Here is a 72,089-nt window from a genome sequence, read left to right on the forward strand (position 1 = left end):
TTAAAGTTCCACCATTAGAGGGCCTATACAAAAGCATGCTCATTATTAAAGTTTTTGAGCGCGCTAAAAAAAGGAACCCAAGTTACGAATGAAAAATAAACCACAACTGTATGGAATCGAGTAATTTTTGTTACAAACATGATATTTCTAAGAACATTTGAGTGTGTTGTTCTTCATAGGTCTACATGTTGATTCTCCATAGGCAGGGTGTTGCAGTGAACAAGTGCTTATTCTGAAAATGTTGCCATGTCTACGGCGGTGCTTTATAAAAAGTTAAGGATTAAAGCATTCAGAGATATAAAAGTAGCATAGATTCTCAATGATTTGTTTTGTTTTTTTTAATTTATATTCACCATTTGTTACGAAATTTCATTGATTTGTCTGTAATATCGATTATATTGAATATGTATTGTTACTTTGATTATATTTTTTAGAAAAAATTGTTGAACGGAAATAATTAAATCTAAATCTAAACGATTTTTATTTATTCATCCATCAGCTAACGTTGAATTCGGGACTCGGTCTCACCAAGAAGAACGATTAATTTGATCAACTTCAACTAAAGCAGGCCAGCAATTTCAACTACTAAAATGTATGTTTGGTTGAAAATATTTTCTAGATATGATGTATTTTCATACACACATCTTTTTCTTGAATACTCAGTGTGCTTATTTTTTTTTACAAAGGAAATATTTCCTGGAGAAAAAATATGACACTGTTGGGTTTCCATTTAGTTTAGGTTGATTGAATCAATCATTACTTTTTGCAAGATGGGCCCCTGGTCTTTGTTATTGTTGTTTACAAGTATCCGAATACAAACTAAAGATATGTAAGGATTTTACGAAACTCACTTTTCTTTGGCTGCTTATATACATGTATATCCATCTGCTTGTATAATGATGATTATGTACAGGGGGGTGCCATATACTATCCGTGCTCCCCACTAGGCTGCCACACAAGAACAGGTACAACAAATTATGTAATAGATGGGTTATATTCCACCTGCCCCCCCCCCCCTTCACCTCCATTAGCTACGCCTCTTGACGAGATACAACATTTCAGTTTACTTTTCCCCGACATGCAGAGTACGAGTATACGTAAATTGAACCATTAACCTAATTGCTTCTTTGCCGTAAAGGAAGATCTCGTTCCATCTGACTTGCGCTGACATTTTTCGTCTTGCCAGTGTTCATGCTAAATGGGTGATTTGAGACGAAACCTTTGCAAGTAACGTGCCTCTGTCTCGGAGAATAGATCGTGTTATCACGTGGTTAGTTACATAAAGGGTTCGTGACCGTGAAATGAATGAGGAGCAGGTTCACATTGTTATGTGAATTAAAGATTAAAAGGTGAATTCACACTCAGGATAAAGATGGGACCGGCCGGGGGTGGGGCCTGTTTTTCGGCGAGGGGAGGGGGGGAGGGGGGGGGGGGGGAGGGCGGCTCAGCCACTGGATGTGTCCATGCGGTCTGTATATAGGCCTGCGTTTATTAGGTGGTCTGTCTGACAGATCACCTCTTAATTTCGTCAGAATTTTCTTTATTTCTTTCTTTATTTATTTTTACGGATTTTTCTTGTCGCCAAGTTATCTCAAAATGGACTTGCTCAATTTCATTGAATTTCATGTCATCTATAGGATCTGTCATGGACACGTGCAGTGAAGCTTTTCAAGGTCATCAGGTCATGATGACGTCATCTAGGCGCCATTTTGTAAAATCACATTATCAATCATATCTCCATTATCAATTATCAAAAATCAATCATATTAACATCACACTAAGTTCAGGTCAAGGGTCATCAAATCATGTCATCAAAGGTCACCTGAAGGTCACGACGCGCGCGTACGCGTGCGTCAAAATTTAAAAATGCTCAAAATCACTTTTTGACCAAACGAGAGTATGTTTCAGGTCATTTTAAGCATTTCAAAATTTTGCGCGCGCGCACGGATGCGCGCGCGCTTCCTCGTGTAACGCCTTAACGCAACGCAGAAACACCGTTTTTTTTACATCTTTGCATTGATAATAAAATTCTGAACAATTTGATACCTTGATCAACCTTCTACGACCACTAATAACGAAATTAACACCCGTTAAAGTTTGCAGCACGTGTGCGCGCGAGCTCTCACTATAGGCCATATATGGGCGAAAACATGCCTATTGTAAATTCACTGTAGCTCTTTAAATAGTCCATTGACCCCCAATTTTTTTTTCATATATCGATAGAGTATGAGTTGTACATTTGATTTCATGTCACCATTGTCCCTAAATTATATCATGACGTCATCAAAATGGCGCCTAAACTAAAAATTTCATTTTTTCAAAAATGACGTCATCAAATTTATGCAAATTTGGTTGTAACTTCTCGAATATAGATCGTTTTTCGCCCAGATTTCGATATATTGTAGTTTAGAATGTACTCTTTCTCCTTAGTTAACATGAATATTCGTTTTGAGAAACGTTTCATTGCGTAAAACAGCGATGAAAAGAGGCATGTCATTTTTCCTCATTTTGCGTGTAATCTCTATGGGACATGACTTTTTCTCAAAACCAGATTCGACATTCCTCTATTTCGTGAGCCATATCTCCATTTTTTCTTGTCAGTTTTCCTTAAACTTTTAGTATGTTGTAGCTGAGATTCTAAGCTTTCGCAAGTGTGCCCTTTATTTTTTGATCAGATGCCGGGATCATGCCCGTATTTCACTTGCAAAATTGGACTTGTAATTCTCAAAATTGCTTACGTGTATTCTCTATGGGGAATATCGTGGCTTTGACTGCTTTCTAAAGGGCGCGGGTTCGAGTCCTGGGGTGAACAAGATGATTTTTTTTTCAGTTTTTTTTTTTCTTTTTGCAACATCTTACATGATCCTTTATGATATTTAAAAGGTATAAAAGTTAAAATTTAGCAAGATAAAACAGATTATAATTACTTTTTTCATATCACATGTATTTTGCGTGTAATCTCTATGGGACATGACCTTTTCTCAAAACTAGATTCGACATTCCTCTATTTCGTGAGCTATATCTCCATTGTTTCTTGTCAGTTTTCTCTGAGCTTTTAGTATGTTGTAGCTGAGATTCTAAGCTTTCGGAATGTGCCCTTTATTTTTTGATCAGATGCCGGGATCATGCCCGTATTTCGCTTGCAAAATTTGAATTGTAATTCTCAAACTTGCTTACGTGTAATCTCTATGGGGAATATGCTAGCTCAATGGATAACGCATTTGACGTGTTCGTCCGTATTGCTGACGTGTAGGTCCGTGTGGCTGACGTGGTGGTCCGTGTAGCTGACGTGTAGGTCCGTGTTGCTGACGTATTGGTCCGTGTTGACGACGTGCTCTGCCGGCATGATCCGTGTAGATCCGTGTGAAGCTGCCGTGTTGATGCCGTGTTCACAGTCATCTGGGGCAAAACTATCCCGGACCTCCCCGGATCATGCCGGCATTGCCGTGTTGATCCGTGAGGTATAATCATCTATCTTGTATGTATCTGTTTGAAGATGTATGTCTGACGATTGTCATCACCACATCAATAATCACATTTAGTAATGGTCAAAACTTATTATTAGGATGTCTACGATCAAGATTATCAATGATATCTAAATGATTTATTTCATACATCAGCCGACACTGAATGACAAATCATGACAGACCACCTAATTCGTCCGCATGACGAATTAAATTCTAGTTTATTTGTTTTATTTCCGTCATAAAAATACATAACAAGATATCAGGGTGACCAGACGTCCCGTATTTCCCGGGACTGTCCCGTATTTTGCTCCTGTGTCCCGGCGTCCCGACAAACCCTTCCCGGGACGCCTATTTGTCCCGTATTTCAGAATATTGAACAAAATGTAGTTAATACATTTAAAAGTGACGAACTTTCATTAAATAACCAACAGCTGAAGAAGCAGGGACAACAATTAAATCGATATTTACTGTAAACTTTTGCAAGTTCTGCGGTGATTTCTTGCTAACCCAATGCATTGCAAACGAACTGGTCTCCTGCCTGTGTGTGGCAGGCTACTAGCTAGACATGTAGGATCGAAGCAAATTCTCAATGGTGAAAACAATCTCACATGATAAACAGTTTTTTTCCACCAAAATAATCACAAAATCGGCAGGAAATTCTTATAATTATGCTATGGATTCTCAGATTAATGATTTGGAGATGTAATCGGAGGAACAAGTTATTGAGTTTTTATAGATCTAGTTGTTTCAGCATCTGTTTTGAGTCTTGGTGTGCACGCGATGCCGCGATGTAGTTATAAGTTTAACAATAATGTTTCACTTTTAAATCTTATTTAATTTATTTTATTCTAAAAAAACATTTTATTTTTTAAATTTTAAAAGTACATTTAAAAAACATCAAATGAAATTATGATTTTTATTAGATGATTTGATTTTTTTGTTTATTTGAAGTTTGAACTTTTCCCTTTTTCTTTCTTTTATATATACCCTATATATCCTTTCTGCTTGCCCTTTTTTGTTCCATCTATCTTTAATTCCAATACCATACTTTATCCGTATTATTTATTTTGTAAATTATCTGTGTCATTGTTTGAATATCTTTTGTGTCTTTATTAATTATGAATACATCGCACTTCGGCCTTAGCCGCGATATATGTCTATTAGTTTCCTATCATTCTTTCCTAGACATTTTCTTTTCTCTTTCAGCTCATTTTTCTTTCTTTCCTTCTTTCTCTTACTTTCCTTCTTTATCAAATATCCTTTTTTATTTCCTTCATTCTTTCTTTCTTTATAATTACCTTGGCTTCCTTCTCTCTTCGTCTCCTGTTTCTTTTCGTTCTTGCTCTCCTTCCATTATTTTCTCTTTTTTTCGTTCTCTCCTCCCTTCATTCTTCCCTTCCACTCTTTCTTCCTTTCTTTATTTTTTCCCTTCTTATTCTTTTCCCTTCTTCTTTCTTTCTTTTGTTTCTATCTTTCCCTTCCTTCCTTCCAGTTTTCTTTTTTCTATTTCTTTCAAAGAATGAAGGAAACATGTTTATTTCCTTCATTATTTCTTTCCTCCTTCTTTTTCTTACCCTTTTCCCCCTTTAATTCTCTCCTTTCTTTTTCTTTCTCTCTTTCTTTTTTTCTTTCTATATTAATTTCAAAGAATGACGGAAACCTTTTTTTTAATCTCTTTTATTTCTTTCATCCTTCTTTTATTCTAATTTTCTGTTATTCTTTTTGTTTTCCTTTATTTTCTTTCCTTCTCGATCATCTCTTCTTTCTCTCCTTCATTCTTTCGTTCACCTTCCCTTCCAATTCTTTATTTCTTTCTCTCTTTATTTCTTTCTTTCTATATTCATTTCAAAGAATGACGGAAACCTTTTTTATCTGTTATTTCTTTCATCCTTCTTTTATTCTAACTTTCTGTTATTTTTTCTGTTTTCCTTTATTTTCTTTCCTTCTCAATCATCTCTTCTTTCTCTCCTTAATTCTTTCGTTCACCTTCCCTTCCAATTCTTTATTTTTATTTTTTATTTTTCTTTCTTTCTATATTCATTTTAAAGAATGACGGAATTTTTTTTTTTATCTCTTTCATTTCTTTCATCCTTTTATTCTAACTTTCTGTTATTTTTTTCTGTTTTCCTTTATTTTCTTTCCTTCTCAATCATCTCTTCTTAATCTCCTTCATTCTTTCGTTCAACTTCCCTTCCAATTCTTTATTTTTTCACAAGTCTAACACTTTGTGTGGGCTTATTTTGTTGATCTTCGTTTGTCAATTGTCCCGTATTTCATTTTGTGAAATCTGGTCACCCTGCAATATATATACAAGAGATACAAGAAGTAACATATACATACATAATGATTCTAAACATTGATTAAACAGAAAAGAAAAAAATGATAAATTGAAACATGTTAAGAAAGTTAAAAGATCAAACTTAAGACAAGAGACGGTTGGATAACCCATATTCAGCTGCACCAGTTATATGTGCGGCTGGTCTTCCATGGGGACCAAGTAAAAAGAGAGTTATAGTGAGCGGAAAATGAGAACAGAAAAGAAAAGACAAAAGAGGGAAATGAAGGAAGAGAGAAAAGAAAAGGTAGAAAAAAAGAAAGAAAGGAGAGAAAAGGAAAAAAATCACTATCAGTTTGCTTACTCCTACACTACTACCCCATCCCCCGGGACCCCATCCCCGGGCCCCATGCCTGCGTAAGTTGTAAACAATCTTGTTACACTTTTGTTTATTAAACCCATTAATGCATCTGCTCATTAGCGAAAATCCGTGAAGTCATGCTATTCAAGTGGGATATGACACAATAGATCGCCCCCCGTCCCGAACAACATGTTTACCGCTCAGATTTACGCCAGTGCATTTACAATTCTTCTACATGTATGTCTCCGGGTATTTCCACACGTGAATCTTGACTCACCATTGTAATAATGATTGCATTCGTCTTTAGAATCATCGGACCTTTCACACGCTCACTCGAAAACTGTGATTTGAATTCGAATTCCTGAGCGAAGGCGGTATGTGTCCTTGGTGACTTGTCAATCAAAGCACTGCATCGGAAAAATAAATTTCGATGAATGCATGACAATTGTATTATGCGGAAGTGTTTGGAAGGTCACATAAGCTCCGCAAAAGGTGCTTTGAGGTCTAAGCCATTCAAATTACGATTTTTTTTACCGTGTGAAAGGGCGGTATTAGTTTCACACAAACACCCACACTCACGCACACACACACACACATTCCCTCTCTCTTTGCCCCACTTTTTTAGTTCCTCCTTTCCTTTCCACTGCCTATACTAAGTGTCAACTATGATGATATGTTGTTTGAAATAATATCCCTTTCTTATTATCAAATTCTTTTTACGGTAGCTTTTTCGTAACGGTACAAATGTGAATTATACATACAGATTGGAGTACCGTTCCTTTTAGAGAATGGGGCTCTGTTTTAGAACATAAACTCTCACTGCTCCCATTTAATCAAAACCAGTCTGGTTTTTATCCCTCTACCGTCAAGTGTCTTCGCGTGCTACAGCCTCCACCAGGGGACACTTAAAACCAATTCTGATGCATAGGCGAATCCAGGGGATCGAGCCCCCCCCCCCCCACCCCCATGAACGGAGCGAAAAGAAAAAGCAAAAGAAAGGGGAAGAAGGAAAAAATGAGGAAAAAGAGAGGAGCTAAAAAGAAGAGGAAAATAAAAGGAAGACGAGTGAAGAAAATAAGGTCAAGGGAAGACTTAATTGGGAAAAATATCATACACGATAGGTTGATATATCAGCTTAAAATACCAGTTTTAAGTCAATATACAAAATATAATTATTTCAGCTGGGACATCGAGCTTTCAGTACTTTGTTTAATTTACGAATCGATTTTATGTGCTCTGCTGTTATGCTGTGAATATCAACATTTTCAGCTTGCGCTATGCGCTCGCATTATTTGATTTGCCAAGTAACTATTGCCTCTGTGTATTTCACTAAGTCCTCAACACATCCCTTTGCAGGTGTCTATTTGTCAAAACGTAGGCCTAAGAGCTTGCGCTCATTTACCTCTATATTAAGTCTATAACAAACTGCTTAAAATTCTTCTTTTAATGACAGTCTATCAACATTTTCGGCTCGCGATTTCCGCTCGCATTAATTGTTAAAAATATATCTACGCATGCATCCTATGCATAATTACAAAAGTAATAAAATGGCCAGATTTCAGGTCTCAATATCAATAAATTTCATTATTATTCATTATTTTCATGATTGGTGAATCATGATTTCGATGAAAAAATGTTCCGGTCCTAGGTAGAAATAATGAAAAAAATATCAGCTCGCGCTTCGCGCCTGCATCAATTATTAATTGCGTTTACATCCCCTTTACAATTTTCCTACACAGTGCTTGAAATAGTGCTTAAATTGACACTTCACATTGATTTTCATAATAAAAGAAATATTCAGATTGCCCAGAGCCTGTCTTACTCTAAAACACGTGCGTGACTAGAGAAAAATCAGACTAGTAAAATGCAGTAAATTTCTACAAAATCAGATGTAAATTAAGGAAGTTATGACATTGAAGTTTCGCTTATTTTTCAATAATAGTTATATGCACAATTTATATGCAATTGAGAGAGTCGGTGATGTCCGTCACTCACTTATTTCTTTGTACTTGTTTTAAATATACAATGTTCATTTTTTTAAAGATTTGGAAAAAAGGGCCAACCTGACTTAAGCATACAAGGTTAAACAATGGTAATTCCACATGTTCAGGGCGAATAAAATAGGACAATAAGGAGAAAATTATAATATTTCATATTTCGTATAACAAAATACAACAGAAATAGTGAGTGATGTCATCGGTCCCCTCATTTGCATATCGACAAATAAACAAAGCTTAGATATGTCATATCTGTCTTATTTTACATCTGATCTTGATGAAATTGTCAGTGTTGTGCTTTTTTTCTTTTTATTCAAATCAACATTTTGTTGGGTTGGACATGTCCCTTAAAACGTGCTTAGATTATGCAGTTTTAGATTAAAATATCGCATTATTAATGTACATGTAGGAAGATTCTAATCAAAGTACCGATCATTGTTCATGAATTACAAAATACGAATAGAGTGTCCAGGGGCCCGTTGCAGAAAGAGTTGCGTTTAAACGCAAGCCAAAAAATCAATCGCAAGTCCCAAATGCGCACTGTTTGATTGGTTGAAATTCAAGTTGCGCATGATTTTTAGAGTTGCGATTGATTGCAACTCTTTCTGCAACGGGCCCAAGTTCTTTGGTCTGCAATTTCATTTTTATCCGCTCGCTTCAATATCTATACCGTTCATGATTAAAAAAAGTGCTTACAATGTCATTTTTAAAGGTCAGAATGTGAAAAATTTTTAGCTCGCGCTTTGTGCTCGCATTATTTAATCGTTGAAATTTGTATCGTCTTAAAGACTAACTGCGAACAGTTCTGGACAGGTCCCGTCTCGATCAGGCCAGAACACGTTATGAATTTCTGCTCGTGCTGCGCACTCGTAGTAATTAATTACATACATCTTCAAACATCGCCCAGACTGTTCATTTTTCAGGACAAAAATGCATGAAATTTCAAAAAAGAAATTAGCTCGTGCTTCACGCTCACACGATTTGAATATGGTTTATGAGATTATTACACATCTAGTACGCTAAGAAGTGACTGTTAGGACTACCCCTTCAAAGAAACCATCAAAAATCAACTTTGAGCGGCAGATCTCGGAAAATATGGTGAAAAGAAATCGTCCCCCCCCCCTTTGGCGGAGGCTGGATCCGCCCCTGCTGATGGGTGTTTGGTGAGCAAGAATGGTGGAAGAGAGGAGGATCTAGTTTCATGTATACAGCAGAAAGGAAAAAAAAACTCGACCAGTGGATAGACGTAAGACGGGAAGATTGCCACTTGGTCTACACCTACTTGGTCTACATCTTGTCTACACTCACTTGGTCTACATCCACTTGGTCTACACCGTTTTGGTCTACACCCACTTACAATATACCTACTTGGTCTATACCCACTTGGTCTAAACCAACATTTGTCTACACCCACTTGGTCTACATCGATTTGGTCTACACCCAATTTGGTTTACACCTACTTTGTCTACACCTTGTCCACACCCACTTGGTCTACACCCGTTTGATCTACACATTATCTGCACCCACTTGGTCTACACTCATGAATTCCCCCAAAGTTTCACGATCAGGTAAAAAAAAAGAAAAGGGGAGGGAAAAGGGTGAAATATGATATTGTTTTCTTACTATTCTTATGACTTCTTAATGTAGCAACCTACCACAGAATCAGATTTTTAAATAAAAAACAGCTTAAAAGTTATCGATCACTTCTCTCGCTCGCAGCGTTTTAGATTTTTTTCTGGCCTAAAACGCCATGTGTGTGTGTGTGGGTGTGTGTATGTGTGTGTGTGTGTGAATTTGAGTTTTGTCAGACGTGAATCAATCAGATATGATTATTTACGTCTGGGACCGATCCGAAAGACGTGACCAGGGCTCGAACCTCGAACCTCTGCAACAATTTGTAACTTCCCCACAGCTTGGATTACAGGCACACGCCACAACGCCCAGTCTGGTCCCCTCGTATTTTTTTCCTCATTACGCCACTCATGTTAGTGATAAACAATCTACAGTAAATCCACTACTTGTTGCTAGGTATCGCAAGCATCAACATTGCTTAACTAAAAAGAATGGTTGTTTCAAATAGATTCAATAATGATTATAATAATAAATAGTTCTTGTATGGCGCATATCACAATTATGAATAATGTCTCTATGCGCTTCTAAAGAACTTGGATATTATTACCCCCAGCTGTAGCTTGGCAGCCATAATTACTAAGATTACAGCGCACACGCATTACAAGGAACAAATTCCTGCCAGGTACCCATTCACCTCACCTGGGTTGGGTGCAGCTAGAAGGATAAGTATACTGCAGCTTTGTGTATATGTACTATGGATTATACTTTCGCTTCAATATTCACTTAAGATTGCTCCAATCTAGGGCCTCCTTATTTCCAAGGATTCCTAGAAGACTTCACACGTAAATAATTTGGATTAATAGGGACAAAAATACCCTAAGATAATCTGCAATGCATGACATCTCTTCATCGGGGCATAACCAGAATCAAAGTATGCATTGATTATATTCAATCAAGCTTGATCAGAACTTTTTTGTCTATTATATCTGTATATGTTTTTTTTTCCGGAACAAAACATATAAACAGGTATAGTTATCCATGTTAGGTGTTTCTTTATATACTAAGCATGCAGGTGCTGCATGATAATACTATCGATCATTGTGATCCGTATTAAAGGTAAATGCTAGTTTTGGTAACGGTATCAAAATGAGTTCGTACAGAATCCAATGAAATGACCACCAAAGTGTCTGTTTGTATAAATAAAACGCATGTGCCAAAGGATTCTGGAAGAAATTGTGTAATTGCTGAGAAATCAGCAAAATAAGCACAGGATTCGGGTAGAGCGTCGGGCCCGACGCTCTAAGCAATGATTATATACTGTCCCACGTGCGCTTATCTGTGCTGGGGATCTTCGGTGTGAACATTTTTCAGCGTAGATTTCAAGATTTCACAAAGTTCAGTTTATGTAACTGTACCAGATCTAGATCCTATGGAAGCTTAAAAGTGCCACCAAGATGTTGAGATAGTTATCTTGGGAAGTCGACATCATGATAGCAAAAGATCAGATGACGAGATCCTGGATCTCATCATGTCCACATCTTTTAGAAGAGATGATCAGATGACAAGATTCCGGATCTCGTCATGTCGACATCTTTTAGAAGAGATGATCAGATGACATGATCATGGATCGAAGATCTTGTCATCTGATCATCTCTTCTACAAGATGTCGACATTACGAGATCCGGGATCTTGTCATCTAATCATCTCTTCTACAAGATGTCGATATGACGAGAACCGGGATCTTGTCATCTGATCATCTCTTCTAAAAGACGTCGACATGTTGAGATCCGGGATCTCGTCATCTGATCTTTTGCTATCATAATGTCGACTTCCCAAGATAATTATCTCAACATCGCGGTGGCACTTTTAAGCTTCCATATTTTACAGACTTTCTCATGAAATCAGTGTTTACTTCAACTACTGGAATTTCTCTTTAAGGCGACCGCACACCTAACGATTGGTCTGCGACTCATTTTTGGAATAAAAAGTGGTAGAATTTGATGCTATAATATTGAGACTTGGGTTATCTTACTTCTAAATCATCGTACGACTACCTATGTTCTAATCTGTGACTATGCTATCATCCTTCTGAGAAGTAAAGCAAATTTAATCTCTAGTCGTAATGATGTCGTAGCAGTCGTACGATTGGCTACGATTTGAAACTAATATGGCCTGTACTCCAAAATAAAGGCTTGCAATCTTTCAAAATGCTCATATTAGTATTCTTTCAACCTAATTTAACCTCAAATAAAATATGTTCCGTTCACATTTTCAGAAAATGAGCAAAAATTGATTTGTTCCAAAATCGGATCGCGAACAGTCGTAAGGTGCGCGGTGGCCTTTAGAAATGAGAGGTAAAGGTCAGCCTTCTGTATTAAAACAAAACCAATCAATAAAACTGTTTTTTATGTCCGTACTTTTTCGAATAGATTCCAGAAAAAAAAGACATAGAGAAGGGACCTTTTTGCCTTTAAAAGTTACAAAAACAAACTTTGTTTCAATGACATATCAGTGTTTCAAATTTCACTAACCAACGGCGTGAAATGAAAGATGAGTTATCAAGAGCCGAGAATTTCTGCTTGTCGGGTTTCCCGCGAACCGGAGGACGCATTTCATTTTGGAGGCTTGTGCGGTCAAGACCTTCTACCGCGGGTGGGACACCCGAGATGAGTGGCGAGGCGCAGGTGCTTGCAAACATGGAAAATGATAGTGAACTTTAGTTTCATCGATGATGAGACCTGCACATACACGGATCCCTTGGCGGCGGAAGCCAAAAATTTTAGGAGGGGACAACCAAAATTTTGTTGACAAGCAAAAAAAAAAAAAAAAGGTTCTCAACCCAAAAATTTTAGGGGGGACGTAGGAAAATAAATTGACAAGCAAAAAAAAAAAAAAAAAAAAAAAAAAAAAAAAAAAAAAAAAAAAAAGGTCATCAACAACAAATTTAGGGGGGGGGGACCGTCCCCCCCTCCTCAAATTTAGGGGGGGACACGTCCCCCCCGCTTCCGCCGCCTATGCACGGATCCCCCACCCCGTTGAATATCTTGATTTGAAATAGCCTCGCTTATTCGTGTAAATTAGCTGTTGAACGCCGTTGTATATGAGTGTTTAAAAGACACGGAGAATCAGGTACACGATGTTCATCATAATAAATAATCTAACAAAGTGAGATTTTTTAAATAATATTTTATTTTCTTCCTCTTTCAAAACAATAAGTTAACAATCACAATTCATATAAATAAAGATTCTTTGCATGTATACAATCAATAAACAATCAAAGAAATAAATATATCAATATCAATGAGATTACAAATGTTTTTAAAATGATTACAAATGAAATCAAACTGCCAAATTTCTCTTCTATAACAATGTGAAACATTTTTTGTGAAAGAACAAAAAATTCTTTAATATTTATATCATGTTAATATCAGAATTATGTCACAACAAATAAACTACTTTTTATGAAACTCTACTAACCTTTAAGAGGAAGATTACATAATAATCTTTCACTCACCCACGCACCCCACACTCCCTACCACACAATCATACCACCCCAAAAAACAGAATTACATACACACACACACCTCACCCACACACATACAAATCACATCAAGCAATACCATGGACCGATGAAGAAAAGGGGCCTTTTCACACACGAATCTCGAATCATCATTGTAATGATGATTGCAGGCGTTCGTGATTCTTATCATGTTCTAGTTTGGTTTCAAACGCACAAAATAAAATCGTAATTAGCCTTATTTTTCACGTGAATCATCATTCAAATTACGATTTATTTTACAGTGTGAAAGGGCTGAAGAACAGTTAATCCGAGCATTTCTTTGATCCAATGATAGGCACCGTCACCTGGTAATGAGCATCTATAGGGCCTTTTCACACGTGAATCTTGAATCATTGTATGACGATTGCTATTGTTATCGTGACTGTGGTTATGTAGCGTTCATGATTCTTATCATGTTCTATTAGGTTTCACTGGTTATCACTGGAATCATTAAAATTACGATTTTTTTACCGTTTGAAAGGGTGGTCAATAATGATGGTGTTGTGACAATAGCAATTACCATGAATACCAAGACAGGGGCCGCGAGGGCCGCTGAAGAGCGGGGGAGGGGGTTTCATCCCCCCCACTTTTTTCCGCAAGCGTGTACAAAAACGTAAAAATGACCATAGGATTATGATTTGTTTGCATGGTCAGCACCCCCCGGCCACTTTGGAAACCGTTCCGTGGCCCCTGCATGACGTATCTGATCACGATCAGTTTACCCTGTCTTCGTTTTGTTGACTGATACCCTGTTTCAGCATGTGCCTTTTAATTAACATGCTTCATATTTGGAGCAGCAAACTTGAGAAGCCGATGATCTCCCTGATATAAAATGTGATATTATTCGATCCGGACACTTCCGGACGCAGGTTAGGACCTCATTAACATCGAGATATACACGATATACAAATTATGTGCCACATGTATCTATAATATCATGGGAGATACGTGGGAAATGGAATTTTAAATGGTTAACAATCAATGACAAATTTGCCTTTCTATTAAAATAAGCAGACATTTTCCCAAATAAAACAAATAGAACTGATTTGATTTTATTTTATTAATTTCACAACATAAGTATGATAAATATAACATAACAAGGTCGAAAATACTGCAAAACATAATGAAATATATATGACCTAATCTTAGACTTAAGGAACACAATTCAACAAATAAAAAAAAACCTAATATGACATTTGTGTTTTAAAGTAAAACGGAGGGTCTTGCCGAAAAAAAGCAAAGCTTGTACAAAAGGCAAGACCCTAAATAAACTTAGTTTCATTACACACAAAAAAACACTGGGTCGTAATGATATATAGAACTTTTGTTTACAAATAAATACAAACAATTTTGGTGCACTTTACGAAAAAAAAGTAACAGGTGGATGATGCAAGAAATATTTTGTTTTATAGCATTAGGGAGGGAGTGGGGAGGTTAGGGGAAGAAGGGGGGGGGGGACAGAGAAGTGCAATGTGCATGACGTAGAAAGAAAGCGGGCAGCATGAGCAGGTACTTTGGCTAATTGCAATTTTTTTTTAAAAAAAGTAATAACAAATTGTACATGTATATGTATATAATATGAGCGCATATAATACACATATACATAAACGCCGAGAATAAAAAGAAAAAAATAATTATTCGACATGACCTGCTTGCAACGAGTATTGCAAAATTAACATTTTTTTCAGTTTGCGTTTAAAAATATGTATATTAGGGGATTCTTTAAAATCTTGAGGCAGAAAGTTCCAGTAGGCAGGCCCAGAGAAGACAAATGAATTCTTTGCGAATAAAGTTCTTGTTAAAGGAAGATTACCAATGGTAAACTATAAGATTACCAAAGGTAAACAAAAACTGCACATCGATTTTCCATGAATTAAATAAGTGATTTTTTATCAACTGCGCAGACAACATGTAAAGTTCCAATCGCGAACTGCCTCAGGCCTTTCTCACGGTAACCATCATAGGACCAAAGTAGACATAAGTATGAAGAGAATGTTATTCAGATGACAATAACAATCATTCTGTTTGTAAATTCATTATCTAAGCGATGAATGTCCATCTCTTCGAAGGTCCATGATAGAAACGAATCACTGAGTTCCCGCAATGAGCAAATTCCTCATTTTATTTTGACGACTGAAATATTTGCTTAGTAGCTGCGCTCCCTCGTAAACACAAAAAGACTTTTTTTTGTTAATGTCTTATTGCAGGGCCTACACGTAAAGGCCTACCGTATTCATTTAAAAATGAAAAGATTTACATACAAATCGTTTTTAGTTTTTTTCTTCTTCTCCAGTACCCTATTTCATAATCCACTGTCACCATTATTTCAATATGCTTGGTTTACGTAGAGAGTGGAAAATATATCTTGTTCGATGCGATCCTATACGTTCCATGTCGCTGAAACCTTAAAGATACAAATGCAAAGTGCCTTAAACTCTAAATAAAATCAGGTAAACATGTTCACAGGTGAAAAAAGGAGCAAGTTTTCGAGCTTAGATGTTACGCTCTCTCGTCATGCTCGTATGTTTCATGGGATGCTGGTTCTGGTTCCCAATCCTGTATCACAACAATGCACACTAGCGTACCTAAGGGGGGGCACACTGCCCCCTGACGAGTCATAACTCATGCAAGGGGCGTATGCCTACCCCCCTGACGAATCACCACTGATCCCTGACGAGTCACAACTCATGGACAACTCATGCAAGGGACGTACCCCCCCCCTGAAGAGTCACAACTGATCCCTGACGAGCCACAACTGGCCCCCTCTTTTGAACATTAAGACCTTTTTTTTCGCTTGTCATTTTTTTTTTTTGAAAAATCCTGGGTACGACACTGCTTGGTGATGTTGGTCCCACTGCAATACGGATGCGGAGAGGATGTAAAACGGAAAAGAATTTTTACATCCGTTGAAAAACGTTATCTATTCTTTGTGTACTCTTTGCCCAGTGTTTCATACATCTAACGAGCATCCGTCGACTGTGATTTCATGGTTCGCCCATGATGTACATGTTGTCTGTTCTCTGGAGCGGATGAAAACGGGTGGAGCCACCCCCGAAATTTTGCCTGTCCGCTGAACATGATCCGTTATGAATACGGTTTTGTGTCCGCCGTCGGCCAGTGGGACCAGGGGGCTTTTCATCAACATTTTTGTCCGACAAGTTGTCAGATCTGACAACTTCTGGATTTTGATTGGCTGAGAAGCACTGTTACTATGGTAACTGTCGGATAGAATGGGACTTGTCGGATAAAACGTCTGACAACTCCTTTCATGAAACGCTCCCCAGGCCTTAACATGTAAAGTGAGCAGGGGCCGATTGCACGAAAGGGTCTTTGCAAGGACCATCTTTCGTGTCGCCCATCTTTTATGATGCGCCATGCAAAACGCATTGTAAATAAATCATCTGCAAACATATTTCATTCGTCCGTTTAAATAAACAAATTATTTGTTTATAAAATGATGTGATATATCATGAAATTGTATAAAATTTGAATTAAAAGCAAGCTAACGAATCTTATTCTTTATCATAAATTTCAGAAACACCCCGCTTATAGCGTATCATATAAAAGATGGGCGACACGAAAGACGGTCCATGGAAAGACCATTTCGTGCAATCGGCCCCGGAAATCCAGCCATGAGTTCATTCCTGGTGGATATAGCTACCCATTCTACATCCTTTCATCGGTTTGCTCCCCGCCCTTTTATTTCAACATATTTTTTTAAAACGTTGTCACACCTCAGCCGTTTTATGGACCGATTTATCCATTTCCATCCTTTCAATTTTATCGAGCTTATAAAAATAGGGCTGCGTAATCTAGGCCTACATTTTATTTCATGACGCAAATTATAAGCGTATTTTATCGTGCCATTTATCTGGGTCAAATTCTTTTCACACCCCATCGTTTCTCTTTGGATAAGATTCTAAAAATTATCACAAAGCCCTGCCACACTTCTTCGGAGTCATTCAAGCAGAATCGGTCGGAATGAAATCAGTGTTCAATTTTTCGACCACCAATTATAGTTACCCCCCCCCCTCCATCAGCCCTCACAATGCGTTCAATATGTTAGGAGGGATTCTGGAACATTTGAAGAATGAACTTTGAACACCGTTCGATGTTCTTTCCACTTCGAATGCACCTCCACCCAAAATGAACAAATAAATAAAATGACCAAGCCATCCGGGAAGGCCATGAGCATCAGGCCAAATTTTTTAAGTGCATTAAAACTGTTTTAGGCTAGGGTTGCACCGGAACCGAATCAGCTGTAATCCGAATACACGAATTCTGGTGTTTTCGGGAGTATTCTGTTGTCCGTCTGCGAATGAAAGAAAATTCGGGAGGGATTCGGCTCGTTTTGAAATGGTGAAAACCAGCCGAATACCCTCCTAAATACTCCCGAATGTGGCCACAGCAAATTTCATTCGGGACACATTTTTGGGATGTATTCGGATGACATTCGGGTGGATTGGGGAAGGCATTTGGAGTATTCTGGGCAGATTCGGGCACGGCGTAACGGTCCGAGCTTGTCGCATTGGGACACATTTTGTTCCGATTCGGGTCAACATTCGGGTCGTAATTCGGCTGTAATCAGAGCAATCGAGCCACATGTGGCTCGATTCTTGCCACTATTCGGACGGCAGTTTGGATGACCAAATTAATTCAGGTGGTGGCAAGGCAATCTGAGTGGCAAGAATCGAGCCACATGTGGCTCGATTCTTGCCACTATTCGGACGGCAGTTTGGATGACCAAATTAATTCAGGTCCATTCTTGGCGATTAATTACTGCGTTAAATCGGGACCTATTCGGGTCCCATTCGTCTCTATTCGGGAACTTCTCAAAACGAGCCGAATCCCTCCACGAAAAAAAAAAGTGTTCCCAAATCCCTTCCGAATTTTCTCGCATTCGGGAGGGTAAACAGAATACTCCCGGAATTCTCCCGACTTGATTCGGAGCCCGATTCGGAGAGCTCACGAATCAGAGATGAATATAGTTTCCGAATCCATCGAATTAGGCCATATTCGGGCAGAATCAGTCCGAAATTATTCGGGAGAATTCGGTCTTGATGTAACATAATTGGTTTTCAACAACGATGAGCAACGGTCATGGATTATCACCCAACCGTATCTCAAAAGCCTATTCTATAGATGAATCCGACCTGAAATCACTATAATTGGAGGGCTTCCAAAGAAGAATGAAAGCACATTTCAAAGGGCATGGTGGGTTATGCAATGAGCTAGGTGAGTCGCTACTTCAATGTAAACGCTATCATTTGTTCGGGAAACTTGAAGCCCCTCCTGAGAAAGAGTGTTCAAACCAGATTGGTCTACATACAGAGAACACTCGTTCTTGAAGACGTAAACTCCTTGCTTCGACCATGGACCTACTGATAAGTCTATGCTTCGATATACGATTCCTTGTGTGAGATATACTCTACTTTTATCAACACCTGGTTGGATATTTAGGCTAGAAGCAAAGGAAGAGGAAGAAGTATAATTTGTAAACGACCCTCACATATGGTAAGTTCACAACTGTCTTTTTTCATAACATTTCTACTTCGAGGACCGGTGCACCGATCTTCTTCGTGTGACCAGCTAGGACACCCTGGTGGACTAACAGGGGCCTGCTGCAGAAAGAGTTGCGGTTAAATGCAAGCCAAAATGCAATCGCAAGTCACAAATACGCGCTTTTGATTGGTTGAAAATCAAGTTGCGCCTGAATTTTAAAGTTCAGGCGCACACCAAGAAGATTTCAAGATGGTTACAAATGTTTTCAAACAACTTTCAATTTCCAAGCTAGAAAGCAGCTGATAGAAACTCAATCTGCGCTGTTTGCTGTGATATGCAATGTATAATTAACACGTGCATGGTTAACACCGAGAATCTTATTTCATTGGTTAAAATATGGCATTTTGGGAATATTTCATTTGTTATTTGAATAGAAAAACAAGTAGGGCACATAGAGGACAGTGGGGTAAATAAAGCCATCTTTTTTAAATTACAATTACACATTTTCCCACCTGCAAAACAGAGTAAGACTATAGGCGCTGCTTTTCAGACGGCAGCGGAGGCGACGGCGGGGGCAACATCAAATCTTAACCGAAGGTTAAATTTTTGTAATGACAGCATAACTTAAAAAAGTATATAGACCTAGTTCATGAAACTTGCACATATGTAGGTTAACCAAGTATTACTTAGCATCCTACTTGAGTTTCAGGTCACATGACCACGGTCAAAGGTCTAGGGGTCAATGAACTTTGGCCAAGTTGAATTACTATCTAAAATTGTATTGGTCTAGTTCTCAAAACTTGGACATGGGAGTAATCATGTATCACTGAACATCCTGCGCGGTCAAAGGTCATTAAGGTCAATGAACTTCAGACATGTTGGAGGTAAATATTAAATTGCTGTCATAACTTTCAAAGTTTATGGATATAGTTTATGAATTGTGGACATAGGGGTAATCAAGTATTACTGCCAAGTCTTAGGTCACATGTTCAAGGTCAAATGTCATTAGGGTCAATGAAAGTTTGTAACATTATATGAATGAGTTTTTTTTTAAAGTCAGCACTGCTGCTATATTGAATCGCGTAAGGCAGTTGAGACTGCCAGAGGCGCTCCACTTGTTTAATGTAAAGAAGTAGAAACACAATTAGATATCTATTAATAGATCTAGTGTAGACCGACATTATCCTTTAGATATGTAAGAACTTATCAGCCTAATTTGCATATTAATTAACCATTGATATCTTTTGTCGGGTGCCCCTATTTTCCCTCCGAAATTGGCAAAAGAGGTCGCCTGATTGAAACCTATTTATGTTGCTGTATTCAGAGTAAAAATGGTTCAGTTGGTTTGATACAATCACTAAACGTTTATTACGGTCATAATTAAGTAATTTACCAAAAACACCCCTCTTAGGACTGATTCATTAATCCCATCCAATATTATGGGGAAAAAGGTTTATCAGATTGTGTTTTCTACTGCCACAGTTAATTATTATTGTGTATTTCATGTTTTATTGGTAGTGGACACATTATTATATCATATAGAGTGGTGATGTCTACATTGCATTTAAAAGCTCTAACAGTGGTAACCGTACAGTGTTGATTATGTATTTATTCGGGTGGCGACATTTGCCCATCGTAAATGTTCAGTTCATATAGGCATCCAGTCAGGAGAAAAGAAATGAAAAGTGTCATATTCTATGCACGAGGTCTCATAAGGAAAGATGAAAAATGAATATGAAAGTTATGCCCTTTGTTTTCCGAACAAATGTAGCAATGAAAGCCAGAAAAACTCACTCAAAACCGTAATTTATATTATAGAGAAATAAAGGTCATCTCAAAGGATGACGCAAGTTTGGTTAAAAAAAACACACAATAATATATCATAAGTCGAGCTAATTATTAGTGTGATTCCAGCAATTATTATTATTATCATTATTATTATTATTAGTAGTAGTAGTAGTAGTAGTAGAAGTAGTAGTAGTAGTAATAGTACTACTACTACTACTAGTCAGTGGAGTAACTACGGGGGGCATGGGGGGGGCACGTGCCCCCCCAATCGGCTGACCAAAAAAAAAAGTATGCTTCTTTTTCATGACTACTTATAGTGATTGCCCCATTTCAAGGTCTTAATATAAAACATTTCCTGTCCGTGCTCACGTTCGCAGTAGTGGATTGGTGAAATATGAATTCCTAGAATCAGTCCTTCAAATGTCCCTTTTTCTTAGCTGAATATCAAAAATTTTCAGCTCGCGCTTCGCGCTCGCATCATTTGGGTTAGCAAACTATGTATGGTCTTCGTGGATTCCTACAAACAAGCCTTAAAATGCCCCTCTTCAGTTCTGAATTTCCTAAATTTTCAGCTCGTGCTTCGCGCTCGCAAGATTTGATTAGTGAGATGAGTATGTTAATCATGATTACAAGTGCTTTATGTGCTTGTTTAGATGCAATCCTAACAAAATAAGCAAGCGCTTATTGGCACTCGCATTAGATTACTATGATGAGATGTGTATAATCTTAATGGATTCCTAAAATATAGTCCTTAAAATCTTCCTATTTGGGGGTCAATATTTACAAAAAAATAAGCTCGCGCTTCGCGCTCGCATTATTTAGCGAGACAAATACGAATCATAATTACAAAAGATTGATTACAATCTCCTTTTTTAGGTCTGGATATAAAAAAATTTAAGCTCGCGCTTCGTGCTCGCATTATTTGACCAGTGAGAGACATTTCTGTTTGATGGCACTGTCCAACGTCTCTAATAGGTCAGTATACCCAACAACTGGCCGCGCTTCGCGCGCTCACTTAGTGACTCAAAATTTTTGCTGGTGCCCCCCCAATGCCATGACCCACGGTACGCCACTGCTACTAGTAGTAGTAGTAGTAGTAGTAACATTGTTATCATTTTCATTATTTTGGTAGATGTAGTGTAGGTAATATTCATCGCATACCTGTCAGCACCAATAATGACTCTGGGCATTTCGAATGTATTAAAAAAAAAGATATCCAATTATATTACAGATCGGAAGATGCCCAAACAAAGTAAAGCGTCAGGAGTGACCAAGCCTACCTTCAAAAGAGTCGCTTTAGGTTTAGTAGAGGATTTTACCAGAGTAAAGAAACTTTTTGAGGCGATTGATGGTGGAAATCTTATTAAGGTATCGTCAATCTTTTCTATTCCATTTAATCAATATTGTTCTTTATTCAAGCAGCTGTTTGGAGGAGCCGTGGTGTGGTGGTCCTGACTCTCGCCTTGCAAACAGAGGGTCGTGTGTTCAAATCCCACCACGGACTGGCGTCCTTTGGCAAGGCTTTAATCCACACTTTGCCACTCTCGACCCAGTTGCTAAATGGGTACCCGGTAGGATGTAAAAGTCATTGTAGCTTGTCCAGTACTGTGTGCGCCTCACCGGCGACTGACTGGAATGCTCCCCAAGGAGTGGAGGATGTGCATAAATTGTGTGCAGGACTGACTGATTGAATCCGATGACCGGGGTAATAATATATCTGTAAGGCGCTGTATTAAGCACTATAGGGGAAGGCGGGGTAAGTTGAGCATAGGGGCAAGTTGAGCCAACACCCCAAGGTCAATAATGAATGAGTCAGACATTGTGGTGGTGTTATGCATTGATGACCCATTACATAACCCTTAACCCCACCATATTGTTTTCAACTTTGAAACGAAAAGTTCTTTTTAGAGGGAAAAATACAAATTTCAGCAAAAAAAAGTAAAAAAGGGGTGAAATAGATCGGTTTTTACCCACACACATCTTTAATTATAATAAAGACAGAAGAACAATATTGCTGGTCCGGGTATGGATTCTCATTCTTGTCATAGTCTATTACATGAGTCTATTACATGATGGATGCATAAGAAATGTGTGGATGCGAAAATATCGCACTAAGTTCGGAATGGGGTAATTTATGCCAGCCAACATAGGGCAAGTTGAGCCATGGTAATTATTTTGGTAAGGTATAATAATAATTAAAAAAACCCTTAAAATTGATATGCAGGCAGAACGGAGAAAATTCACATGACAATTCTTTTACTTTTAGAGGATGTTAGTATTTATTGAGAATTAGCAAATGAAAAGACTTAAAATAAAAAAAATGGACATGCCGGTTCTTCCTGTATACATTTTGCACATAGTTTTTGTGGCTCAACTTACCCCAGACGGTGGCACAACTTACCCCAGAGATTGGGCAAGTTGAGCCATTTGACATCATTTTATCAAAGGTCACGATGACTTTTAGTGTGGGGGTAGAAAGTTATATATAGGTTAAATATATTTCCCAAGAATCAAATATAAAGGCGAGGTACTTAATTCAATATTATTAGTCATATCAATTCTAACATGCAAAATGCAAAAAGTGTCACAACTTACCCCACCTTCCCCTTCATGTATTAAAGCGGAGTATTATTGTTATTATTGTTTAATTTCATGTAATTTATGATGTAATTTATGTAATGTATTTGTGTCAAACTTATTCATTGATTGCATATTACATCGTAAAATATTATATTTATGTATTCATATTTTCATGAGTGAAAAGTATTTATGTATTCATATAGTATATTTTTATGAGTGAAAATAAACGAACTTAAACTAAAGAGTTACAACAAACCATGATATAAATGTCACTTTTTGGGTCCACATTTACGCTATTACGCTATTACTATTCACGTTAAAAGGCCACCTGTTAATCTCTAAAAGATGGAACTTGAAATGCTCCTCAGGTCGCCCGTGCGGTATACACATGATACATGAGTGATGCGTCCGGGTCACTTTCGATTGTTCGTGGTCCATTAAATGTCGGCATAAAGCAACATTTTGAAGCAATATTATAGCCCTCAAAAATACATTATAATAATGATCTCGTGGAACAATACCAACAATATACCGAGTAAAAGTTACTATGGTCTTTGTAACTAAGAATATTTGAATTAGAAGCAGTAATAATAACAATAATAATAAGTAAAATGCTCACTTTCTAATGAATCATTACTCAAGGCGCTACTTATCAAATAAACAAAATCATTGGAAATATTCAAAATGAGAATCAACAACATAACATTCATAATAATGACAGGACAAAACATCGACTTTTCTAAAAATATGATTGTGAAAATTACATAATGTGTAATGAAACTAGAGTATATAATTATGTTATTTTTAATGCTCTTTGACTTCATTTTCATCAATCATATGTCTTCCTGTTGTGTTTGCTGCTTAAAATTTATTTCATTTCATGTAATTAATATTTTGTTCATCGTCTGTTGGCATGGTTACAGGTTCAGCGTTTATTGAGAGAAATACTCGCTAACGGGGCAACGTTGGACATCAGAGATGAAGCGGGCACGAATACCTATGCACACGCCATCAGTGCAGGAGTATCTCGTAAGAATAATGCTTAATGGTTTATCTAGGGTGCGGGGTGTGAGAAACCATTTCTGAATAGGGGGTGCCAGTTTGTAAATAAGAAAACTGACAAGCAAAAACAAAAAAAAATCCTCCCAACTGAAAGTGGTTTATGTCACCCCTAGCACCCTCTCTTCCCCAGGCCATGGGGGTCAGTGGGCTCGTCCACGGGCCCCAAGTTCAGGGGAGCGCAAAAGACAAAACATATTTTAAAAAGAATCGACACGAATAGAAGAAAAAGGGGAGAGAGGGGGTATGGAAAACCCCTCTGAAAGTGTAATTCTAAGGATCTTTTGGTTTTATAAGTTGGAAGGGAAGGAGTGATAATTCCAGCCCCCCCCCCCCTCGATATCATATGCTTGAAAAGCCTTTGATTTAAGTGTGAGTTAATGTGGTACTCGCTTCCAAATGTTGGGGCAGGAAGGGGGATATTTGCGCTGGGCGCTATCTCTCCTACTGACTATTATAGAGAGAGTTAGATAAGTTGGATGATGCGGCCGTTTGAGTATTCTATCGAATAACGTTACAGTTTTTATATTTTACCAATCATACATCAGTATTCTTAGTGTGTTGAATATACATGATCATATCACAAAATGGATTAGGGACGATCAGATTATTTTTTAAAAAGTATAAGATGTAAGTATTTTTTATTGAAAAGCCTCTCTTTTTTTAAACGTTCATTTCTCTAGCTGCTGTCGAGATATTGTTACGTTACAATGTGCCTCTGGGGGACGCCCTCTTGCGGGCATGTGGTGCATCTTATGATGAAGCAGCCAAGATTATCATCAGACACGCTATGAAACTGCCACATAAGGTAAAGGTTAACTTGGAATACATTTGACATGGTCAAGGTAGAGGAAGGTTTGTTTTTCTTTCTAACACGTGAAATTTAGATTTAGAGGATTATACAGCGCGTCACAGGGAGGGGGGGGGGGCGGGGGCAAAAATTTACAGTCTCTTAGTTCATCCGGAGTAAGTCAGATAAAAGTTACTTCAGGGATGACTGCGTAAAAACAATTAGAAGGATTCCAAAATCATTTGTCGGACGGTATCAGAAATAAGAAGGAGATTATAAGTCTAAAAAAATTTCGTAACTGCTCTTTACTATGGTATCTGTATCAAACCAAATGACCAAGGAATAACAAACACGTGTTTCATCAAAAAATATACAGCTTGAATATCCATAAGTTTATCAAACGAAAAAGATTTACAGGCTAGTTGTCTGGCAATACGACCTGTTCTGCTGTAGGTCAGTCCTTTTGACTTCAAACATGATAACATGAACCACGGACGAATTGTTGTTGCGGCATTTATACTTTGCCCCCACTGATATTTTGTTGAGCATTCTATTTTATTTAGTAATTCATGCCCGCCTCCCGCTCACGTCTCCCTCTCTTGTTCCCTTTCCTTTTCTTTTCTCTGCCCTTTCCTTTGTATTGTGTATTGTATCGTATTTTTGTCTACAGGCGTATCCCGCCACAAGCCTAAGATTTTAGGGTATACGCCTTCTTCCTTAAACCCAATATGTACATATTTATATTTTTTATAACAAACTGATTTATGTGTGAATTTATGTTTATAAAAAATGTACTGAATTGGAAGAAAATAAATGTTTCATTTGAATTGAATAGAATTGAATGTATAAACACATTGCTAACCATGACATTACAACCATAGGCAATTAGTGAAACTCATTTTTGTTTTATGAAATTTTGGAAATGGAAGCAATATTTTCAAGAAATCGAATTTTGTTATGTCTTGGTTGTCTAATTTGATTGACGTTATCTCCATGTACGTGTTACAGTTCAAAGTAAAAAATCTGCGTTGCAATTATCCAAGTAATTAATATTTGTGATGACATTGAACTGATATGCGTTTTATTTTAGGAGAGAAAAGCCATCATCGAATGCCACTGTGATAATGACGACTACATCAAATCACTGACACCTCTAAAGATGGCTGCTATGAGAAACAACTTTAACGTGGTGTCGGTAAGTACCTAATCCCCCTCTAGTAAACATTTCAGGGGCAGCGAAACCGCCGGGTTGGGGATGGGGCTCCACCACGCCCCCATTTTTCTCTTCACTGAAGGTGAAAAATAATCCTTAAAACGGCTTTGTGTATGTGTTTGTTGCTTTGTCAGCCACCAACTTTTAAACACGTTCTTTGGTTCCTAGCGCTGTGGCCCAGTGGATTAGTCTTCGGACTTTGAAACAGAGGGTCGTGGGTTCGAATCCCAGCCATGGCGTAATTTCCTTCAGCAAGAAACTGATCCACAATGTGCTGCACTCAACCCAGGTGAGGTAAATGGGTACCGGTAGGAAGTTATTCCTTAAAAAGCATGTGTGCGCTATGAACGCCTAGCTTAGCCGGGTAATATAGGAGCGCCTTGAGCACCTAACAAGGTGGATATGTGCGCAATATAAATATCCTATATTATTATTATTATTATTCCTTTGTTTTCGGTAATTTTATCAGAAGTCAATTCAAGAAGGTCTGAGGTGTACATGTATATGAGGAGGAAGGGCCAAAGTATAAATTCATTTTTTTTTAAATGGCCATGGATCTTGAGTGTTCACACAGAGAATTAAGAATACTTAAACGTTTATTCGTCCATTCGCATCTCTTAATCTACATTATATCTCAAACTCTTTGAGGATTGTTTTGCTTGCCTTCTGCCAGTTTAATCCTTATTTAGGAAGATAATGCTTTTACTATATTCACCACTTCGGTCCATCTCGTTGTGCGCCGGAGGTGGCAGTATATCCGGATTGCAACTATCATGATTAAAGAATTTGATGACGCAAGGTTGATAGTCAATAGAACGTGAACAATATTGTTGGGTTTAGCAAGATTATTGACTGATGTGTATTAAAAAAAAATACTGTCACAACTCACTGTCATAATAGATGGGCTTTACTATAAATGGCGGCTTTATGTTTGCGGTATTCATGCATTGTTTTGGGGGCTTGCTACTGAAAATGTTAATTTGCATCCTGAGAATAGTAACTTTGCATCTCAAAAGGTGTAACTTTGCCCCCTTTATGATGCATAATGGGTGATTTCAAGTTCGGTGTTCGCCTTCGTGTTAGTGTTGAAATTTGGATTGCTTCCCCTTGCTTCAAAACTTATTCAGAGTTTCTAAAACTGACCCAGACCACTTTGAGATATCAACAACTAGTAGTGAGTGACTTTTCGCCCTTCGGGACCACCTTGTGTCTAGTGTTATAATCGTGTAAAAATCGACCTAACACCAACACCAAAAGTTTAACACTGAACTTGAAATCACCCAGTTTATATACATGTAACTGAGGTAAATACAAATGAGCGGGGAAATATTCGTACAGTCCATGTTTCTTTTTAATAAAAGCCTTGTTTCTATTATATTCCATGCTAAAATGGTAAGTATTCTTACTAGGCTAGTTGAAACCGTGTGATATGTTTTTTTTTTTTCAAATAATCCAATACTATTTTCGCTTGGAAAAATGTCATCTTCGTTGTCTCAACTTTTTTGTTCTCTATATCAAGCTTTTGCTGAAAGCAGGAGCTGAAAGGATTAAAGAACCAAAACTGGAGAGGCTAGCTGAAGCTACTCTGAAAGAGGTTGTCGAGTATCTAGATATCTATAGGTAAACCAATAAAGTTATATTTTGCAATCTTTTAAGTTGATACAATATCTGAATTTGTTGCATATTTGAAAGAAAATTTTGGTAGAGTTGATCCAATAATCTAAGTGATCCATGTTTAATAATTTTATTCCTTTATTAATTTCTACTTCGTTCTACCGTGTGAAAAAACCCTTGACATCTAACAAACCCCAATTTAATGAAGCAAATATCCATGAACAAATAATGATAATGGCTTAACAATAATAATTACTACATTGGCTCCCAGTCCAGTCACGTGTTATGTTTAAAGTACTGCTTAAAATATATCAATGCTTTCATGCAATGGCTTCAAAATATCTTATTGATTGTTTACTTAAGTATGTGCCATCTCACAATCTTCGATCAGCTCAAAAAGGGACCTTTAAAATGTCCTTGTGTTCAGACCAATTTTTATGGAGAACCATCCTTTGCCCCATGCTGCCCCTTCATTTTAGAATACCACCCCATTATATGTAAAGAACTCTTCTCCACCCAAGCTGTAATCCACTTTGAAAACACATTTATTAAAGGCGCATATGGACGCATTTGGCAGTGATATGCGCTATACAAGCATGTTGGTATTATTATTATTATTATTATATGGCCTGGGGCCCTTTGCAGAAAGAGTTGCGTTTAAACGCAAGCCAAGAAATCAATCCCAAGTCCCAAATGTGCGCTGTTGATTGGTTGAAATTCAAGTTGCGCATGATTTTTAGAGTTGCGATTGATTGCAACTCTTTCTGCAACGGGCCACTGAACAAGTATCTTCTCCAAGATAATTCGATACAATATTTAGTGTTTACACTTGGATAATCACGAGATATTTTTTAGACTGTGCTTTAAAGTTTCATTTTCGCCAAAGTGAGGTATGACTGCAATGAATGAATGCAGATGCCAGTGATGTCATAATCCTATACATCAGCATGATTAGTTAGTAAATTAATTCGAGAATTGGTTTACTTCGTTTCATGTTGTTTGGGTTCAATATCTTCACTTTCTCATTCATTGAATGATGTATCAGACATGCTTTTATCATTATTATGGGGGTAGCCAAATATGAGGGCAACACTCTAAATCGAAGTGATGTAAAAAAGGTCCACAACATGGGATCCGTTTGACAAGGACTTGTAATAACAAAAATGCGCAATTTCTATAAAATTTTCACTATCATGCAGCCAATCAAGTCGAATGATTTTCTGTAGCGTAAAACTATTATTGCAAATTTATTATTTGAACAATTTGGGGGGGGATTGGCCCCTGGTAACTAATCCCAGACAAACATGCAGGATTCCAGACCAAGAGTAGTTGGTTAAAATATAACTTTTGTTGTTTGTTAATTGTTGATTGATCAACACTCATTTGCCTACTCTCCGGTTCGTCTTATCTCATATAATCAGTTACAATCCCATTTTGTCTGAAAACATTTCGTCTAATTACCTTCTGGTAAAGTCGTCACTTGTATACTTACAATTTCGTCTAACTCCTATTTAGGATATAACATTTTCTAATCTCTCATTGGATTTTACATTAGGATAGAAAGAGAGGAAATTATCAAAGAATAACCTATAATGATATTTGCCTTGTTGCAATACAGAGCATTATCAAGCCCAGCGTACCTTTGTCTCGCCCATCGTAATGCATTGAGCAATGCCTTCACTCTCACCGGAAGATTGAGGAACATTGGTAGATCGTGGGAGGCTGTCAACAAAGAGTTCTTTGCTCTCGCCGACCAAGTTGAGAAGTTCTGTGCATCCCTCCTTGATCATGTCTCTAATTCTGTCGAAGTAAGTAAAAATGATTTGCATTGGCTCAGTGGCAAATATGGAATTTGTATTGGTTCACAAATCATGATGATGATGATTATAATGATGGTGGCGGCGACAGTGTTTACGACGAAGACGATGGTAATGATGAAGACACTGATGAGGACGACGAGTGTCATGATTGTGATGATCGGCTGATGATGAGGATGATGATGGTGGTGATGATGATGCTTATGATGACGATGTCATCTTCCTCTGTATAACTTCGCCTGATGACTTAATTTTGTTTTCTATTCATGATTGGGTGTGAAGTGATTTGTCTATTGATATACAAAAAGTACAGTGAAAACCATTTTCAATTTTTTGAGAAAATGACATTTCATTGATTTTTTACCATTCGCTAGTGTAGGAATTTTGCTGGCATATGACGTCACAAATCAAATAATTGAAATTCTAATAACATTTTAATTACATGATGAATTTTTCTCAAACCTTCGGCAATATTTTTTATTATTTTTTTCTGCTATTTTTACAATAAACTTTTTGTCAGGGTGAACTTCCCCTTGAAATCTTTGTGAAACACCCCCCTCCCGCCCGTGTGACGACAAGTAGTGTGCATATAACCGTTCAATGTCCCTGTATAATTATCTTTATTTCAGCTTTCGACGCTTCTCAGTCAGAGTGATAACCCGGAAGTAAATCATGCCGTTGCGCAGGTGCAGAAGGCCGTTGATTTTGAACAAAAAGCAGTAAGTTTTTAAGGATATTCCATCTCTAGATTGTATCATTTTCTCGACCATAATAAATTCCTTGACGGTGAAACAGTAACCGCTTCTCTCCGTCAGTAAACTTCAATCATATGTTCCCATGAAAAATTGACATAATCGCTGTTTTTGTTTATCAGTTACTTTGCTTATCTTGTAGACCAGTACGCTAAAAAAGGGTTGACCAAAATAAGTAATTTTGTTTGAGAACGAACATGACGCGTTTATTTATTTACTACGTCTTATTTTACCAGGGTGACTTTTTCAGTGGTTCAAACACACTAGCGTACCTACGGAAGGGGGGCAGTCTGCCGCCCCCCCCCCCCTGACGAGCCACAACCCATGCAAAGGACGTATCCCTGCCCCCCTGACGAGCTTGAAAAACTTTTTGCCCCCCCCCTGACGAGCTTGAAGACCTTTATTGCCCCCCTTACAAGCTTTTTTTTCCTTTTTTTTGCTCGTAAAGTTTTTTTTTGGGCGGACGGTTTTGCCCCCCCCCCCTGTGGAAAATCCTAGGTACGCCACTGTTCAAACACTGTTATACTTAGAGGCCGAGGAATACAATAACAAAAATACATTAGAAAACAATTACAGAACATTTTTTTTTCATGCACATGAAACAAGTTCGGCATTTGGGATTATTGTGTTCCATGATGACTTTGGCTAGAGCACATATAGAAGTATATAAATATTGTGGTTTGGAGAAATAATTTTTATGACATTAAAAATACATTATTTTCTATTCAGTTCGTAGCTCATGCGTACACCCAGAAGAGCATGTCGGTCAACTTTTATCGAAATATCGACATTCACTCCATGATGTTCCCGGTCCTGAGTCTACTTACAATGTTCGGATATCCGGTCATCTGTCTTGCTTATATCCTCATACAGCATCCGAGAATAAAGTCTTTCCTCTCAACACCGTAAGTATTTATGTTAAAATCAGTAGCGACAACACATGCAGTGCAAGTATATACCTTCGCACTGGCGTCAGATCAGGGTGAATAAGAGAGTCCCTATAACGGAACCTTGAAGAACACCTCATCCGAGCAAAAAAACCTCTCATCTCGACACCGTTTGTTTTAATCTATATCAATATGCGGACACCGTGTTTATTTCAATTTAATTAAATATTTATTTACAAGAATAACAATGGCAGTCCGTACAGTGACATTATAATGATACTGTTAAATCAGAGTAAGTTGGGTCGGGCCTCGACAGCTAATATCCCCCCCAAAAAAAAAAAAAAAAACACGCACATTAAGTGACAGATTCTACTGGTTTCCACGTATATCTTGGTCGGAGAAAGGTCGGGGTATAACTCCAGATGGGCACTGCACACCGACTTTTCCTCCAACTATACAACAGCCTTTGTCCTGGTAGGGAAAAAATAAATATACATAGAATTTTAATCCATGCATGGGAGAAGTTCACTCCGAATAGGATCCCACGTCTGATAAAGGCTATTTATCACTTTGTTGTTCTTTCATTTTGTTTGCAATTTTAGGCACATCAAGTTATGTCTTTTGTTTGGTTCTGATCTTGCTTTCTGTGCCTGCTGTGCTGCTATATGTCTAGTCAACGAACAAAGGATAATTGAGATCATGATGATCGTCATTGCGATCTTTTGTTTCGGTAAGAAAGCCCCAATCACGTGACATCCATCGAACCAATCAACGATGCGAATCTCATCCTGCTTGATATTGAATAGACTGAATGTGAAACAATTTTTTGTTTCCTTGAATATATGGGATTGTCATTGTTGTAGCCTACTGTAATTCAATACTGAAGATGTTTTCAATATTGTCATATCTGCAGATACTGATATAAGATACAAAATATAGAGTGAGTGTATGACATCAACGACTCTCTCATTTGCATGTGAGCCGTGTGGGTGTATGATTTCTAAAATTCTACGACTTTCTTATTCAAAATCCGGTCGTGATTAAAAATTAAAAAAAAATATCGTTTTACTTAAATCCAAAGTTTCTTTGGGGTCTACTTGAGTAATACTTAAACACAATAAAAAGAAAAACGACTCAAGAACTCAACACCTGACAGAAAGTCTTATTATTTTCGTTCTTTACAAGGTATTTTATTTTCATGTTTAAACGAGCGAATCATTTTTTTTATTTTCAGCGTTCTCTTGGAAGCATATTTGTGAGATAATGGAATACGGGATCAGAGACTTTGTGAATTATTCCATGAATATCGTGGAAATAATCATACTCATCATACTCTATACAGTATTGATGTTAAACTGGATCGAGGATCTCGGGGTAAATACTAGTCACTTTGTTTGGTTCATTCATACAACAATTTTTTTTCTCATTCGAGTAATATTTTTTTTATATGATCGTGTATCGATCAATGTCTTAATGTTATGGTTAACAATTCATCCTTATCCTTAATAATAATCATGGGCGTCAATCCAAACTTGAGCATGGGGGGGAGGGGGACACAATCAGTGGCGTAGCTAGGATTTTTTTCCGGGGGTGGGGCACTAGGGGGGTCCTTGCTTTTTTTTGGGGGGGGGGGCACCGGCCTTTTTTTCCGGTGTGTGTGTATGTGTCACAAGGGCGGATCCGACTTTCGCCAATAGGGGACTGGGCCCAAAATTATCTTCACCTACATTTCCCCCGATCAGTCACTACTTAGTTTTATTATTATAAAACAACATAAACATGAAATAAGATCATTAGCCTTATAAAATCTGCGAGCGCGAAGCGCGAGCGATTCCTTTTTACTTCATGTAGTTTGTCCTGAGAATTTAATATTCTGGGCAATGGTATGTGTGATCCTGAACAAGATTCATAGTAACTAGATGGGTAATGCAAACGCTAGGCACGAGCAGAAATTTGTATTTACTGTTCAAGCATTATCGAAAAGGGACCTGTTAAGATCTGCTTACAGTTACCAATGAAAGCGGTATATATTTCGATAATGCGTGCGCGAAGCGCGAGCAAATTTTTTTGACATTCCAACCTAAAAAATGGTCATTCTAGCACTTTTTGTATTAATAAATGGTAAAGGTATGTAACTAAACAATTGATGCGAGCGCGAGAGATAGAAAATTGAGATTTTGGACCTAAAAGCAGGACACTCTGGCATCTTTATTAATGCGATCGTGAAGCGTGAACAAACAATTATTGATATTCTGATGTGAAACTGGATAATTTAAGTACATTTTAAATAAAGAACATGCAGGATATTTCGCATGTTTACGATTTAGACCTAGAATTTGGGCATTCTGAATACACTTGTTTAGTGGAACATTATGGAATACACCGTGACGTAGACAATATAGCAAATCAAACAATGTGACCACGCAGCGTGAGCTTAAAATGCTGATATGTAGTCCATAAAACGGACATTTTACAGAGCACTTCAATTTGTAAATGAAAAAAAATAATGAAAGCTCGATGTCCGTGCTAAAATATGTTTTGTATATTGACTTCAAAACTTGCTCCATATCAGCCTAATGAGCAAGATATGAATTTCATCGAACAGGCAATTCTGGCGCGAAGCGCAAGCAAAAAATTTATAAAAGTAACATAAAAGATATTTTTTGCAAGTCTTCCCCTCACATTATTTCATTCACTCGTCTTCCTCCTCTTATTTTCTTTTCTTCTGTCTTTCTTCTTCTTTTCCTTTTTCTTTTCTTCTTTCTTCCTTTTTTTTGCTCTGCCAATTTTTTCTGGGCCACCCCCCCCCCTTCGTAGCTACGCCACTGGACACAATAGCAACATGCAAGCATGTCACTTTTATAGGTATACTTTCAAAGTTAATGTCATGATGTATTGCTGAAGCCCGTCTTTCTCCCTCTCTCCACGTACCCCCCCCCCCCTCACTAGCTCTCCCTATCCCACCACACACACACAACACACACACCCACACACAACCTCTTCTGACTTTGTTTCCTTCAATTTGACCTTTGAATATATGAAAACTATATGAAAGGGTGAATTTATCATGCTTTCAACAAGAATGTTAAGAATCTTTATAAACATATCTGTTGAATACTGACATTTTTTCTCCATGAAAATCAAGTTGCCTGGTTATGTTACATTGTGACACGAATAATGAATAAACTCAAAATAAAATGCATCACTTGTAACATTTTATTCAAACTTCAAGAATATGACATATTATTTTCATCATTACTTAGTCCAAATACTTGTAGTACATGTGTAGTATCTTCCAAATTTCATCCTCCTTCTTTGCTCAACTTTGCCTTACATTACTCATTATCTTCAGTGGATTAAGATACCAGTTACTTCCACTCCCTGGCCATAAACATGGCAACAAGAGGCCAGTGTCGTTAAGGTACAACTTGTGTCATTTGCTCCAAAGTACAGTCTGTATAAAAAAAAAGTTTATCCATATTTCAAGAGGATTCATCCTAGTTAGAGATTAATGAATATCAGAAAAGAAATTTACCAGAAAAAAATAAAAGAGCAACCCCGAATTATTTTCCTGGTACCTTACTAATACAATTTACACCGTTCATGTCTGAACCAATGAAGCTGAAAGACAAAATGGGTGGTTAAAGGGGGCTGACTGATGAGCTCGGCAAAGCAACCTTTTCAGCCTTGCCCTTGCATATTAAAATATCCTTATTAAAACGATTATTCATAGTAAACACATTTAGTAACAAATAAATCATTCAGCTCAGTGAGGCATCAGTGAGAGATTCATCTCATACTTACTTGCCATACCTTGCAAAAATGGAATTTGTACCTGCTCTATATCTGATTAATTTGTTTAGTCATGCATGGTGTCATTGGTTAAAAAAAAACCAAAAGGTATCAATTTGGCTAATTTAACATGTAATATTTTAAAATCTTGAAATATTATCTCTTAAAACTTTGATTACCTTTTTAATACATACTGTTTTCAGCTTCTTTTATGCATCCCTTTAAGAACCAATTCAGTTTCATTACAAAAACAACATTTTGAATTTTAAAGGGCAAATCAACCCCCCAAAAAGAAATGTGAAATATCTTAATTTTTTTTCATTCTTTTTGTAAACAGGGTTTAATTTGTCCCTGAACATGTCGAAAATAAAGAGCTTTGCATTTCAAAATTGCAAATATTGAAAGTATGTAATAAAATACAAAGGAAATAGTGAGTGTGTGACATCATCCACTGTCTCATTTGCATTTCACCCTTGTTATGCATCTAACTGTTTTAAGAAAATGAAATTTTTGAACATACCAAAACTTCTTATTCTACATCCAATTTTGAGGAATTTTTCAGTTTTATTCTTGTTTTTTTTTCTCTGTCTCTCCCTCTTTCTTCAAATTAACTTTTGTTGGAGTGGATTTGCCCTTGAAGGGGTGCATACATTATTTTTTACTTGGGTTACCCATGAATGGAGCCATATTATCCCCTGGTCTCATCCTACCAAAAGGTAGATGGATGGATCGTACCCGGCCGTAAGTAACGGCAAAGGCTTCTGTCTTCTGATTCGCTGAAAGTACCAGTACGGTACGCGTACGTACGTACGTATGGTCTTTCCAGATCAATTACACTTTCGTCATAAAAATACCCCCATAAAAAACCATCACGCACGTGCGGGTCTCCATGTGGGTGCTCGCGTGTACCACGGCGTCGTACGTACAGGAACGGCTCATGGATGTCTAGCTGCGCTGCTATTGGATGCGAATTTAGCCACCGTGAATTGAATCGAAAAGTTACATGACAGTTGGTTTTTTTCCTTTGTATTTTTAAGGAGAATCAACTCTCATTTCCTTGAAAAGGCATGCACATATCCCCCAGATGGTCACACTTCTTTTGTGACAAAAACATGGGAGGACATGTGATATTGTGCCCCCCCCCCTGAAAAAATCATGGGGGGACACGTCCCCCCGTCCTCCACCGATTGACGCCCATGCTAATAATTGCTACTTTATCATTATTTTTTTCATTCCTGTTATCGTCATTTATTATTACTTCAGTTATTGTTATTATCATTATTCTCACAATAAAAAAAACTTTAAGCATATGGTCCTAATTTTGAAATACATACAGCCAAAACGATATAAATGTAAAAATATGGCTGCGATAAGCAAGTATCAATGATGACTGACGATGATAATGAACTCGAAATTGTCACTTCTTACATAGGATGTTTACGAAGCCCGTGCGCAACAACGTCACAATGAACGGGTGACAATGGTGAATAACGTCACAATAGCATCAAATTTCAACCAATCAGATGCCACTATGACGGATAGCCTTGAGGATTATGTATCGTCGGACTGGAATGATCCATTCGTCATTCGATATAATTTGATAGGTGAGTAGTTTATTATCCTACATTCCTACCAGCTTCTTTGATATCACTAGTATGTCGGTTAGGAGTCGGCATGTCTCGCAAATCCCGCGCCTTATGCAACCACCACAGCTGGATGGAGCTTATTGTGCGCTGCCGCACGTACGATTTTGGATCGAGCAAAGGAAAGGTACTCCAAGTACACAATTTATAGTACACGGGGCTATACAAATGCGTAAAGTACTCCACGCGCGATACATGCGTGCACTCACACATAAATAAAAGAAAAAATGTGTATCTTTGTGCAGGCTTGACCTTTCGACCTTTTTAGTCCTAATATCACCAATATTTTTTTTTTCTTTTATGGCAGCGTTCGTGATTCTCTTTGTTGTGATACATGCTTTCAACACGGTCCTAATGACTTTCCTCGAGCTGTACGCTATTTGGGAATCAACAGTCGGCGCTGTCAGTGACATACTCAAGTTTTTGACTATCTACGCCATCTTTCATTTCTCATTTGCTCTTGGGTTGTCGAGTCTTCATTATCCCCAAGTGAGAATCGACTTTCTTATCATTACATAGCGAACGTAGAGGGCAGCAAAGGCAGCATAACACTGCAAAGTGTTGACGCCCTCTGAGTTCGCTATTGTTGACAATCAGGTTGTATCACAGGCCTAATTAATTTCCCATAGACTCGCGTGTTTCAGTGCCACTTAAAATAATTCGGCATTTGTGACGACTACACATGACGGGATCAAATAAGTAAAATTCCCCGTAATTCTTTCGCCAGTAAAAATATAGTTCCATAGTGGTGATATACATTTCCAATTGGAATAAGTAAGTTCAGTAGGTACCCTCCATAGAATCAGTGTTAGATTGTCAGTCATATTCATTCATTTGTGTCAATCAGCAATATCAAATTTAGGAGTTGAGAATTGGGTTGGCTCGAATGAATATCTTTTGCCTACCAGTTGTGATTAGGCCCGTGTGACCATGTAGGGGCGGCATCGGGATATTTTGATGGGGCATGGGGCAAAATGTGACGTCATATTTGTTGGACAACAGGGGCGGTATAGAATTCCATTACCAAACATTTCTTTCACTTTCTGTGTGGATAAACCCCCACTTCGGATTTACAACTTACACGATTAGTCGCTTAGACTATGTCATGGCCAGGAGAAACTTCCCATAATCGCTATTTGACAATTTTCTTTTTAAATTTTGATAATCCAGACACTGATTCAACCAGAAGAATGTCATGACGTGGAATGTGATTTACCCGAAGAGGGGTATCGAACGTAAGTAAATCATGACGATATGTACACTTTTAGAATGCAATTACGTTTTATTTTTCATGATTTTGATCTAGCTATACTGGATTCGGTTAGTAAAACTTAAAAAAAATGTATATTGATAAGATATATGAACAAATGAATCAGAACACAAACAGACTGCTGATAGATACATGTAGACTAGAGATAATATTCAGAACAGTCGATAAGAATGTTAGTCTTCCTCGGCTTCGCTTTGGGGAGATAGCTACACCTAATCGTCTCGGAAATGATAGTTTGTTCATCATTTTCAATAACGGTAATTCATGTGTTTAAATGTAACTAGTTATGGGACATGAAAAAACATACTCTATCCGTTTTCTTTGAAAAGATGTGCTGCATCTTTCCAGCTGGTTGAAATCTCAAAGAAATGTGTGTATATTTTATCTTTTTACACCCCCCCCCTCCACCCTCAATCTCCCGCTTTCTCTTTCATTCTATCTGTCCTGTCCTCTATTTATCGATCTTTCCTGCTTTCACTACCTTCTCTTTCATTCGCCTTGATCACGTCCCCCCTTCCATCTATGTTTCTCCCCTCTGATATCCCCTCTTCTCTAACTCTCACTTTAATCACCCCCCTTCCCACATACACACCCTCACACACCCTTATCATTTTCTTCTATCGTGTCGGATTCCTACTCTCACCCGGATAGGTTTCCGGTGGCATTGCTGACCCTGTGGTGGGCGTTTAATGGACTCGGTGATCCGGCCATCATAGACGATCCGACAAGCTTCGTCAACGTAGTTTACATCCTAGCTGTGGGTCTCTACAACATTGGAGTACTGGTCCTGATCAACACGCTCATCGCAATGCTAGGTTCACGATTCAACGCAGTCGAGGTTTGTGTGTGGAAAACAATTTTCTATTTGATTAAAAGAAGATGTTTGGTAATGTTCTAGCATTGCCAATTGGGCAAAAACTGTGCAAAAAGTTCATACGAAGAAATTGTACTAACGAAAGGGTTTCTTCCTTGTTCAGTAAATATCCGAAAGAGTGTAAACAATTCCCTCCCCACCGTTGTTTTGTTATCCAATCGATAGATTAACAAAAAATCTTTTTTTTCTTCATTTTTTATATGTAGGAAAATTCGGATACCGAGTGGAAGTTCGGACGAACTAAGATGTGGCTTCGGTTTATCCGAACCGATATCGATCTACCACCTCCATTCAACCTCGTACCGACAACCGGGTTCATTATCCGACTCTTCAAGAAATGTTGTTTGTTTTGTACAGGATGCAAACAGACGAACCACAGAGAGTCCGAGGTAAGTTTGTCCTAGAGAAAGAGAGAGAGGGGGGAGGGAGAGAGCATTAGAGATTTATTTATGTATATTATGTGTGCATTTCTTTATTCATTCATTTAATTTATTCACAAAAGGGTAGCCTAATGAGCACAAAAGATGGAGGAGACACAGAAAGAGGGGGGGGGGGGGGGTATACGCACAATCCAGACAAATGAAATGTGTGTAGGTGGGAAGTGTTGATCAATGTTCCCTTCAATTTTTTTCTATAGGAAAAAGAATACAAAGCGAAAAGGGATGCAAGTGCTGCAAAGGTATGTATCATGCTTGGTCACTTTTGCTTGATATAGTCTATGTTGGACCGTCGATAAAACAGCCATACACTACCCATCAGCGTGGCCGTATAATTTTTTTCAGATCTCCAAGTTAGAGTGTACCTTGATCTTCTCCGGCCTCTGTATTCTGCCACAGCTTTGTGTATAGTTATCTATGGTCCTTGATTCTACCACACTTAAGACAACGGAACATGCCAAGTCATGTATATATTTTTTCACAGCAGTTTACACCACAATATTAATGATTGTCGATGAAGATTGGGCGTAGCCTGATACCAGTGGCAAATGAGCACCCCCCCCAAAAAAAACAAACTAATAATGAAAATAAATAAATGAAATAAATAATAATAATAAATATATATATATGTATATATAAATGTGTAAAGTTATACATGTAGAACAGCTTTTGACAACTCTTTTTTATTTAAATATTGTAAAAAAAAAAAATGGATGAAGAGAACAATGGTAGGCGTAGCTTAAATCAAGGTTCCCAGAGCTAACTCTACCCTTTGGTAAAATTGGTGATGCCGAAAAAATGTCTCTGCCGGAATCGAACCCGGGCCCCAAGCTTTGAACGCCGGTGCCTTAACCACTAAACCACAGAGACGGGTTAGTGGTTAGGGCGAACCCAATCCGATTGACCGTCAGATAGACAGATTTCGACACTTTACCAATTATAATTTCATTTGTTGTTGTTACATATATATATGTAATAATAAGGTGGTGCAATTTGGCGTATCAGGCAAAATTATTTACAAAAACAAGATTTTGTCATAGATTTTATGTACTTGATATTAAATGAAAGAAAATATTTGACTCTTCTCTCATTCATTTAATTCAATTTTATTTCCTTCTTTCCCTTTTTTGAGGTTTTTTGCCCCCCCCCCCATCTGTACGATATGTGTGATACCTTTTTACCGTTCCTTTTGCAGAAAGTAATGAAAAAGTTATTGGAGCGATACAACCTATCACAGACAGAGAAACCGGAAGAGCAGGGAGAATCAATCGACATTGATGATATCCGTCAGCTCAAAGAAGACTTCGTGGCAGTCAAGTAAGATTAAAGCTATCAAAACCATTAAAATCTAAACCTCTAGGCCTGTATTCTGAAGTCAGGTTTAACTTAATCTCAGGTTTAAAGTTGTGGTTTAAGTATGGATAGCCAATTGTTACATAAATCACCAACAGTAGAGATATTTTATTTCAGCTCTCTTGGCTCTCAAATCATTCATAATTATCTAAGAAGTATAAATAGATGATTGTCTTCACCATCGATGATTGTCTTCACCATCGATAAATCTGATGATGTGGTGAGTTTGTACTTGGTCTTTGTTCCAGTTTTCTTGAGCCATACAGTTACGTTTAAGGCTTTAATATAGTTTTGCGAACAAAGGGAATCTCTCCCTGGAGTTGTCTTTCATTTTTGGCGCAAAGATAAATGATGAAACAAACGGGAGGCGAATTAGGGTGAATACTGATCTCGTCTTTATGGCAGTTTAAATGTCCAGAATTAATTTTATAATGGCTTATAGACAGGTGAAGTACCTTATGAGCATCGAGAGATCACACTCGCTTCAATTTGACTTCAGGTTTCATAGCATTAAGCTTGAGCTGTATGGCTTCCATATTGGACAAGACACGTGTATATTAAAGAAGCGCAATGAGGAAAATTGCGAGCTCTGATGGATACAAACTCGCACCCCAAAATATAATGCATTTACCATTCAGTTAAGTTTAAAAAAAAACTCATAGCCATTATCTTTTGAATTTCATTACAATTTATTAATACATTTGATAAATGAAAACAGGGAGCGTTAACATCGTGATGTAAAACGAATTCAACAACACAGTAACTGTAATGAAAAGTTAAATGTCGAAAATTGGTGAACAGAGACAGCACTTTTGTCCTTAGCTTAGAAGCTGACGAAATATTGCAAATATATCGTTTGTTTAGAGTCCAGGACGAAACTGCAGTTTTGATTTGATATTTTTCGTCAAAGACTTCTTGGTTGCTCTTTGTCATGAAGGGATTTGACAATGTATTTTCTATGTTCTTGAAATCGTTCTGCATCGCGGGGAATACTCCCTAATTTGTCAATACTAGATGAAAAACGAAATTTATCTTATTTAATTTTTGATTTCATCACCCGTTTTCCCTTTCACCCAACTCAGATTCAACGTGGAAACCAATCTCCAGATAGTTAACAAGGCGATAAATGCGTCCTGGAAGATCATTGAGAATATTAGGAACACCTACCCTAGAATGGACGTTTTTAATGATAAGGTACCTTTTACAGGATCACAGTTTGGTGATCTCTATCGATACGACTACTCGCTCATCGAGGTCGATGTTGAAAATATTCAGACGGTAGTCAAATATGTGGAAGAGATTCTCAACCGACCCGACGCTACTCCAGAGCTCGAGCTGAAGAAGGCTCCGGTTCTTGTCCGGCCACCTCCGGAACCTAGCCCGGAGCCTGTCGAAGAAGAGGTCATTCTACCCGAGGAACTTTCCGCAACAATTCCTGAGCCGGTCGAGGAAGAGATCATCCCACCCGAGTCGAGTTCTGATGAAGAAGGATATTTCGACTCGAGTCTCGAGATAATTTCCGATGAGGAGGAAGTGGCAGTTCCACCAGAGGAATACATGGATGTGTGGGCTCGAATTCAAAGGTTCCTTGGGTTGAACGAGGACGAGATCAATGGACCCGAGGAGCCTCTGGAACCGAATCCAGAGATTAATCCTGAAGAAGAGAATATTCAAACCGGGGAAATGGGACCAGAAATCACTGCAAACGAAGAGAGCACTCCATCTGAGGAATCTTTGAATCTAATTACTAGAATTAAAAGGTTCATTGGGGTGAGTTCAGATGACGTTACTGATGGAGAGATTAATCCATCAGAGATGCCCCTGCAGCCGAATCCACATATAATTGATGGAGAAGAGAACATTCCACTTGGGGAACGTTTGGAAGCGAATCCACCAAACATACACGGGGAAGAACCAAGGCGCACTTCATCAGAGGAATCTCTAAATGTCGTGACTAGGATCCAAAGGTTCATTGGAGTGGGCCAAACGACAGTTGCTGCGGAAAAGACCAATCCCCAAGAGGTTCCTCCAGGTCCAGGTTCAGCGATCATTGATGACTACGATAACATCCCAGTCGAGGAACGTTTTGAAGAGAGTTCACCCAACATAGTAGGGGAAGAGCCTAGGCGTACTTCATCAGAGGAATCTTTGGATGTCTTGACCAAGATCCAAAGGTTCATTGGAGTGGGTCCAAGGACTGTTGCTGAGGAAAAGACCGATCATCCAGAGGTGCCTCCAGATCCGAGTACAGTGAGAATAGACGAAGAATACCTACCTGAAGCCTCGGCGAGCCCATTTCCCGGAAGGGAAAGAAGTCCATCTATAATCCGAAGGTTGGCGAGTATATTCAATTCGGATCAAACCAAGACGTGAACAAAGAAGCCTAACCGGGGTAAAAAATAGCAGCTTAGCTTTTAAATTCCATCTATCAAAGGAATTAACTGTGACTTTCATAATACTTCATTTAAAATACGAAGGTTCATCAGAGGGAATGATAGCTAAATTCGTCGAAACTTCGTGAAAAGCCAATGGGGTGTTTTCTGTCTGTAATTTACGCACGGCTGGCATGACTTGTGATTTCCTGTGCTTAATTGTGTGTTATCCCAAATTTTGGGATAGAAATGGAACAAGCTTTCCTTAAACTTTCAGGGGACTGGGAATGCTTTCTTAGAGGTTTGTTCAATGAGAAAACATAGAAAAAACACGATAAGGAGGTCTTCACTCTGAAATGATATTTAAAGGACAAGTCTACCTCAACAAAAGATTGATTTGAATAAAAAGAGAAAAATCGAACAAACAAAACACTTAAAATTTCATCAAAATCGGATGTAAAATAAGAAAGTTATGACATTTTAAAGTTTCGCTTCATTTCACAAAACAGTTATATGCACATCTTGGTCGGTATGCAAATGAGGGAACTGATGACATCACTCACTCACTATTTCATTTGTATTTTATTATATGAAACATTTTGATTTTCTCTTCATTGTCATGTGAAATGAAGTTTCATTCCTCCCTGAACACGTGGAATTCCTTTATTTTAACATTTTGTGCTTCAGGCAAGGAGGTCCTAATCATCAAATTCGTAAAAATTGAAATATTGTATAATTCAAACAATAAAAAACAAAAGAAATAGTGAGTGAGTAACATCATCGACTCTCTCACTTGGATGTGACTGTCTCGTTCATATAACTATTTTGTTTAAAATAAGCGAAACTTTGAAATGTCATAACTTTCTTATCTAACATCCGATTTTGATGAAATTTTCAGCATTGTGCTTGTCTGATTTTTCTCTTTTGATTCAAATCAACATTTTTCTGAGGTGGACTTGACTTGACCTTTAAGTTTTTGCTTGTCCGATTTCTTTCAAACTTTCGCCATTCTGTTTCATTCATTTGTCTCCTTCCCAACACAACATTTGATGGCCAAGGTTGGATTCCCCTTTAACGTAGTCAAATGATATGATTTCTCTCTACAACAGCACAGCGAAATGTTTTGATTAAAAAAAAGAAAAGAAAATCAAAAACCCATCACAATCGGATGTAAAGTACACACTAAATCTTGTTTTGTCATGAAGGAGGCGGTGATGCCTTTCACTTCTGCTTCAGTCTCACTACCCTTATAGCAGAGCGAGACTATAGCCGTCGCTTTTGCGACGGTCGCGGCGTCAACATCAAATCTTAATCGAAGATTAACCTTTTGTAAAGTCATAACCTAGAAAGTACATATCTATGGGCCTATATAGTTCATGAAAATTGGACATAATGTTAGTATAAACTAAGTATTACTAAACACCCTGCCCGGGTTATAGGTTACATGACCAAGGTCAAAGGTCATTTATTTAGGGTCAATGAACTTTGGCCATGTTGAGGGTAATTGTAAATATCCATCATAACTTTGAATGTTTATGGATCTAGTTCAGTTCTAGTTCATCTAGTTCATCAGCAAATATTACTGATACCCTGCCTGAGTTTCAGGTCACATAACCAAGAACAGTGGTCATTTAGGGTCAATAAACTTAGATTATGTTGGGGGAATTAAAAACAAAATCCTAACCAAGGTTAATAATTGATATCTATTATGAAATCTGTATTATTACTGGAATTTTAGAAATTTCGTATAATATGTGTCCTCATCGACTCTCATTAATCGCCGATGTTGTACGTATAACTTGCTTTGTGAGTATGAGCAATATTACATCCGCTTTTTATATCATCAGTGTGACATTGGTTGACCTTATCTTCATTTATTCAAATAAAATTCCTGCTCTGTTTGACCTGTCCCTCATTATGTTTTTTTTGCAATATCTTTAATTTTATATTTGAAGAATGGTATGAATTAGTCGTTTCGTTTCTGTCGGTATTATCTTTTTTTTACTTTAAAAGTTCATTACTATTTTGTTTCCTATTGATTTGTATTGATGTTTTTTCTGATTTGTTTAAATTTTCTGGAACTGAAAAAATAAATTAGATAGCTATATATCTAGAAGTATAATAAAGACAAATATAAATGAATGTTTTTCTTCGTAAAGAGATATAGTATTGCTGCATTTTCAAAATGAGTTATTAGATATATGAGCGACTTTGGTCCACTAATCAATAAGAATGGCTTATTTTTGTTATTGGCATATGTTTTTTTTTTTACATATAAATGGCGATTACTTATAGAGTTCATCACTATATATATATGTGTGTGTGTGAGGGTGTAAGGGAGGGTGTGTGTGTGTGAAATCTAATATGTACAGCAGCTTTGGCAACTCTTTTATTTAAATATTTTGTGAAAGAAATGGATGAAGAGAACAATGGTAGGCGTAGCTTAAAACAAGGTTACTCCTACCATTGCTCTCTTCATCCATTTTTCACAAAATATTTAAATAAAAGAGTTGCCGAAGCTTGCATTTGTATACTTTCTCCCATACATGTACGTGTACTGTATCAAAGTAATAGCTTTGATCCAGCTGAGGCATGACGGCTTGTCATTGTTCAAATCCCACCAACACCCGAAAAAGGAAATTACAATTGGTATGGTGTCGAAAATCTGACGGTCAATCGGATGGGGGTCGTCCTAGCCACTAACCCGTCTCTGTGGTCTAGTGGTTAAGGCACCGTCTATCAAAGATGTGGTCCCGGGTTCGATTCCCGGCGGATACATGTTTTCGGCATCACCAATTTTTCCAAAGGGCAGATAGCTCTGGGGAACCTCGATTTAAGCTACGTCTATCATTGTTCTCTTCATCCATTTATATATATATATACATATATATATATATATATATATATATATATATATATATATATATATATTATATATATATATATATATATATATATATATATATATATATATATATATATATATATATATATATATATATATCAAAAAGATTACACTTTGAAAATGCCCTGGGAATTAAAAAAATATAGAACATGTGTTATGTGTGGAATTTGTTCACATATAATCTTGGGTTTGGGTCTCATCTATCCAATGAAAGTAAAACTTTTGACAGAATGTTACACTTAAGTGAGCACTGTCCATTATTGTAAATGCATGTATATATACAGTGCGCCCCGTAAAAAAACGAAACCGAGAGTTATGGATTTATCGTAACTTTATCACAAAAATATTATACGAATGACCCGTCATTATAAAACTGAGAGTCCCTCTTTCGTCTCATGAAATTAAGATCAGTATTCATTTACGCATAACTTAGCAAAACCATTTGAAAAACGGGATTCTATACTGTCATTTCGCAGGCGTTATCTGAATTTAAAAACTTAAGAGGAAAATCGCATTTCTACAAAAGTTCACTATCTGATATTGGGTACCTCAATCAAGGAAATAATCAAGGAAGTTAATTATGTAGGCCTAGTTTTGAAATAATGCTTCAATTTCAATTATTTTATTAAATCGTGATTTTTTTTCCGGGCTTGCTGTCAGACTTACCGTGTTTACCAAATGATCCGTTTTGTTGACAGCTAAGCATTAAAGGGGAATGAAACCTTTGGAACAAGTTGGCTTGTGTCGAAACGGGAAAATCGAAGAATAAGAACAAAGAAAGTTTGAGAAAAATCGGACAAATAATGAGAAAGTTATGAGCAGTTGAATATTGCAATCACTAATGCTATGGAGATCCTCCCATTGGCAATGCGACAAGGATGTATAATGTCACATGTTAACAACTTTCCCTTTGCCTATAAAATACCATCAAAATGTCTCTTTTTGCTTTTTCTTATGGTGATACAAACTCTTTATCCATGTATTCTTTAAAAATCTGTATTACATGCCCTCCTATAGAAAGAACACATGATCTACTGATAGATATGAGAAAAAAGCCAATTCAAGTGAAATATATACTAAAGTAATGGGGAGAGTTGTTCACAAGACAGTAACATCACACATCTTTGTCGCATTGCCAATTTGCTATCTCCATAGCATTAGCGACCCCAATATTCAAATGCTCATAACTTTCACATTATTTGTCCGATTTTTCTCAAACTTTCATTGATCTATTTCTTTTGATTTTTCTGTTTTCACACGAGCTATTGTGTTCCAAAGGTTTCATTCATTAAAGGCGCTGTCACACCTTGGCGTTTTAGACAGCGTATGCCCGACGTATCAAAATTTCTCTAAAACGTCGGCATACGCTGAACTTTGTTGTTGTTTTTTTCAACTCTGGGCGTATACTTAGCGTATTCATAACGAGTTGGACGTACACATAACGTATTAGTAACTTATATCGAACGCTTCGTTAACTTATAAGTAACGTATTCCAACGAATGCTTAGCGTATTGCTGGCGTACACAACTTATGCCCTACGATAGCCTAACTTAAGGCGCTGTCACACGTTGGCGTTTTAGACAGCGTATGCCCGACGTATGAGGAATTTGGCGAATACGCTGGCGTACGTCGAATACGTTACGGGTAAGTTTTGCATACGTTGAGAGTACGCTAAAACACGCTGGTATACGTCGTCATACGGCGAGGTCGTCGAAAAATTTTGTGCATGCACAAAATTTTTCGACGTATGCCAGCGTATGGCTCATACGTCCCGCATACGCGGGCCATAAGTTGTAGGCAAGTTACGCGATCGTTGATACACGTTGACACACGTTACTCGTAAGTTACTCATAAGTCGATGTACGTCGAGATAATGTCCAGCGTACCCTAAAACTTACTTCTAACCTATGAGTAACGTGCTTTGAACGTATGTGTAACTTAACTCCAACGTATATTGACGTATGAAGACGTGCTCGGACGACCACAAAACAATACTGAACGTGTTTATAACTTACAGCTACCGTATAATGGCGTATTGACAACGTTTATAGGAATTGGTATACAAAGGTGGGGTTCACAGGAGTTTTCTTCGGCATGGCGGTGGTGTTGATACGGTGATGTATCGTGCGGTTATGATTTGAATAGTCGAGGGCAGCCTTTTTATAGGCTATGACACGTGTTCGTCAGCGACACGCTGCCGCGCGCTATGCGTAAGTTAGGCTATCGTAGGGCATAAGTTGTGTACGCCAGCAATACGCTAAGCATTCGTTGGAATACGTTACTTATAAGTTAACGAAGCGTTCGATATAAGTTACTAATACGTTATGTATACGTCCAACTCGTTATGAATACGCTAAGTATACGCCCAGAGTTGAAAAAAAGCAAAGTTCAGCGTATGCCGACGTTTTAGAGAAATTTTGATACGTCGGGCATACGCTGTCTAAAACGCCAAGGTGTGACACCACCTTTACGCATAGCGCGCGGCAGCGTATCGCTGACGAACACGTTCGTAGCCTAAAAAATGCTGCCGCTCGACTATTCAAATCATAACCGCACGATACATCACCGTATCAACACCACCGCCATGCCGAAGAAAACTCCTGTGAACCCCACCTTTATATACCAATTCCTATAAACGTTGTCAATACGCCATTATAAGGTACCTGTAAGTTATAAACACGTTCAGTATTGTTTTGTGGTCGTCCGAGCACGTTTTCATGCGTCAATATACGTTGGAGTTAAGTTACACATACGTTCAAAGCACGTTATAGGTTAGAAGTAAGTTTTAGGGTACGCTGGACATTATCTCGACGTACATCGACTTATGAGTAACTTACGAGTAACGCGTGTCAACGTGTATCAACGATCGCGTAACTTGCCTACAACTTATGACCCGCGTATGCGAGACGTATGAGCCATACGCTGGCATACGTCGAAAAATTTTGTGCTTGCACAAAATTTTTCGACGACCTCGCCGTATGACGGCGTATACCAGCGTGTTTTAGCGTACTCTCAACGTATGCAAAACTTACCCGTAACGTATTCGACGTACGCCAGCGTATTCGCCAAATTCCTCATACGTCGGGCATACGCTGTCTAAAACGCCAAGGTGTGACAGCGCCTTTAGAAACACACCTTTGTAGAATTTTCACACACTTACCAAGTACTGCATTATGTTTCATTTTCTAAAGTACTCAACTGAATATTTTTTGTTCAGTGTTAATAAAGGACAAGTCCATCCCAACAATAAGTTGATACATTCATCAAAATCGGATGTAAAGTAAGAAAGTTATGACATTTTGAAGTTTCGCTTAATTTCACAAAACAGTATTATGCACATCCTGGCTGGTATGCAAATGAGGAGACTATGACATCCTCCACTCACTATTTCTTTTGTATTATATGAAATATGAAATATTCTAATTTTCTCCTCATTGTCAAGTGATACAAGATCAAAGTAATAAATTTAAAAGCATGGTCAAGAGCTGTAAGTCGTTGAGAACTAAATATTGCCGGTGTCCTTTTTCCTCTGCAAAAAGTAAAATAAACCATATTTCTTAATCTTTGAAATCAAGAAAATGATTCTTTTCTACGAAAATAATTCTGTTCTACAGACAAATCTATAAAATCAGAACCCCACCCCCCTACACACGATAAATCTCACTTCATTCAGACCAATGAGAATCACAAAACCTCTGTGAAAGACATATATTGTATTCAACTAGAACCCGTTAAAGGTCAAGTCCTTCCAGAAAAGTGTTGATTTGAATGAATATAGAAAAATCAAAGCATAAAGCTGAACATTTTATCAAAATCGGAAACTTCCGAATTTCCAAAGTGTCGCTCATTTTTCACAAAAGAGTTATGGCGTTTCAGTGATTCTGCAAATGGAAAAGTCGATGATGTCTTCACTCACAAGTTCTTTGTCTTTATTGTTCGGAACATACTGTACAATATAAAATATTTCCAGATTTGACAATAAGGGCCAACTTTACTGAACGACAAAATGTCAAAACAATGGTAGTACAAATACCTACCACATGGTCAGAGAAGAATAAAACATTGTTCACAAGGCAATGAGGAGAAAAATCAAATATTCCATATTTCATATGATAATATACAAAAGAAATAGTGTGTGATGTCATCAGCTCCCTTATTTGCACACTGACCAGCATGTGCATTATGTTTTGTGAAATCAAGCTTAACTTTCAAATGTCATGCCTTTATCTTTTTCATATCCAATTTTATTAATTTTTTTCAGTGTTATGCTTGTTGGATATTTCTCTTTTTATTCAAATCAACTTTTTAATGGGATGGACTTGTTCTTAATATGTGTGTTTTTAAGGCAAAATACTACTACTACGCTGACAAGTATTGAAAATGGATAAATATTGCATGGAAGTGCTTTGTAGCTTATAGGTTTCAACTATTTACTATTTGTTGGGGTCTTTAAGACGAATCCGATTGTATATGTCCATTGAATCGTCCTATTGAATAGTCGAATATTCAGTAATGTGGCACCAGTCATGTGAAACGGGCCGTTAAGCCTAAATAAAATTCAGAACTTTATTTCTTCCGGCCTACTGATGCGAAATGTCTGATGTTCAGTATAAATGCATGAAGACATCTAATAGTACTCAGGAAAATGATTAAATGTAAATATATAAAAGTAGAGTGAAATTCACTGGATTAACATTTCATCGAAATCTGACAGCAAATAACGAAGCAATTGAATTTTAAAGTTTGTAAATATTTCGTGAAAACGCTTGTTTGCACGTCGTTATGAATATTCATTAGATGGGCATAGATAGATAGATAGATAGATAGGGACAGATAGATAGATGCGATGCCATGAATAAGAAAATCAGATAAAGAATAAAACAAGCAATAACAATCAAAACATCGTTGCAAAGGCCGAATTTGGATGTATTAACAAGATATTAATGACACCGAAAACACATGCTCAAACAATAACACACAATAACAATAATAAATAATACGGATAAAGTATGGTATTGAAACTACTTGCGTTGTGGAATTCTAGAAAGAAATAATAACTGAAAGTAAGTAGTGTGTTTGTGAAATGACTAGCGTGTATTCCATCGTAGTATTAAACTATATATAATAATAAAATCAGAAATAATCAACAAATTAACGGAAACATTAAACAAATTGGCAAAAGGTATTTCAAATGACGAAAACAAACATGATAAAAGATATAAAAACTATACACTGTAAAAACTGCGGTGTTAAAACTGACACCAATTGGTTTTAATAGAGGACCACACCCTGAGGTGTTAAAATTACACCCTAGAGATTAAACATAACACCAAAGAGTGTAAATGTAACAACAAAAAGTGTTGTAATAACACTAGGTGTAAAATTAACACCACCAATTTAACGCCGGTGTAACATAACTGGTGTGGTCCTCTATGTACACCGGTTAACACCACAGTTTTTGCTGTGTATGATTCATGCATGCATGTGCTATTATGAGTTTATGAAAACACGGGTAGCGTATGTGTTAATGATTCGTCAAGTATACTGCCAGTTTGTTTACCTTTACGTATATCAATTTCAAATAATTACCTCTATCAATAAAGATTTTTAAAAATCCATTAAACACAAACATAATATCGGTGAAAAAATATGAAGATTTTAGTCCGAAGCGTTTCCTGGTGTACATGTACATCAGATCTTTATAATATAGATTGGCAGTAAATTATACTTGATCTGAAACTAACCATTTCTTTTAAGGACTACGAATATTACACTAAAATAAGAATTAATTAATAATCAATATGAATTAAAAAGTGATTAGATAATATAATTGTAAATCTACAGATAATTTACTGATATACTCTAAAAAAGAAATGTTAGCAAAGCATTTGAAAGGTTGGAGGAGTGACAACATTTTCTAAATGTTGCATTTACCACTTTAAATGGTTCTACCCAACACTTAAAATGTCGTATTCAGCTTTATGCAAGGTTGGATGTAACATTTGGAAAAGGTTGTCACTCCTCCCATCCGTTCAAATGTTGATTTAACATAAGTTTTAGAGTGTAATAATTGATTATGATAACTCAAGTCTATTTAGGCCGACCGATCTAACTCGGTCCATTCTTATTCAGTAGTCGGATGAGAAATGGTAGGGCACTACCACGATACCGTACAGTCCTGCATTTGGGTTCTCTCAGTTTGTTACTGTGTCTAAGTGATCTGACGTCACAAAACTTGTGCGTATTGTGCGTATGATATATGTTTCCCTTATAATAAAACAAGTTGCAGCAATGAATATCTCATGCACAGTGACTACATCAGTTGAAAATCCATTTTTGTCTCATCTGCATAGCAGAGTGAGAATATAGGCGCCGCTTTTCCGACGGCGGCGGTGGCGGCGTCAACATCAAATCTTAACCGAATGTAAAGTTTTTGAAATGACAGCATAACTTAGAATATAGACCTAATTCATGACACTAAAACATAAGGTTAATCAAGTATTACTAAGCATCCTGGAGTACACATCAAAAACTGTGATGTTAACTGGTGTACATGGAGGACCACACGTTATTTTACACCGGTGTTAAATTGGTGGTGTTAGTTTTACACCTATATGTGTTATTACAACACCTATGGTTGTTACACTTACACTCTTTGGTGCTATGTTCAATCTCTAGGGTGTTATTTTAACATCTCAGGGTGTGGTCCTCTATTAACACCAATTGGTGTCAGTTTTAACACCACATTTTTTACAGTGTACCCTTTTAAACCAGTTCCTATGGAATACGTTGTGTTTATTCATTCTATTCATTGCATTCTTCGAAATTCTTTTTATCCCGTCCTTCCATGATATTCCAATAACCTCGATGTGGATAAGAGGAGATACGGAATGGATAATCTCGTCAAGGATTATGAAATCACCGAACTGTACCAAATAGTCAAAAACAGCACAGAGGGGCTTAAAGCCCTTCGGAGACGATGCCTTAAATTTACTGAATCTCACCAAGAAGAAAGTGATATCTCCTAGGTCTCGCAGGATATCAAAGCCAAGCCGTGTGTATCAATGGATTACATGCTGTATAGAGGATTACCCTGAACTAGGGTGAGTTTATGTTCTTCGGGTTTATAATCGTGTAATCTGTATTAAGGAATTGGATGCATTAGATATATCCGAATTAAAATCTTATTAGTATAATTATAGAAACTAGTCATCCTTTGCTTGATGACAGGCACTGGCAGACGCAGTGATCTGAAGTGAAGGAGATCCTAGTAATGAACCTGGGAAGCTGATTATGCAAAAACTCCGGTGTCGATTTAACACCAGCCCGGAATCTATATATGTCCACACCTGAGAAGTATTGAAACAACACCAGTTTGGAATCAAACCGATGCTGTTGTAATACTAATTGGTGTTGTATAAACACCTATCTGGTGTTAGACTAATACCAAAACCGGTGTAAGGGGTGTTGTTTAACACTTCTCTGGTGTGGACATATATAGATTCCGAGCTTGTGTTATATCATGGAGCCAACAGCTCTATGGTTATATCAACACCGGAGTTTTTGCAGTGTATACACTCTAAAAACAGAGAGTAAACATTAACCCAATATTGGATAGAAAGGGAAAATTCATGTTTGCTAGGAAATCTTGCCCCCCCCCCCCCCATATTGGGCAATACGCATGTTTGAAGGGTAAATTTCAACGCAACATTGAGTAAAATGTACTAAGTATTTGGTATATTTTTACCCAACGAACAGGCATTTTCTCCATTTTACCCAGTATTTGGTAATTTTTTTAGAGTGTATACGAGTACTACAGGTGGCAGAAGTGAATACATTTTCAAAGCCTGGGAATGAGTTTTGTGAGGTTTATAAAATGAAGAAGGGGAGAGGTGGAAAATAAAATCACAATCAGATAATTACTTTGTTACGTTATTGTACAGGATTATATTTAAAACAAAAGTGGAGGGAGGGGGGGGGGGTAAACTCTAAAAAATGAATTGCTAATTTAGCTCTTAAAGAGCGTGTATAGTGACTGCACTTCGGAGTGCTGATTTGTCTAGTTCAAAATTTGAACTAGACAAATCAGCACTCCGAAGTGCAGTCACTATACACGCTCTTTAAGAGCTAAATTAGCAATTCATTTTTTAGAGTTTACACATCCATTTTTGTCCGTTGCATGGCAACCATGGTAACTCGGAATGTTTCAGAAAGTGAGGTTACGCATCATTATCTTTCCATCGATTGGAATACCCAAACAGGATTGAAAACGAATCCAGATCGATTAATAAAGACCGGTATGAATGTGGATGTCAAACCTACGGATTCAGGTTTAGGACTACATCTCAAATGATTCAAATTTCAAACGTCAAAAATCCAATTCATCCCAACTGAAAAGTTGATTTCACGTTTTAAATGTGACAGGATGTGACAGCCAACCAAAAGTTATTAGCTTTCATATTTTTTTTTAATTTATAAAACGGTAGTGAAATAACATCACAAGTACATGAGCTGTAGAACTTTATGCATGTTGTGACAGTGCCAGGGAAAAATAACTGAGGCTGGCAGAAAAAAAATTACGAAGAAGATAAGCAAAAACAATAATTTTATCAAAACTTATATCTACTTGCAAGATATCTCATGACGTGGAAGGTATATATGAAAAAAGGGATAGGCACAGAGAGAGAGAGAGAGAGTCAGGGTGAGAGCGAGAGAGAAGAAGGAGGAGAAGAAGAATTGCTTAGCGCCGCCCACGGGGGAGGGGGGGGGGCAGTCAAACGTATTACTGTACACGTGCGTGACCAAATTATTTCCAAAGACCCCCTTAACGAGTTTTTCTGTGTGCGCAACTAATAGACAAAACTATATTATTACATCCCCCCCCCGTGCAGTTAGGGCTACAATCGGGAAGAACCCGAACACTTTTCAGAAACGAGGAGGAAAAAGCCCTGGGGAAAAAAGCTTGGGGAAAACATACTCTAAACACGTTATTAAAAAAAAGGGGTTTGGAAAAAAATCATACCCTAGCCAATTGCATGGTGCCTGATGGTAAGTTCAAAATCATCCATTTTGCTTGTTCATGTAGTAGGTCCATGGTTGTTGAGAGAACGAACATTACTCCCGATGTCGTGTGATCCTTTACGAAAGCCACGATTGGCCTTTCGTAACTTATCGCGAAAATTTCCGAACTACCGAAACATTTTCGACGACCAATACGATTGTCACGACTGATCTTACATGATCTGCTACGATCTGATAAGGTCACTACGATTACTCTACGAGTACGTACGCCATTTGAATCGTGGCGCATATCGCGACATAACTAGGTATAAGACCTTCCGAGGTGATCTCGTTTATTGATTGAGCAATTATTTGTTCCAAAATCGAATCGTTGACCAAGCGCTACGTGTGCGATGGCCTTAACCATAACCGATTTAGTTTTATGTTTAAATCCATGAATTCAAGAGTGAGGGGGTAATGTTATTTCAAGCAAACACGAATAGTTCATATTTTCGTTTCCTTCTCTCCCTTTTCTTCTCACCGTATAGCGTGGATTTTCAATAAATCTATTTCCAATCGGCTGTGAAAATAGGAGCTACATATTGGATTTATTTTAAATATTCAGGATTAACTTTCAAATCTCAAAAGATTTAAATTACAAGGTTTAAAACAAAATCTCATATTCGGCTGGTCATTATTCATATCCAATCTGGATTCATTTTAAATACTTGGAATTTAGAGTGTACATTGAAGAAAATGAAATCGGTCTTTCGAAGAAAATATATAAATAGATTACTGCGGGGAAAGGTTAGCCTCCATGCATAATAGTTATTCAGGAAAGACTACAGGAAAGATACTGACATTTCGAGTCTTGGGTGAGTCGAGAGAAAAACGTCTTATTTACCGATGAAAATTTCGGCAAGGCTTCGTTATAAATTTATCATAGCCTACATGCGTGCGGAGGGGGATGGTATACCCACAGAAACTTGTTTTCATCAAACACAAAAAAGCTGTCCTTTCAAAAATGGTAGGTCTTTATTTACTGCCCTGGACTTGCTGAATGGCAGACAAAGATCAACCTTGAGGATGAGTTTCTTTACAACATGGATAGCCCCAGTCGATAAACATACTCCCATTCATTCTGCTAAACCATGTTAACACCCTTACATTTATTTATTTGTATTTATTTATTTATTCTTTCCCAAATGAATATTTTCTATTTATGTACATATTTATTCGTTCAGTAAGTTAGCTACTCATATTTTTTTCTTTCTTTCTTTTCTTTCTTTTTTCTTTCTTTCTTTCTTTCTTTCTTTTTCTTTTTTCTCTTTCTTTTTTTTTCGTTCGTTCGTTCGTTCTTTCTTTCTTTTTTTTTTTTTTTTTTTTTCTTTCTCTTTTTTTCTCTTTCTTTTTTTCGTTCTTTCTTTCTTTTTTTTTTCTTTCTTTCTTTATTTCTTTCTTTCTTATTCTTTCATTAAATTGATATTTGTTTCATCTTTTATCTATTTCATATCATTTTTTTGTTTGGGGGGGGTCAGGTGGGAGCACATACACAGTGGCTGATCCTCGAAGTTTAAAATAAGAAATAAGAAGGGAGTATCCGCAGAAAGGGATTGGAACTACCACGAGGGGAGGGGTCGTTTATATATAATAATAAAGTTAGGCTTATAAAGCGCATAACAATTAATACTTAATTCTCTATGTGCTTTACAATAAAATATATTAAACTTAACTTACTCAATATATCCTATTTCTGGAGCTAAACTAAAGATACATCTAAATAAGAAGCAGTATACAATAATAGTAGGAACTAAAAAGGTGGGTATGTAGAGTGCTCTTAAATTGTAAAAGGGAAGATATACTTCATATTGATAAGGGCAGAGAATTCAATAGTATACTGGTGCCGAAGATGCAAATAGTTTCCTTCTACCATGTTTCTTTTTTAAATAAACTAGATGTACTGTACTATTTACCGTGCTAGCCCACTTTGCTAAAACGTAGTGTGAAACCAAAGTGGGCTAAGGAAAATATTTATATTTCAATAAATCATATTTTTTTCATTATCTCATACTTGTGTGAATAATATGTCTCCCTTATAATTGAAATAAGTTGCAGCATATTTATATATATATATATCTAATGCACTAATTCAGTTGCCAATCCAACTTTTCTAGTTCTTGGAGGAAAAAAATGAATAAACCCAATTTCATATAATTAAGATAAAAGAACAAGTCAGGGATGTGACATCATCAGCCCACCTAATGAATATTCATGACGACTGTTTTCAAAAGTATTGCTAAATTTTAAAATTCAATATTTTTTTTTTGTTATCCGATTTTGATGAAGTTTCGGCATTTTGGTCAGTGAATTCTACTCTATTAGTAAGCTATAAAAACTTTCAGTCCGGACGATCCCTTAAATGAAACTAAGTTTTTGGGCTGGCCTCACATTTTTGAAAGGCCATACAGTTATGAGCTACCTTTTATATCAACATGGGAAATTGTGAAAGCATGAACAAGTGCATTGATAAATCTTCATTTGAATATTGACGAATATACCAAATTTTCCAAACGGTCATGAATGCAGTTTGACACTTTTTGGTAATATGATCAGGGGCTTAGCATAGGCGGCGGAAGCGGGGGGGGACGTGCCCCCCCTAAATTTTAGGTGGGGGGAAGGTCCCCCCCTAAAAAAAATTTTGATAACCTTTTTTTTTTTTTTTTTTGCTTGTCAATTTTTTCCTGCGTCTCCCCTTAAATTCACGTGGACCCCCCCCTGAAACGTGTGTTGCCCCCCCTAAAATAGCAACGTCTTAAAATTTAGTTTGATAATCTCTTTTCGGGGCGCTTGTCCCATTTTTTACCTGTGTCCATCCCAAAAATTTAGGTGGACACCCCCTAAATTTTTTGGCTTCCGCCGCGAATGACAAACTTATAATGGGACTTTACATTTCCTAGGTTGATTGACAGGTGTATTATCATAGAGCTACCCAACTTGGATCTCTCATATCTATGCTCCTTTTCTTTCTTCCCCTTTCTCATTCTTTTTTTTCTAAATATTCTCCACCCTTTCCTTGTTTTTAACCTATTGTGAAAAGTCATGATAATCATCAAAGTGATAATATCTATCATCAATTGCAGAACCAGTGATGGCAGGGAAAAGGTTTTCATTAAAAGACGCTGCTATCGGATTTGGAGAGGCATATCGAAACAAAACAAGAGGGGAGAGAGTCTTTAATGCCATCGACGATGGCGACCTCTATAGGGTGAGTCCAAATGAATAAGTCAGTCTACTTTCTTAGTATGTCTAAAACCTGAAACCTACTGACACGAAACTTCCTGACATAGCACCATTCAATGTTTGCAGTATTGATACAGCTTGTGCCTCCCGTCTCTATGTGCTGGTAGCACGTGGAAATTGGAAATGATAATTTTATTAGCATGATTGTACTGCTTGCATCAGATTATTATCATCATTATTGTTGTAGTTTCTGTAGTTGACGTCGTCGCCTTCATCATCATCATCGTCGCCAACTGCGAAACGAGACTGGACCGAATAGTGTTTAAAGCGAGTGGGAATTTGCATTATCCTTGCCAAAAGATTTTCTATACGCCTCCGTTTCCTTTTTCTACCAAATATATTTCTCAGGTGGAGAAAAGGGTGCAAGAATTATCAGTTATTTCATCAAACTTGGACGTTCGGGATGAGGCTGGAGTAAGCACCTACGCTAGAGCGATCAACAAGGGGTTCTCTGGTAAGCTATCATCTTAAACGGGCGCATTTACCTTGAATATATCAAAGTTACTTTGACTTAAGGGAGAAATTTGGCGAAATTGTAACAAAAAAAATCATCGTAGAATAAGACAGTTTTGATTTCTGTAAAATTTAGACTTTTGATGTCAAGTGTGAATAGCTGCCCACTGTTAGTTGAGTTATATAGATTTCATGATTCCATAGATTTCCATCTTTTAGTGGACCAAGATAACTACAATAATTTTCTTATAAAATTGGATATGGACTAAATTTTGGGGTGATAATGAAGCCATTATTTTGTATGTTATATTGCTATGTTGTTGTTTTTTGTATAATTGAAATGAACGGACTGTAGTGAAGTGGATTGCCGTACCAGAATTAGTGTTACTGACAACCTCAGTTAGTTTCTAAAATCAATAATTATTCGTCCCACATCATCCAGCATTATTTTCACTATTCATATTATTATCGTGGATATCATTTTAGCCATGGATTCGATGTCATCAAAATCTCAAATACCAATACAATCATTACATATATTTTTCACATCAATTTCTCTAGCTGCTATCGAGGTATTGCTACGGTACAATGTCCCTCTGGGAGACGCCCTCTTGCGAGCATGCAATGTATCTTATGACGAAGCAGCGAAAATTATCGTCAGACACGCTAAGACTTTATCAGATGAGGTAAGAACGAGATCTTCGGAGATAGATTGATTGCACTCCAGCGTAAACATTTCCCCGTAGATACGTGTTTTGAAATAGCAATTTTGAAAAACAAATATTAAATATAATGAGGAAATTAGACTAATGTTTACTACGCGTGGATAGGAAATATGATTCATCTGACATTTCATATCTGGCCAGAAAAGCGGGTGTGGAAGTCAAATAGTCAAATAGTTCGAAAAGCAAAGTGATATTTCTTCCTCATTTGGAAAAATAGAGTCCAGTGATTGCCCTCCCTAGAATCAGTGTTAGATGGCTAATCATATGCATACACTTTTGTCAATCATTTATATCGAATCAAAAATCTTGGGAATGAATATACTTTTGCCTTCCTGTTGTAATTAGGCTCGTGAAACCTATAGAGGTCTAAATTCTAACAAATTCTCCAGATTTATCTCAAGACACCTCAACATAATGATAAAAAAGAAATCATATGGAGAGTCGCAAGTAACAGGCGATCAATTACAAGTCTAATTTGGGGGTGCCAAATCAATCATCGATTGCAATTTTGCACGTTGCTGGCCTGCTTCTTGTATAGCAAGGAGTGTAAACTGATTTGCTTCGGCTAAAATCAAATAAAAATTTAAACAATGATTGCAAATGTTATTTCGCAACACTTTATTAGAGTCCGCGTCTTTATACTTGGATATAGAACTGGTATCCGTGGTTGTTTTCCCATAATTTGACCAACAAACAAGAAAGAAAAGAACACCGCGATTGTAAGAATTGAAATGAATCAAAACATATAGTTTCATAATTTTTGTGTTCTAAAGGGTACTGAAAAGCTTGATTCGAAAAATGGCGAAATCCACCATTTACCAAAATCGATTTTTGTTTTCAAATGAGTGTATCTTGAACGTATCTTGAATCAAATGTACCATATCGCATACGAAACAAACATGTGAAGGTTGGAAAAAAAAATTATTGCAAATTTGAGTTTTATTCCAAAAGGAACTAAATCCACTATATGGTAATTTCAAAATTTGTTAATTTTACTTCTTTACATAAAGATATGCATTCAATGATTTAAGTACTTGTTGGGGACACAGTGTCACACCAATTCTACTAATTTTATATTTATTTTTGGATTTAGCCCTTTTAGAATAAAACATCGAAAGGTCATCGTCCTCAGAAAAGATGAAAAACTAGATATCGTTTTTTGTTTTCTTTTTTTAATGAATAAACATCAGAAAAGTGTAAAATATACACTCTGTTAGCAATATTTGTTTCATTTTCAATCTCCAATATATATATATATATAATAACATGATTCTAATGTGCTTGATCTTAGGAGAGAAAAGCTATCATCGAATCCCGTTCTGACAATGATGACTTCATCAAAGCAATGACACCTCTAAAGATGGCTGCTATCAGGAACAACTTTGTCGTGGTTTCGGTAAATATCGAATGTTTTAATTCATACAAGAATAGTTTGGTGTTTAATTAATCGGGTATGCATTCTGTGATAAATAAATCGTCATATGCGAGGTAGAGTGCTTCGCTGAGCATCATTTGAAGTTTTATCATTAAAGCCACGAAGGACTTTTCAATTCACAGATAATTATACATTGAAAGTATGTTACTACCTGTACTGTACTATATAAATGCGTTATTAACTGATTAAGTGAAATAATTATGTCATTACACTACTGTAAATTTGTCTTTTTATTGATCTTTATACATTGTAAAAACGCTGTTTAAAATTTTTAAGCACATTATTTAAGCCCGTCACTCTAACAACTACTATTTAAACTATTAGACAACTGTTTAAATTGTTTAAAGAAGTTGTTTAAAAAGATTAAATAACTACAAGACAGTTTAAACAACCTGTTGTTCAAGTGACAGGCTTAAACAACGTGCTCTTTTTTTTACTGTGTAATGAATAAATTTTCTCTAGCTTATTGTGAATACATGAAACCTCCTGAGCCCATTAATGTGGTTCCTGCTTCGAGACTGCACTCTAAAAACAAATCAGTCAAAAATGACTGGTTAATAGGGTCAGCTGGGAGCAACTGTTATTCTAGTCATATTTGACTATTTTCTAGTCATGTTTTACTAGAACAGAGTTATTTCTGACTAGAAATTATGTCAGAAATGTGAATATCAGTGATTGCCATATCACTTGCTCCCAGCTGACTACTTGTCGAGTCAATTTGATTGATTTGTTTTAAGAGTGTGTAGTTCAAGGGTAGATTTATGTGATTGTTAACCCTTGTTTAATTTTCGTTGCAGCTTTTACTAAAAGCCGGAGCTGAAAGAATAAAGGAACCAAGTCTCGAAAGACTAGCTGATACTAAGGTGGAAACAATCGCCGAATATTTAGATATCTATAGGTAACTATGGTATCTTACAGATATTTCCCTTTTCAGAAACACGCAACTGAGGCCTGTTGCATAAAACTTTTTACCTGAGAAAACTCTTGTATAAAATTAAAACTAAAGTTCATCTGATTGATAAAGTTTATTTCAAAATGTAATAAACACAATCTTGTAATTCTAACTTTACCATTATTACGAACATAAAATTAATTCATTTACAATACGTTCACAGACTTTGATGAAGTCGTGATAATAAGGAGATATGTTTAATGATAGGTATATCCTTTTTTGTTCACGGACATTGATTTGGTTTGTGATAAATCAGAATTCACTAGAGCCTTATTTTTACGTATTTTATTTTTCATTTGATTAATTCATAGGCCCTTTATTTTCATATATGAATGTTAAGAATCAGTTACAAGTTATAGTGAAAACACACTGTGGAACATAATCTAACTTCTCGATTAATGCAATACCCTCCACTAAATTTTTACTTGCATAATTGAACATAATACCTTTGAATAATTATTGAGTAATAAGCTTAACTATCATATTTATATGTACTATTGCTCATTGATTTTTGTTGACTTTTTGATATCTTTCTGCTATTTTCGATCCTTGATGTTGATTGGTAAAGTAACGAAAAATAATCATTCGAATAGCACATTGTTTGAGCCTGTCATTCTAGCATTCTAGCTATCTTTCTGCTATTTTCGATCCTTGATGTTGATTGGTAAAGTAACGAAAAATAATCATTCGAATAGCACATTGTTTGAGCCTGTCATTCTAGCAACAAGCTGTTTAAACTTTTAAACAATAGTTACAACTTGTAAAAAAAAATGTCTGTTGTTTTAATTGTTCAAAACCTTTTAAAACAACTTTTAAATTATCTCCTGATTATCTTGAGCAGAGCACTCGCAAGCCCAGCGTACCTATGCTTAGCTCACCCTAATGCACTGAGTAACGCATTCGCACTTACCGGTAGATTGAGAAAGATTGGTCGTTTATGGGAGGCTTTCAACAAGGAGCTCTATGACCTCGCCGACCAAGTTGAACAATTTTGTGCATCTCTCCTTGATCACGTCTCCAACTCGTACGAAGTAAGCAATTTTAGTTATATACACACTAATGAATGTGGATTGAATACAATGGCGGCACCCCATTATTATACCGAGGTTTTTTTTTACCTGACTGCTAAGAAAGCACAAATGCCTGTGAGCAAGCAACCAGGGGACCGACGGCTTAAGGTCCTTTCCGAGGGACCTGGTAATGAGGGTAAGTGCCTTACCAAGGGGCACTAGCGCACCACTTGGGAAGCGAACCCGGGTCACCGGAATCCGAATCCCCCACTCTACGGACTGAGCTGTCGCGCTTAGGGCAATTGTGCTTATTTGTGCACTTTTAATGGTGCAGTAGAGCTCACTGCTGAGTTAAACCAAGCAATAAAGGTTCAAATTTGAACATTTCTAGTTAAGTTTGTTATAACAGGTGAAAAGCTGCACCCTTAAGGGTGCAAACGAGCATTTCTTGGTGCAATAATGATAATAAAAAGTTGCATTTTTTCCACTTTTGCTTAGGAAGTCCTTACATTTCACTTTAGAAAATTTAAAAGCGTCCGCATGACAAGCTTCACTCCTAAGCTTTCGGGTTTCTTTAGAAATATCTAGGCATCTTGCGCCGCCCTCCCAGGAAAAAAATGCCTACATTCATGAGTGTCAGGAATATAAATTAGTTTACAAAACGATAGAGATGCCTTCTTTATTTTTATTTCAGCTTACAACACTGTTCAGGCAGAGTGATAACCCGGAAGTAATTCATGCAGTTGCGCAGGTGCAGAAGGCCGTCGATTTTCAACAGAAAGCTGTGAGTTTCCTTTTACAATAATCCTCTTCATATTCCTTCACTGGAATCAATATTGAAGTTTCTTCCATTTCTATATACCAATCTCACACGTATGCCTATCTTTTCAAGTTATTCATTCATTGATTTCCAAATGATTCGTCAATGTAAGGTCCATCACTTCGCAAGATAAATGGATTGAACCATGTTAAAGATCAAGTCCACCTCAGAAAAATGTTGATTTGAATCAATAGAGAAAAATCAGACAAGCTCATCGCTGAAGATTTCATCAAAATCGGATGTAAAATAAGAAAGTTATGACATTTCAAAGTTTCGCTTATTTTTAACAAAATAGTTATATGAACGAGCCAGTTACATCCAAATGAGAGAGTTGATGATGTCACTCACTCACTATTTCTTTTGTTTTTTATTGTTTGAATTATACAATATTTCAATTTTTACGACTTTGACGATTAGGACCTCCTTGCCTGAAGCACAAAATGTTAAAATAATGGAATTCCACGTGTTCAGGGAGGAATGAAACTTCATTTCACATGAAAATGACGAGAAAATCAAAATATTTCATATTTCAAACAATAAAAAACAAAAGAAATAGTGAGTGAATGACATCATCGACTCTCTCATTTGGATGTAGCTCGCTCGTTCATATAACTGTTTTTGTGAAATGAAGCGAAATTTTGAAATGTCATAACTTTCTTATTTTACATCCGATTTTGATGAAATTTTCAGTGTTATGCTTGTTGAATTTTTCTCTTTTTATTCAAATCAAGTTTTTTGTTGGGGTGGACTTGTCCTTTAACGAAGGGTAGAAGTGCACATTTACATTGTCTGACCCTTCGTGTAATCCAATTCCCTGATTCATGGCCTTGCAAGCGAGGCGCTGGGAGTTCTGAAGCACCCCAAGATTATCCCAGGGGGTGCTGCGTGTATGATTCTCCATAGGCAGCAACCCTGGACTTTTGGTAGGTTTGGGAAAATTGGAAAATGCAACCAAAATGACGTACTTTTTGTAGAGTGAAACCATTTTTGTGTTTTGCTTCTCAAATTTCGCTTGACAAAAATGACGTTCGTTTTACAATGCAATTTTTTTTCAGCACCCCCAATAAAGAAATCGTTCCCGGGGCCCTGGCCTGATTGTCTTTCTTCGTTTTTCCAAGAGACGTTAGGGTATTTATGTTCACACCTTTATGGTCCGTAATAAAAGAATAAGGTCAACCTTTTCTTTAGCATGTTTAGCAGAACGATATTTTTACCAAATGACGTGATATGATCCCATAGGCCGGTATTCTGAAGCAGGGGCGTCGATCCATTTTTCAGATTGGGGGGGGAATCATGAATCAATTTTCCAAAGGCGCTCGATCAGACAAAACAAACAAACTCACACACACATATGCCTATATACATGTATACATATACACACACACACACACACATATATATATATATATATATATATATATCACCAGGAGATTAATGCGAGCGCGAAGCGAGAGCTGAAAATTTTGATATTTCGATCTGAAGAAAAAAAATTGAGTTTAATGGACGTTTTTATTAAAGAACAAGATATATATATCCAACAAAAGATTATTGCAAATCGAAGTGGGAGTTCTTTTGAGGTTTAGAACTGAAAACGGGACCATATTCACCTATTTTATCATGGAAAGTATGGGTTTTTGTTACAGAAATGATGCGAGCGCGAAGCGCGAGCTGAAATTCTTTGATATTCCAATCTGAAAAAACACTCTAAAAATGGAATGTTAAATCAACATTTGAAAGGTTGGAGGAGTGACAACCTTTTCCATATGTTACATCCAACTTTGTATAAAGCTAAATCTAACATTTTAAGTGTTGGGTAGAACCGTTTAAAGTGGTAAATGCAACATTTAGAAAATGTTGCCACTCCTCCAACCTTTCAAAATGTTGATTTAACATTCCATTTTTTAGAGTGAAGGATATTTTGAGAACGATTTTAGACGAGTTGTGTATTTCAATCTCGCTTGCTGATTTCTATGGAACATTACAATCTTATTTTATTTTTAGCACATGCCGAATTATTGGGGGGGCAAAACGATATGTTTGCCCCCCCCAAAAAAAAATATTTTCATTGGTGGGGCGATCGCCCCCCTTCCCCCCCCCCCCCCATAATCGACGCCTCTGTTCTGAAGTCAGGTTTAACTAAGACCATGGTCTAACTCTGTGCTAAAATTATTGGAAGCCAAAAGTGTCAAAATTGTTATCAAGTTGTATATTTCTTATGTTAAATGTGTTCTTTCCTGATTCATCGATGGTGAAGACAATCATCAATTTAAACTTCCTAGACAATTATGAATGATTAGAGAGCCAAATGAGCTGAAATCCTTACTATTAGTGATTTATGTAGCAATTGGCAATCCATACTTAAACCACAACTTTAAAACTGAGTTTAAGTTGAACCCGACTTCAAAATACGGGCCATAGGGTCCAAAGTTACCCAATAGCAAAGATTTATTTCTATTTCTCAAGTCCAACGTGCCACATTTTCTGAACACTCAGGTGGCATGTTTTTTTCAGTAAAATAATACTTTCCGCCATTGTCTTCATATAAAGATTCTGATTCTGAAGCAAAACAAAATTACTCTTTCGATTGGCCCATATTTTTTTACGATTTAAACATAATTATATATAAATCATCTCTCTTTTTTTAGTTCGTAGCGCATGCGTACACCCAGAAGATCATGTCAATCAACTTTTATCAAGGCCTTGACATTAATTCGATGATGTTCCCGGTCCTGAGTCTACTTACAATGTTCGGATATCCGGTCATCTGTCTTGCTTATATCCTCGTGCAGCATCCACGATTACAGACTTTCCTCTCAATACCGTAAGTATTCAACTTTCACTTGATGATAAGTAGTGAATCTTCTTCGTTGATCGGAATTTATAGCTGGAAAAGCCTGCCACATTCAGAAGCTTCGGGAATTAACAAGAACTAAAGCTGGAATTGAGACATTGTCAAAATTGGGCAACAATCGGGAGAGAACTCGTGTATTGAAAATTAAAATCCGTTTACCGAACGTATAAGCCGACCTAGCATCAAAATTTGAATCCGGGTTTCCAATAATCCGACTTCTAGTTCCCGGTGGTATGCACTGTCATAATGCACTATACAGTGCGTCCCAGAAAAAACGAAACCGAGATTTAGCGGCGATCATTTACCATAACTTAACCATAAATAGAAAGAATAGACAAATGACCTTCCAATTTAAAGCTAAGAATCTCCTCTTTCATCTGATATTACTTAGATTATTTCTCATTCACGCATGAGTGAGCAAAACAATTTGAAGAAAGGATACCAAAAACTCATTGGGGGGTATCTGGGTTTCAAAAAGAAAACCACATTCTTGAAAAGTTCAATATCTGCTCTTTAATGTGATGCCTCAATTACATAAAATGGTCAAGAAATAAAAAAGTTCTGGTCATTTGAAATGAGGCTTGTATTTCCATAATTGCATTAGATAAACGTGTTTTCACCAGTTTCCCACAGAAGCTTTCGCATGGTGAACAAAAAATTTAATGCATGGCTGATCGTCAACAAAACGGAGTGTCAAGCGTCAAGTGAGTTTCAACGCTAGCCTGGAGAACCTCTTCATTTCATGAAATTATTACTTTTCAAAAATGTGTTTTTCTTTTTGAAACCCAGATACTTCTCGCCAAATGAGTTTTTTGGTATCCTTTCTTCAAATTGCTTTTGCTAACTCATGCGTGAATGAGAAATAATCTAAGTAATATCAGATGAAAGAAGAGATTCTAAACTTTAAATTGGTAGGTCATTTGTCTATTTTATTTATGATAAAGTTATGATAAATGATCACTAAATCTCGTTTTCGTTTCTTGTGGGACGCACTGTATAGACAAATGGTCTTTTAGATTGGCCATTTATTTCCAAAACTTTTTTTGTACTTTTTATTCATCTTTTTTTCGAGCAATGAAAGATATGAAAATATACATATTTTCTTTCTATTTATAGGCATATCAAGTTATGTATATTCTTTGGCTCTGATCTTGCTTTCTTTACCTGCTGTGCGGTTGTATGTTTCATTCACGACCAAAGGACGCTTGACATCATGGTTCCAATTATTGCAGTATTCTGCCTAGGTAAGTAAGCGTTATTTCCAGGGGGGGGGGGGTATCTTTCCCACAAGAGTTGCGGACACCAATATGAATATGTATGACTTGATTCTTCGGAATAAGAGTACGCATGTGCGAGGTTAGGCTGGCAGTTATTTCAAATCTGGACCTGTCTAATGCCTGCAGCCGAACAATGCCATGGTTAACTTATAACTGGTTAAAGGTAAAATAAGTAGATCTAGTTGCAGCAAACTTTCTATTTCTCGAGAAAGTCCTTTAAATCAAGGCTATTTGTCAAAATATCATCATAAATCTAGATCTGGTACCTATAACTGTAAACTTATATTTGTAAAATAATGAAATCTTCGCTCAAAATCGATAGTTCTGATGATCACTAACACAGAAAAGCAAATGTGGGACAGTGTATTAATATTTCTTTGAAAAATATCCGAGATTTGATGGATTTCTGTGCTTATTTTGCTCATTTCTCAGCATTTTTCCGCATTTTCTTTCAGAGCTATTTGGAAAATACGTACAATAACCTTGGTGGACCCTAACCCTTACGCGAACCACCCAAAACGACCACAAATTTGAAAAGTCAAGTCCACGCTTTTGCGTACTCTTATTCCGAAGACGCAAGTCACAATATTCTTTGGGGTCTGTAACTCTTGTGGGGAAAATAGCTTCGCGTCCGGGTGATGAGAGATCAATTTCCCCCACTTTTTTTTTCAAAACTTGCTTATTTAGTGGTGACCGATAACTTTATATCAAACTTTTTTTTTTATTTCATAGAAAGATGTTATCCAAAATCAAACGCGAAAAACAATTCATTCATTTAACAGAAATATGAAGAAGCAAGCATGCTTACAGCAGCTGCACATTATGTACTCTATTATCTAAAAATAACACAAACTTATTTTGACTAAGAACCCGCTCAATTTCACAATAACACTGAAATACATTCTTAAAAGAAAAGATAACCGATTTCCTTTACAACTTGTCGAGAATAATATATATACATGTATATGAAAGTCAAACTTCAGAAAGTTTCTTTTTTCAATTTTGCTGCACATTAAACATTATAAGTAAATGCAAATTGTATACGATGCATTTCATTAAATAATCATGCATGTACAGAATACAAATTTTTGATAAGCTTGATGTGACTCGATCATGGTTTATATTCAACTTAATTTGTTGTATGTGCCCAGTTCGTCCCATCTCATTCTGATATCTTAATTTCTTTTGAATTTTAAAAGTGGAATATAGTCTTTGAAACCTCTAGTTGATGGGGTAAAATTATAATAAAAATGCCAAATATGAATTAATTAAGAAGAAGGAAAAAAATTACTGATAAGAGCATATTTTTCATGATCATCTTAAAACTGACGACAAAAGGTGTATTCCTAAATGAGCAATTGTTTCAATGTGTGCTGAAGAAAAAAACGCATATCAGAATTTAATTCATCAATAATACATTTCTGATTATTACAATTGATCTAATACAGTACGAATTATCAACGGTTGCCAGCCTCTATTTTGGGCACAAACTCGACAGACAATATCGAGCAATTTCTTTAAAGGGGTTGCAAACTGTGCAAGCTGTGTGCATGATAGCTCGTCTTAACCTTTCACATAACCATCGACAATTCAGAGAATTATATTTATGTCTTACAGGAAAAGTCCTTGTCTATAGCAACTTGGTAACAACATTACGGAGCCATAATGTAATGAATAGTGAATTTGCACTTGCACGCTGTAAGCAATTTTTTATCGGATAATTTACATACACTTGCACGCTGCACTTCACCAGTACGACAATACACCAGACGGTGGACTGTACTGTTTCCAAAAGAAGAAGAAGAATTTGTGTATTACCACTCACGTGGGTTTATATTACAAGAATACACTGCTGAGAATGATGCATTATGGGTCAGGAACCGGCCAGACATGAGAAGATGAGTACCTGAGGTGGCTCCTAGTTTTTATTTGCTCCTGTACCAAATATGGATAGCTGTCGTTACCCCCTTTTTAGCTTACTGTAATTATTCATCTGTGGATTACCAATTTGTTTAATTTCCACACTGTAAAAACGCTGTTTAAAATTGTAAGCCCGTCACTCTAACAACTACTGATTAAACTTTTTTAAACAACTGTTTAAGCTTTTTAAACAACTGTTTAAACTTTTTAAACAAGTTGATTAAAAAGTTTGAACAAATAAAAAAGTTTAAACAACTTGTTGTTAGAGTGCAGGCTTAAACAACGTGCTGTTTTGTTTACTGTGCAGGGCTCTCTTGGAAGCACATTTGTGAGATAATGGAATTTGGGATCAGAGACTTTGTGAATTACACCATGAATATAATAGAGTGGGCCATCCTCGTCGTATTATACATAGGACTGATCTTAAGCTTGACAGGCGATCTCACGGTAATAGTTTGTTGATTTGTTTGGTAAAATAGCAAGAAATTCCTACTACATTCGTATGGTAATATTTTGATTTTCAACGTATCATTTATTCTCATTGTAATAGTTTTCATTCCTACTTTATTCATACAACTGTGGTATCGTTATTGTACCAAATAGAAGTTGCAGTAACAGGGACGGATCCGGCCTTCGCCAATGGGGGTGGGCATTTTTTGCAGCCATATTTTCCCCGATGTCATTTTTGTGACATTGGTTAGAATTATATTTGGTCACACGACGGGGCTTAGACCAATCACCTGTTCCAATTATTTTGATGGATATGATAGTTACTAGTACTCTTTACGAGAGGTAGTCGTAAAAAGTGGTAATAGAGAAATAGGCCTACCATTTTCGAATTAAATGAGTAGATAAATATTTTCACTCTGCACAGAATGGAAAATCTAAAAATCACAAGTTCGTGAAATTGATTTTAGATTATGTACCTGATACGCTGTATCGTGATTGTTGTAAATCAATTACAAAATCATATCCTCGCATTTTTTTTACATGTAGAACATTTATATAGATCGCGCACGTTTACGTCACAATGAAAGGACTGCGATGGTGATTGGTTCCACTATGACGTCAGATCTGAATCCATCCAATGATACTATCAACGGTGGACTTGCATTACTTGACTGGAATGATCCAAGAGTCGTCGCATATACTTTGTTTGGTAAGTAAAGTCATTCTTAAACTTTGCAATTGTTTCTGTATTATGTTGCATTTGTTAAAGCCTGTGTATAGCTTTGGTAAAGGGTCAATAATGCGATTGATAATCGAATATCATCTAATATGACAATCTTTCTGAAGCGTAGAGACCGTTAGATATTTTTCCAACTGCACTTCTCTGATAAAATTTCAAATATTCAAATCTTGGATTTATAGCGCCCTCTCTCGGCGATGCTTGTTTTAAATAAAAAAATGGGCATTCAAGCACTTATCTTATAAATTTAGTGATTAGATATCCAAAAGTTACAGACAAAGAACCTATCTTGAAATTTTCAGCCCATTCCATGATTTGGAATAGGATTTAATTGAAAGACAAAAACACACAGATATTTTAATTTGATCGGGTGACCCGATCAAGTTAAATTTCCATGTAAAATCGCAAAATTTATCCTGTAAAACACATTTTCATTTCATATCCTCCACATCATAACTGTTATAGGGCATATCCATTTATATTAGCTAGCAATGAATTGGAATAGTGATAGGTGCATTTTGGTGGATTTACCAAAACTATACACAAGCTTTAAGTACAATTAAGTTCAAAATAATGACTTTGAGCAAGGCAAATAATAAAACAAAAACATACACTTTTTTGTTCCTCAGCATTCGTGATTCTTTTGGTTGTGATACATGCTTTCTACACGGCTATCATCACTTTCCACGACCTCTACGTTGTGTGGGAATCAACGCTAGGCGCCGTGGGTGTTATTTTCAAATTCATGACGATCTACGTTATCTTTCATTTCTCATGCGCTATTGGATTGTCTCATATTTATCATCCCCAGGTAATAAGGAACTGCTTTTTCATTACTTTCTATTACAATGACATAAAAGAAAGAAGTTATATAATGAAAAGAAAAAAAGATGGCTGTGACGCCCTCTACGTCAAAAGTGGCCCACTTTTGCTTACCTAGAAGGATGATGGAGACTTAAGAGGCGGATCCAGGTTGGGGTACCACCGGCCAGCCCCCTCCGCCACCCACTCTTATGAGAGCCATAAGAAATAATATTTATTAGGGGAATGTATCGTGCTCAAGCAATTAATGACCCTTTTTTTCCTTTGCCTGTCAAATTCTTGCTGATATAAATCACCATTAAGTGGGAGCAAGACCCCTTTTTTAGGGGGCTTGTTATTTGATTATTATTTTTGGGGTATTTGTAAACGAAAAAATGCCCCGTCCCCTTTGGAAAATCCTTGAGCCGCCCTGGTAAGAAACTCCTTTATTTCACTATTTATAGAGAATCATGATGT

General features: G+C 36.9%; 2 protein-coding genes across 2 annotated transcripts in view; both read left to right on the top strand.

Annotated features, from left to right (window-relative positions):
- Positions 1–18,436: 18,436 nt before the first annotated feature.
- LOC121431830 (transient-receptor-potential-like protein) lies at positions 18,437–43,401 on the top strand. The gene is made up of 19 exons (XM_041629584.1): positions 18,437–18,745; positions 21,753–21,889; positions 24,025–24,130; positions 24,844–24,968; positions 26,041–26,145; positions 27,683–27,783; positions 29,396–29,585; positions 30,224–30,313; positions 31,076–31,251; positions 31,836–31,963; positions 32,468–32,607; positions 36,458–36,629; positions 36,976–37,157; positions 37,839–37,903; positions 38,590–38,776; positions 39,019–39,201; positions 39,450–39,491; positions 40,445–40,566; positions 41,685–43,401. Exons 2-19 carry the CDS (start codon positions 21,761–21,763, stop codon positions 42,973–42,975), a joined length of 3,534 nt encoding a protein of 1,177 aa, XP_041485518.1. The 5' UTR covers positions 18,437–18,745; positions 21,753–21,760; the 3' UTR covers positions 42,976–43,401.
- A 9,474-nt stretch (positions 43,402–52,875) lies between these two features.
- Positions 52,876–72,089, top strand: part of LOC121432137 (short transient receptor potential channel 4-like) — a 27,389-nt gene continuing 8,175 nt past the window's right edge. Inside the window, exons 1-13 of the mRNA XM_041629993.1 lie at positions 52,876–52,982; positions 58,020–58,144; positions 58,528–58,633; positions 59,194–59,318; positions 60,649–60,753; positions 61,590–61,690; positions 62,586–62,775; positions 63,449–63,538; positions 66,220–66,395; positions 67,542–67,669; positions 69,930–70,069; positions 70,619–70,781; positions 71,441–71,622. Coding sequence (XP_041485927.1) covers positions 58,028–58,144; positions 58,528–58,633; positions 59,194–59,318; positions 60,649–60,753; positions 61,590–61,690; positions 62,586–62,775; positions 63,449–63,538; positions 66,220–66,395; positions 67,542–67,669; positions 69,930–70,069; positions 70,619–70,781; positions 71,441–71,622 — 1,623 coding nt within the window. The 5' untranslated portion in view covers positions 52,876–52,982; positions 58,020–58,027. The remainder of the gene's footprint in view (positions 52,983–58,019; positions 58,145–58,527; positions 58,634–59,193; positions 59,319–60,648; positions 60,754–61,589; positions 61,691–62,585; positions 62,776–63,448; positions 63,539–66,219; positions 66,396–67,541; positions 67,670–69,929; positions 70,070–70,618; positions 70,782–71,440; positions 71,623–72,089) is intronic.

Source organism: Lytechinus variegatus, chromosome 18 (genome assembly GCF_018143015.1).
Source record: "Lytechinus variegatus isolate NC3 chromosome 18, Lvar_3.0, whole genome shotgun sequence".
NCBI lineage: Eukaryota > Metazoa > Echinodermata > Echinoidea > Temnopleuroida > Toxopneustidae > Lytechinus > Lytechinus variegatus.

What these genes read in the sequence shown, in the direction of transcription:
- LOC121431830 (XM_041629584.1), top strand. Translation starts at nt 21,761, where the DNA reads ATGCCCAAACAAAGTAAAGCGTCAGGAGTGACCAAGCCTACCTTCAAA. An exon ending in TTGATTTTGAACAAAAAGCA is followed by an intron (nt 30,314 to 31,075) that starts GTAAGTTTTTAA and finishes TTTTCTATTCAG; the next exon opens with TTCGTAGCTCATGCGTACAC. An exon ending in CATTCGATATAATTTGATAG is followed by an intron (nt 36,630 to 36,975) that starts GTGAGTAGTTTA and finishes CTTTTATGGCAG; the next exon opens with CGTTCGTGATTCTCTTTGTT.